The sequence below is a fragment of the Neopelma chrysocephalum genome, unplaced genomic scaffold, assembly GCF_003984885.1.
Source record: "Neopelma chrysocephalum unplaced genomic scaffold, ASM398488v2 Primary Assembly neopelma1_76, whole genome shotgun sequence".
Lineage (NCBI taxonomy): Eukaryota > Metazoa > Chordata > Aves > Passeriformes > Pipridae > Neopelma > Neopelma chrysocephalum.
The window spans coordinates 5,984,409-6,056,497 of record NW_020897737.1 but is presented as its reverse complement, the minus strand read 5'-3'; the positions used below and the strand labels follow the sequence as shown (position 1 = coordinate 6,056,497).

The following is a 72,089-nucleotide window of genomic DNA, read 5'->3' as shown; positions in this document are numbered from 1 at the left end:
TATTATAGCACAGTAAACATCAACTACATCAAAATGGATGGAAATTCTAGGAAAATCTCCTATCATTCATAGAATTTAAATGCATAATAAGGTGTATGTCATGGGCATAAATGTAACAGCCCCCACTGAAAAGCAAGCTTTATGGTGTGAGCCTGCAAACACAGTCACGATCACTTCATACATATACACAAATGTCAGTTTGTGACATATGGATTTATACATTCTGATTTACACAAGAATGGTTTCATTCCTCTGTAACTGAGGAATCAAAAGTCACACTAATTATTGCAAAACATGGTATCATATATCTTGAAAAGTTGTTCCATAGCTTTGATTAAAAACTTATTTTCTAGCAAAACCAGAAACCAAGTTGTTCCTTTGGAACAATTTCTCTCTCTTTCCCATCTTTCCCCCACAAACCAGATGTCAGAAGAAATATTTAAATTCTTAGCAACCAAGTAAGAATAACAATTTCATTGCAGTACTTCAGTAGTATACACAGTAGTTCTTCAGATGAACTCCATCTAGGAGAAGCAGAATAGATGTAACATCCAAACTAATTTTACTAATTCAGAAGTTCATAATTAGTATGTCCAATTTGATTAAGGTACTATATAACTGAGATAAACAGATATGTAAATCTACATTCACTTTATTGCTAGTCTCAGTTTTAATATATTTATATTTTCAGAAATCAGTCACTGCAGATTAGTGGGATGCTGCAGAAATGTTTTTGATCTACTGCCCAGTATTAAATTAGATTGAATACTCACTGTCTAAATTTATTGCAACAGATGACATCGTCAGCTATCCAGTTATTTTAGTACTATTTGGCACAACGTAATTTAAAAAAACCTTGTATGCAGGTAAAACACCTAACAATCCGCCAGCAAATTAATTCCTTTGGTGTAATATTGAAAAGCAAGAGGGTAAAAAAAAGCAGCATCTTCTTTTAGATCAGCATGACATCGCAGCAAGTAGTAAAAATCTTTTGCCCTTTTTATACAAGTGATTTCTTTTTTCTTGACATTCACCTTACTGCATAGGAAATGGATTACATTCTTGATGTATGATAGATATTATTTTATATTGTTTAACATCGGCTGTTTGGAAAATCAGGCTCCACCTGTCTGCTAAAAATACATATACATAAGCTACACAGTTGCCTACACAGTAAGGGGGAAATCCAAGCTCAAAATCTTGTGCTAATATGATCAATATCCGTACGACTCCCCCTGCTCCTCGTGCAGCAGGAAGTGAGGTGGTCAAGGCAGCATTTGTGTAACAAATCTTAAAAGCCATGCAGCTTACATAAGAAGCTTTATGAAACTGAGAAGTTAAGAGGGGAAAACGCAGAATATAACAGCCCACACAGAAGAATTCTTGTTTGAAAAACGTTGAGTCAGAGCTGACAAAGCCTTCTTAAGGTACCATAAAAGCAATCAAATGCCTAACAAGGAAAATAAATGGAAAAAGAACTGACCGCCCTGGAATTTCTATTAAAACAGATCAATATAGTACATGGACATAAAAAAAGTCTTTTCCATTTCAGGATGAAAGTAGAGATTTCTCAGATGCTTACTGAATAAGACAGCAAGCCTCTGCAGCACCAGAAATTATTGTGATGGAAGATGTCTGCATGTTTGAGGACATGAACCACAAATAATTAGGAAAGAATCTGTTCAAATGACCAAATTTCAGCATCTGAAAAATAGACTCTAATATCTAGATAAACTGTAGTTGTGACCTCTGTTGTGGCTTCAGGGTGTGATTCTACTACAGAATGTTCAAAACTGTCCAGAATGTCTCAGCTCTAAAAAAGCATGAAGATGGTCCCAAAAGCTAGTCACCAAGAGACCTTGTATAGTGGTGTCTTCAAAATATACCTCTAAAACTTGTGATTAACTATTTCTTTCAACTTTCAAGAGTTCCACTGGAAATTTGGCATGGGGAATATAACTATCAGTTGTCCTGTAGTTGATTTATATTTGCTATACCAACTGTAATTGGGAACTACAGACAAAGCTAAGAGCTTGTGACAAAAATTAATATTTGGTGATAAGTATCACAGGCTTTTCCTCCTGGGTGATGACCCAGTTAGTTTCTTAATCACTTCCTAACAGTAATTTTTCTGGAAGGTGTGAATATGCAAGCATGCTTACAGATAGCCCTTAAAGCACATGACTGATACCAGACAAGACCTATTTAGCAGGGCAAGAAAGATGCATTTAAGAATAGGCTGTAAATTAGTATATTTTGTGTGGTCAAAGTAAGACTACTTTGTGTTTGTGTCCCATGATGCAGCTATTCAATGTATTCACCAGAAATAGGTGAATTGATCTTTGATTCCTGCATTTAGTAGAAATAGAAATTCATGGCATCAATTTTGTTGCATGTCACCCTATAAAGGTTATCTATAAAGATATCTACACAGATTAAAAATTAGGGAAAATCTGAGTGTGCTCCAGTTATTCCACGACCTTCTGTCCCGTTTTCTTGCTGCCACCTTTACTACTGAAGGGTGTGAGCACTGTTTACTGTGTCCAGATCCTGCAGTGATCTCTTTCACATAACACACACACATCTGGATGATGTAGCTCTACGTAACAGCTGCATAGATACTCAAGCCTACTGTGAGAGAACATTCATGCAGCCCCAAATGGCCCTGAGCTGTGCCATACAAGTGGTGTGGGTTTGAGCTAGCTCCCTGTCATTTCGTTTTTTTCAAGCATTGTCGTTACACATCACAGATGCTAATTTTAAGGAATCAGATTTCTCCTTAGTGTAATATTAATAACAATCCTTAATCCCTTTCTTTTCTGCAAGTGTTTTGTAACTGCAACTGATTACAAGGGGTAAATCAAACAACATTTCACCAAAGTCTCTTTTCTCTAATCAAATGGCAAAGTTCCTCAGAAGAAATCTTAGTTTAAAATGTAGTTACCCATTATGTTTTACAGTTTTAATGTTCTCCCAGGGTAGAATTAGAAAGTTAAGCAAAACACGAGGAAGATTTAAGCTCACCTTAGTGAAATTTCAAATGGCATTAAATTAGTAGGAGTTGCAAAAGGCAGTGAAAACTGACAAACAGCAAAGTAGATGTTACTGAAACTAGACACATTATTCTTTTTGGAATTATATTCACTTTGGCTAAATGGAAGCTCCATCAGTGTGATGTTAATATTTTCCACTGATGTTACTCTATTGTTATATTTTATCACAGATAAATATTGTACAATATATTGTACCACACACAGAGGACAGAAATTGTTGATCTATGCAGGCTACATAAAATAATCTTAAATACTTAGGATGCAAAAATTTTGAAAGCTGCTGTATTGAAGGGGACCTAGCAATGACATTGGACAAAAAATTAGACATTAGTTTGCAATGCACTGTGGCTGCCAGAGAAGGCACTTTGGGGCCACTTATGTAAATGTTTCATGCCAGAAACAACGGAGACAAAATTCTCTTTCTAAATGTCTCTGTTATATGGATTCTCAGCCTGATGGTTATGAACAGACATGATACTCACAGCCTCTTTCACCTTCCCTTTACCATAAATAAGCAGGATGTACACATGATGGAGGTTCAGTATAGAAATGGAAATGGTGATACAGGAAAAAAATAATATTTTTTCATGGGACTTTGTATGGAATATTTGCAAAATCAAATTGCCCAAACAAGAAAGAAAATGCAAAGAGTAAAAGTAAGTGCAGCTATTCTAAAATTTAATCTACTATAGGAATAATAATTCAACAAAAGTTAAAGCTGAACAAATCTACTGAGGGGAAGAGGATTGGTTTGGGATTTCTGGAGAGAAGGCCAAGTTCAAAGCATTTTTCAGTGCCAACCATGGCTGGGCAGGTGAGGCGTCACCATGTGGCTCTGATGGCTGTTGACATCACAAAGGACAAGTCACGGAGGGGTGTCACCACGTGTGTCAGCCAGCAGTGCCGGCTGCTGCAGTGTGGCTCCAGTCAGCAGAGAGTGGGCAGGCAGCGGGAAAGCTGGGCTCGACAAGGGCCAGGGCAGCAGTGCTGGGGCATTTCTAAGGTTGGAGTCAGGGTTCAGGGGCTGCTGGGAGCACCCTGGGCAGGGCAGGTGCCACCCTCAGGGCCAGTCGCAGAAGTGCCCGGAGCTGTCAGCCAAGGCAAATGTCCTGGGGGTTGTGGGGATGTGGCTCCATTCCCACCACCTTCACTAACCTTCCCCTTGATAAGTCTGATCTCCCTCATCCCCTCTCCCACCCATGCCCAGGACCCTGTGCCATCTCCCTGCCATCGAGCCCTGCTGAGCCCCTTCTCTCCTCCTCCTCCAGGCCATTGAGTGTCACCCAAATCCTGACGTGCTGAGCATCCTGCAGTTCTTACTGTGGGTGGGTGACCAGGCAGAAGACATTGTGCAAGAGCTCCTGCAGCAGCATGAGGAGCAGCAGAGCCGGGAGGTGACTTGGCTGCTGGGGGAGATGGAACAGAGGAGCATACTAGCTTCAGCCAGGAAAGTGTGCTCCTCTCTACCTGCCAGCACTGGTAGTTTTGGGCCTCTGCCGAAATCATCCTCATTCTCTTTGAGCTCTACTGACTGTCCAGGCAGAGCAGCACTGGCTCTGACAGCAGGAGTTCTGAGGATGAGAGGGAGGAGGAAAAGAATAAGCACCAGGGCACTGCCAGCTGAGCAGTGGAGTGGATCTGCCAACGAGTCACTCCTACATCCATGCCAGAGAAAGTCGTTGTGATTCGTCCTCTCTCGTGTGACAAACTGAAGTCAGATACCTGCTTCCTGCACAATCTCTGCACCTGCTCCCAGTTGTGATGCTCATCCTGCCAGGAGGCACAGGAGGGATTTACCCTACATAAATATGTAAATAAATTTGCTTGGTTTAAGAAATCCTGTGTCTGTGTGTGTTTAGGCAAGACTTTATTGGGGGGTGTTACCCCTTGGCTCCCTCTCCCCTTTGTAACACAGATGAAGTTTGTGCTCAAATTTACATTGGCAGTGTCTGTCTAAGCTTATGTTTAGACATTCAGCACCTCCTCATGATGTTCTCTCTTTTCCCATTTTTCACAGAAAGGGATATTCCTGGAATGAAGATCATTGTTGAATTGAAAGTGAATTTTCACCTTCTTGACCTTTTCCTGCTTTATCACTGCTTCATGTTTGCAATATGATCGTAGAACTATTCCAAATTGCAAAATTCAAAAGTTGGAAATGATCAAGAGTATCTCCACTCAGATTTCCAGGCAGGTGAGCAGAGTTCTTCCTTGTCTATAGGACAGCTACTACTTTTATATAAAAGAGATGATGATGCAGCATCTCCACAGAGCATAGGCAAAAAAAAACAGTAAAGAGCTGACATTGCCTCAGGAGAAAACAATTTTCTTTAAAGCAGCAGGAGTAGTACCTTTACAGCTGAGGAATTTCAGCACAGTGCTCCTACTGAGTGTAGAGAATGGACAAGCTGCAGGGCTGCAGCAAGGTCATCAGGCTCTTCTTACTGCCCCACTCCTACTCCTGTCACTACCCTTAAGGCAGCAGCACCCCAGGGTCTGGCTGCCACCCCAAGCTGCAGTCACAGCCTCCTGATTCCATCCCAAGGATCCACTGGTGGGCTGAAGGAGAGAGCATCCCCTGGCCTGTGGGCTTCCTGTTTTACCGGGCTTGCTAAGGAGCAGTAAAAAGCAAAGCTAAAAAAAAACGGTAAATTAAAACAGTATTGTGTCCTATTTTTTGTAGAAACTCTCCAAAATACAGAAGGAAAAGATGTTTGAAAGGCAGTACAGGAACTCATCTTAAGTCTATGGGAATTTCTGTTCATAGGGAACTTTTAACCATAGAAATATCTGTTAGGGTAAGAGGCCTTCGCTTTCCTTAAGTCAACCTAAATCTGGTTTGGACACCTATCAAGTCAAACATTATTTTTCTGCCTGGTTTAAGTGGTCAAGGATGATTACCAATCTGATTTATTTACCTAACTTTTATTGAGGTTACACATCTATGCCAAAGGTTATCTCAACTTATTTCTTCTGCTGAGTGCTTTTATTGAGGACCATGTCTCTGGATATTAAGTGAAAAGCGATGCAGTAGAAGGTACGTAAGCAATTGCACAGAGTATTAACTTCTAATACGGCATAGAGCAGCTTTTATGAAATATGGGCAGCTGTTTCCGGAGTGTTAATTATTCTTGTTTCAGATAAAATTAAAACTAACTTAAGTAACGATGCCATTTTACAGCTGTAACAAGTAGCATGAAAAGATCATTCTTTCATAAAAGATAACAAATAAAGTGAACATCAGCTTAGAGCAGAAGGCAAACAACACTGTGGAAAGAAAACCATCGGACCAAATTTCTTTAAGTCACCTTTCCTCTACTCCTACTTCACAACATTTTTTTAGTCTGGCATGTATGCGCTATTTTGATTTTCTGTATATTCTTCACTCCTGTTGCTTCATATTCATCATTATTAAAGTAACCTCTATACAGAAAATCTGCTTTTTTAGGGTTATAACATAAATCCTGTCCTATTCAAGTATAAAATAACCTTGGATCTTGCAGGATCAAGGCTACTCTCTGAGTGGGTGTACAACACTACTGCTCAGGTGAATGTATAACTCTCAACATTTTAATGACAGCTCCTATTTGTTGCAGATTGTGAAGTGAATGTTTCTTGGAGAAGGAGAGTTCACATACTTTACAGGGAAAGCGCTGTACAAATGGAACAGCCACATATCAGCACAATTAATATTTTTTAATTATTTTACTTTTTTTCCCAGTTAACGGGACAAAACAGGTCCACACAGTTGTGCAGTTTCTTAAAATATGTAAGGATTTATCTTCAGTTGCATGAGAAGTAATAATTTACCTGGCTCCCTGTCCTCACAGTAGTCCCTGAAATATTCCATGAGCATGGAAGAGGCCTAATAATTATGCTACATGGAGCAGGAGGAGAGGAAGAAAGAAAGATAGAAAGGAAAACAGAATGACATCTGTTAAATTTTACAGAAAAATGCTTTTCCAAATGACCGAACTCCAGAAAACATCAGCCGGAATTAAAGTTTATTGCAAAAAAAAAAAAAATAGAGTACTCTACCTAAAAGTATCTAATATTTACTAATTCCTTTGGTTTTCATTTCATGTTACTATTTTAATTGGAAAATATGTCCAGGTCATTTGACTCAGTGAATTTGGGCAGTATTCTTAGTAATAATATATTATAAGATGAAAAGGGACTTTTTACAAGAGCAGCTAGGACAAGGGGGAATGGCTTCACACTGAAAGGGGAGGTTTAGATTAGATATTAGGAAGAAATTCTTTAATGTGGGGGTGGTGAGGCTCTGGAACAGAGTGCCCAGGGAAGCTGTGCATGTCCCATCCCTGGCAGTGTTCAAGGCCAGGCTAGATGGGGCTCTGAACAACTTGTTCTAGTGAAAGGTGTCCCTGTCCACAGCAGGAGGTTTGGAACTAGATGGTCTTTAAGGTCCCTTCTGACCCAAATGATTCTATGACTCTATTATATATGAATTTTAAAAAGCTTTGTCTCATGGGAAGCGTTTAATAGTCTTCAAGAACTAATTCCACAATAAAATACCATACAATATACTATACAATAGTCAGTGAAATAAAAAAATCTAACTATGAATGATGAAATCTAGTACAACAAGACAAAATCCTTCTGAAAAAAAATAAGAAAGAAAAGAAAATGCCAGGTTCAGGAGACCTTTTACTGTATATAGTACACCACATAGTGAGTACACATTAACATTACAACTATGGTTTTACATTTTGAATGAGTGCTGAAATGCTGCATGGAGATTTAAATCCTCAATAAGAAATAAAATGCTTTGTGGAGGACATTTACAGCTCACTTTAAAATCCAATCCAAATAATTTTTTTTCAATAATATATTTTCCTGGAGCAAATGTTCCAGTCTCTTGTTATTAATTTTTATTCTTACATTCTTTTAGTTTATGGGATTTTTATTGAAAAGCTTGGTTGATGATCCAGACATATAATATTTTATTTATTAACAACCAGAAAATGGAATGCATAAAAATTTGATGCAACAGTTTCATTTTAAGATATTGTGACTGTGTATTAGCTACTGCAGTATATCTTTTGGGGTTGCATTTCCTCATCTAATAGAAAGCAGGATCTGCCTTGAAAATTAAGGCAATGAAACCAGCATCCACAATAATTTGAAGCTGTATTTGAATTTTTATGATCTGGTGCAGCAGATTTTTAGGTACTTTAAGAATCTGCCTCATCTCAATGAAGGTATCACAGGAGTAAATTAACCTTACAACTAGGTTTTTTCTATCATGAATCATGAAACAATTAGAAATTAATTGGAATTGCTTTACAAAGGAATGTCCAAGAGGGCTATAAGTTCAGCAAAGACATTATCAGTCACTTTGGTATATCAGTTAAAAAAGTTGGAGGAAAAGGGAGGAAGCGAATTCAGCTATTGGAGATTATCAGATATTAGTTAATGTAACTTCAAAGAGTAGTAAGGATATTTCTCATTAGATTTGTTTGGTTTTGTTTTTATTCAGTTTCTAAACTATCTTATCCTAGTTTCTAAAAGCTGCAAGATATTAAGCTGTACTAGAAGGCTCAAATGACATTTCTTCTTTCTTGCATGCATGTTTTAACAAAGCTGAAGTTACAGTAAAATAATAATAATAATAATAACAACAACATGATTTCAGAGGAACAGTTGTCAGTAAAGTTATAAATAAAGATAATACATTTAGAAGCAATTTTACTCTGTATTGTTCTCAGAAAACTGCATACCAATCCACTTCATATGGACCTGCTTATCTGTAAGCAAGATTTGACACTAATTTGAGAGTTGACGCTACTGAACACTATTATTGGACAAAATTGATTTTTCAAATTACATCAGTCAAAGTCTTAGTGTCAGAAAAACTTCATTAAAAACATCTGTCTACAGTTTCTTTCATCTTAACCCAGTGAAAACTGGAATACTGTCCCGGCAGAGGAAGTGAAATTACACCAACAACCTCGTTAGGTAGTACCGTGTTGCTCCACAACCCAATATACACCTAATAAAAGTTTCAGCAGTATTAAAGCCTCTGTGAGAGGAAACTGGCCAGTAGGGTGAGAGAATAGAGCCGGTGCAGCAGGCCAGGAGCAGCAGCTACCGGAGACACTGAGCTGCTAAAGACTGAGTGTCACGTTTGGAAGGAGCAGGGTTGGACAGAAGAAAACAACTGCAGTTGGTTATTGAGGAAACAACAGCAGGAAGACATGGGGCCTGTGCATAACAAGGAGAAAACAACATAATCAGACTACCTTTATACCATATGAGCCTGGGATCTCTGGGATAGGGATGATCATTTTTAGTTTGTTTCAGTTGTTCAAATCCCTTATGCCCAGGGCACTTTTACCTCATTAGTAAATGTTCCTGCAGACTGAGAGGAGAAATGAAAAAAAAAAATAATGATCCAGAAACAGTCCACAGGGTAGTCTTATTAAGTTAATCTTAGTCACTTTTTTTCCCAGGATAGCCACTATGACCTTTTTACCTCTCCATACCAGCTTTTGGGACAGGTCAGTCTTCAATTCTGTCAGTTTTCTACATCTGTTAAGCAGCTTAAGGAAAAAAAAGTTGTCATTGCTATTAATTTTGGTCAGACCCTCTGTCATCTTTCTGTCTCGTGGCTGCATGCAGTTTAGAACAACTTTTTGTCCTAAAGGCCAGTGCCACTGATGTTACAAATCTGTCAGGAATCACAGTGGTATTGTACTTCATTCTACAGAACTGAAACATAAACTTTAAATTTTACTGCCAGGGATCAATAGATATGCAATATCACAAGTTCACACCTAATGAGCTTACAATGCTCTTTGATTTTTCCTAGTGCATGCACTAAAGAATCATTATACTTCCCAAATCATCAGCTCAGAATTGCATATGGAGAAAGCATTCCAGCCTCTGGAGATCAGCAACCAAAAACCCTAGAGACATGTTACAAACACTGTGCCACAGAGAAATCAGTGAGAAGTCTGTGTAGAATGTACAAAAAAAAGCCACCAAACCTATATATAGGTTGTGCACTAGCTGGGTTGCTATTGTTTTCATACTGTTTAAAATTACTGATTTTACACTGTCATTGCTGTCTAGTTATTCAAAGTTCCACTCCTAAAATTGACAACCATTCCTTCATGAAACAGTCATTTGTAAACCTAGGGAAAAATTGTCACAATTCTTCTCTGTAACTAATTAGAATTTTTTTAATAATTAAAATTTTAATTAGAGCAGTCTCAGGTGCTGCAATGTCTTTGCCTCTTTGGGGGGTGGGGAAAGAGAGAGAAAGAAAGAGAGAGATGTTTCTAGTAGTTACAAATTAGGAATGTGTGTTTGAGGGAAAGAAACTTCAAAGTGTGCAACCTAGCAGAAAGACCAACTTCTGATTTGTCAAATTAAAATTAGCAGAGAATATGCTACATTTACATTTAATTCTCTTTAGGGGCAACATTTCCAAATTTGCCTCTGCAGTGAGCAAGCACCAGTGGTGTTCCTATCAGAGCTGAACACTATGCTTTTTATCCATCCATCTCTCCGTAAGTGCTTCCACATGAAAGAAAGCTTTAAAATATATTTGCACTAATACAACCTACACATGATTTTTATGTCTGCAGTTACCTTTTTTTATAGATTACCAGTCCTCCAGGGCAATCTTTCTACATGATATTGCAGTCAAATCCAATGTTGTATCTATAATATCACTGCCTCTTTCACAGATATTCTAGGTTCTCCTATGCCCCTTCCATTATTGCTCAGCCTTAAAGCTGCTTCAACACCAGAATGAATTTATCATTATATTACTAGACAAAACTGCTGCTATTCTTTCCATCATTTGAACAGCTATTGAGCTGCACAGATGTCACCAACAAGGGTTCATCCAATAAATCTTGAACTTGAAAATACTAAGCACTGCTAAATATACTCTGGTACATTTGAAAGTACTGTTTCAGTAGTTCTGCCTTATTAAGCCAGAGAGTACCTTTTTATTGTTGCCTCAAATTTCTATCAAATGTATAATTTTCTCAGTCCCTCCAAGACCCTTAATTTGGGATTTATTTCCAGGAAATCTTCAGAGCTGAATTCATCCAAATGAGAATCAGTGCTTATTTTATTTTGTTATCCACTGAATGTTTTAAAACCTACACCTTCCAATTTCTTAAGCATGTACAAAAATACTAAAATAGTTATTAGAAAGATATCCACAACCTGCTGCTGAAAGGTGACCTTTTCAGCATCAGTCCAAATTGTCCACGCTCCTCCATCAAATACCTGCCTCAGATGACTAAAACTTTAGCAAAAGCAGTAGATTAGGACAGAAACCCTTGAAAGGATTATTCTTGACCTTAGCCTAAACATAATACTAGTGCCACTCTTCATCCTTTGCTATCTTCCCCGTATTTTTCATTTAGTATATTCAGTATCTTTAGGAAGAATAACAGTTTCTTTGTTATCACTTGGATGGGGGTTTTAGAGAAGATGTTCGGTGTAGGTGTTTCAGAAACATCTGTAAACATGATATTCCACTTGTCAAAGACAAAATTTAGATCTTCTATGAAGAAAATTCTACTAAAGGATGCATGAATAAGATGCTTAATACAAAAACTGGGATATCCTTTTTTTTACACAAATAAAAAACTTAAACCAAAAAAACCCCAACCAACATTAGAAGTAAATTCCATAGCTGTTAGTTCTTACTTCAGTCTTCTGAATTGGGGCATACTATAGAAGTAGTTAATGCTACACACACACAAACATATATTTGTACAGACCTGTGGCTGTGTGAGTAGAAGTGTTGGTGGGTATGGGCAGCATGGGCAAGCCAGAGTCTGCAGGCAGCCTTAGCTGCTCCTGCCATTTGAACACTCAACTTTATTCAGTCTTCCTCATGTCTTCCTTTTGTCTGGCAGCAAGTCCATCAGCCAGCTGGGGAGTGGGGGAAACAAGTTAGTTCTCCTGAGTGGAGTTTCAGGAAAGTCCTGTGCTTTGGCGTAATAGGAAAAGAAGGGGAGTTCTTAGACTGGGAAGTTCATAGGACTTAAGACAGCAAGAGAGATCTCCACTCGCAGTCTCACCACTCTGGAGCCTGCTCACCACTGTGACACAGATCCCTTCTCCACCACCACAGCAAAAGAAGAACATCAACCAAGAATACAAAAAGGTTCTTTATGAAGATAGATAGATAGATAGATAGACAGATAGATAATATATAGATAGATAGATAGATAGGGCAGTCCTTCCAATTTAGTTTTTTTAACAGCAAAATCTGTGAGAGGTCATTTCAGTTGTGTCCAGCCTTTTAAGAGGCTTCCTCCATAGAATACTTTGATATAAAAGGTCAGCAATGACATTATCAATCAAGTTTAATTAGTGTGATCTCAGTTTGGAATTACAAACACTTGTACAAACTCAGTGTGCTTCTATAAGACAAAATGATCATTGACTTGAGGGCCCAACTGACAACTACTTCTTTAGGTATAACCTTGTTTAAAAGCCCAAAAGTTCATTCCTATTCCTAAGATAATTTTTTATATCCAGTTTATAAAACTTTTCTATGTATTTTTATATCATTTCTCAAGCTTTGAAGCAAATAACTTTTTTTCTCAGGCAAAATAAGCATGAAACAAGAAGACTCTAAATTTTAAGACTTATATTTAAGTGTAAATTGGCATTTAAGTATTCTCCAATTATGCTGCTGAAAGGGCAGGGGCAAAAACATATTCAACATCAAATGTAAGTTTTGGTCTGTCAGACACCATAAATCATATCAGCTATGAACAGTTCATTTGTCATCAACAACTGATCATATCAAAATACTTGTTTCTTTTCTGTAAAGCATTTTAAAAGGGCTGCACTGAGCAATCAGTGTAATTAATATTAAAATTGAAATTTGCCTTACACAGGCACTCACACCCAATGCACTAACACAGTTGCCTCCAGTCATCTCTAATGTCCTGTATGTCTGGGTGTCATAATGATGTGGTACTCATAAGAATTGCAGCATAGTAATACTTTCCTGTTCTGTTCCTCATCTAAAGGAATTTCATTTCTCCCTCATGAATAATCTGATCTAAGCTGTATGGCATTCTTCTCCCAGTCATAAGTACAAGATGAGAATGCTGAACTGTCAGCAAATCTTTGATGTAAATCAGTGGTCACAAGGGAATTGGCTGGGAGGCAGAGGAAGAGTATAATAATGGAACAATCAGCATATCAAAAAAGCACACTTTTCAAAACCAGCTAACTTTTAGCAAAGCACTATCTAATTCAACTGTCATGAGTCAGCATTTATCAAAGAATACAGAAGAACCTTTGAAATTGCTGTGTGTGATAATTACTACATATTTGAGATGGAGAGGTATTATTATTAGATAACTATTATTTCAGGATCACTAAAATTCATTTAGGAAGGAAATTTAAACAGAACATTTCCAAATGGACTAAATAACTTTAAAATATAACTGTGTCTTTCTTCCCTTTTAGTCTGTACCAAGAAAGGAATAGAATTCAGTTTTCTGATCTTCACAGTAGATGATTGTACAGGGACCACGGATGAATCTTGAGGTGTGTTTTCCCAAAGAAGGTATTAAGGGAATTTTTTTGCTAGTCTTACTAATTTTTGAGTCATCATTTGCTTAGCTCAAATGACCTCAGATAATTTGGACACAAAGGAATATAAAATTACTACAAGTTCGGAGTTATAAATTTTATGTAATAATGATTTATAGCACTAAATTATACAAAGTATTGGAACTGATAATGATTTGAAAACCTATTTTTGGTCCTTACAAAATTAGCTTTAAAGATCTCAAAGCTTTATGAGCACCTCAACTACACAGAGTCTTCACTATAAACAGAATACAAAAAAGAAATGCTTTAATTAATATTCCAAATCCTCTCAGTTATGTATCTGAATACACTGAAGAGTATTTTGTCTGGATTCTAGATTTTCTATAGTTTATGCATTTTTTGTGTTAGTTTTTTTTAATTTTTTTTCTGTAGTTTAGACTTTTCTAACATTATAATAGTAGAGATGAGAGAAGTGTTTAAGTAAAGGACAATGCATTTCTTTCCTATATCGATTAGAAGTAACTGTTAATTACAAATTAAGCTGCATTTATGCACTTCTCAAATATCACGAGCTGAGCATGCGCTATTCCATGTTTTCAGAGTTCTCTGCCACCTTTGTATTAGTCAATCAGTAGATGCAGAATCTTATCAGTCATGTCATCTGCCCGGACTTCTGATCCAGATGAAAGATGTCTTTGCCCATGGCATGGGTTTGGACCAGAAGACCTTTAAAGGTCCCTTCTATGATTTTATAAAACCCTTGATACGTGCTCTGCCCTTCTTGTCTCATTCTGTCTTACACCACTCAATCCCCTCATCTAGACTGTTGATAAAGATGTTCAACAAGACCGGACCCAAGACTGAGCCCTGGGGAACACCACTTGAGACTGGCCACCAGCTGCATGTAACTCCATTCCCCACCACTCTCTGGGCCCGGCCATCCAACCACTTTTTTACCAAGTAAAAAGCGCACCTGTCCAAGCCACGAGCAGCCAGTTTCTCCAGGAAAATGCAGCAGGAAACAGTGTTAAAGGCTTTATTGAACTCCAGGTAGACAATACCCACATCCTCTCCCTCATCTACTAAGTAGGTCACCTCATAGAAGTAGGTCAGATTAGTCAAGCAGGACTTTCATTATGTACCTCAGCTTCTTCCTCCACCTCCTTTGTCACTATGTTTCCCATCACATCCAATAAAGGATGAAGATTCTTCTTAGCCATCCTTTCATTTCTATACTATTTACGGAAACTTTTTTATTGTCTTTACAGCACTAGCCCCATTTCTAGTATATGACCCTTCTTCCAAAGGTCATATACTCTCCTTTTATTCCTGAGTTCCAGTTAAAACTCTCTAATCAGCCAGGCCAATCTTCTTCCCCAACATCTTGTCTTCCAGCACATGGAGATGATCTGCTCCTTTAAGATTTCTTTCTTGGAGAATGTCCAGCCTTCCTGGACTCATCTTTTCTCTGAGTCTGGTCAGGGAGGTTGAATCTCAGATAATGATGATAATATAAAATATACTTACCAGCAAAAGTAGGAAGTGTAACAAATTTAAATAAATACAACAAGATGACCATTTAAATAAATACAACAAGATTACAAACAACAACAGTATACCAGTAAACAACATAAATATCTTATTCATGAGACATTAATAGTAAGCTGACATGATATTAATTATATTCTAATCCAGCTTGTTTGAAATAATGAATGTAATATGTCATAATGCAGTGCAGGGCAGATTGAATTGGCTTTGTCTTCTTTGTCCAGAATACCAAATGGAAGAATCATTATTCTGTTGCAGCATGCCAGCTTCTATTTATGGACTGTCATTTTATTTTCCTAGCAGTTCATCTAAAGCTGTGTCATATGAGACCCTCCCAGATGCATAATCACTCTTTTAAAAAATTTACTGTCTTTTCCACAGCATTGTTTCAAAATATGTGGAGTGGTCTTAAATAAAGTGACACATAAAAAAAATGTTATCTGATTTAAACATTTTTACCTAAACTGACAGTCAAGCCCAGTACTTACAAGCAAAGATTTTTATTTGTTGACTTCAGTATGCACTTAATCAGTTCTTTTAAAATTCTAAATTAGTATTGCATGTTTCATAAAGAATGTTTTTATATACTAAGAATGAAATACTGTAGTTATAATTAAATTGCAGGTTCGCTCTTGCAAAAATATCTTTGCTGTATAAAATACTACAGCTTAATGATATACTGCACCATGTGGGGCATATATATTTTATAGGAAGTTACAAAAAACACACCACAAAAATAAGCTCACAAAATTTCTTTAGCACATTAATTCTTATGAGACAGCAAGAAGAGACATCTAGTATACTTTAACCCCTCCTGTGTCTTTTTCAAGACTGTAATTAGGTGTGTTCAGACCTGACTTTGTAGAAATAACTAGACCCCTCTTTTTACATATTTTGTATATTTTAGCAATTGCATACTCAATAATTTTTTAATCACTTGAAATATTTTATAAAATGTTGGCACACACATTAGAATAAAATTGTGTTTCATGTTCTGTTTGGCTTAGCTGTTGACTCTCTGCCATGCACACAGAGAAGGAGTTTTGTTCACAAAAGTAAGCAAGATTCACACTTGTATGTCTTCTAACTCTAGACCCTGTAAAGCATTTAACATTTGGCATTTTGCAACTTAAGTAAATGCCTTTAAGGACCTTCAATGAAGCTTGGGCTTTCTTCTTCTACTCATAACTACCCTAAGAGTAGGTTTGGTGTGAAAAGAGGAAAGAGAGTTCTTTAAATAGGAAAGTAATCCAGGCCCCATAGGGTATGCAGGAAAGGAGGAGGCATAGTCCAGGCCAAGAGAGCCCAAAACTAGGAGGCAGTAGGGAGAAAAACTCCAGAACCTCTTTCCTCACCTTCCTAAGAAGTTTGACTTTTGTTTTTACTCTGCTTTCAGTAAATGTGTCTTTCTGTGGCATATAGTCTCCATCCAAATCCAGAACAAAGACAAAGAAGACCCCACAACGTTGAAGCAAAATATAGAGGTGCAATGAAATTGAGTAGTGGTAGTATAATTTATGGTGTCTGTAAAACTAATTCAGAACTTATTTTTTGTAACATAGACCATACAAGACAATTACAGTGAAAATCAGGTAGGGTCTTACAAGAAGGAAGAAAAAATTGAGCATAAAATAGCAGAAAAAGTGCTAGCTCGACAAATGTTTAACAGGAAAAAAATCCCTTCAGAATACATGCATTAGCCATTTTAATCCCTTTCTGTAACTTGTTTATCTTCCCTGTGAGGTGGTGACATACCTCTCAAACACCTGTGATCAAAGAGTGTGGTGGCACTTGAAATTAATGGAGATGGGAAAAAAAGAAAGAAGGAATGGAGAGAGTTGTTTATAAAGAAATGCTTGGTTACAGAAGGCTTAAAAAATTAAAGAAAAATTATTGTTTAAGTTTTTGTTAGTTGGTTTATGTAACCTTGTGAGAAACACATAGATTTTCCTTTATAAGTAAGAAATGGGGAATTCAAAAGAGTTTGGGAGGTGAGAATCAGGAGTGGTACTGCTTTCAAGCAAAAGAAAGAAGAGGAAGATTGGAGATCTTACTAAGGCTTTGCTTGTTATGTAGCTCCCAATAGCACATTCCTTTATCAGAGATGTTGCTGTTTCTTTCAACTTAGACCGATTGTTAAAAAAGCTAAAATTCCCCATAGGAAATGGAAAACACTGTGAGAAATGAAAATACAAAGAGAAGGAGCACTTCAGACATACTGCTTCAGCTATAAATTTGTGTTCTTGATATTTATACTGTTGCAGAGTTCACAATTAGCCTTGAAATTGGCACTTGAGGGATCTCTGAAGCAATTATTCTCCGAATATTGCTAAAGACAAAGTGAGAAAGTATTCAGAAAAAAATCCATCTTGCTACCCTTTAGCTTAGCATTGCTTATGCGTTCAAAAATAGCAGCAAGCTGTCTTGATAGAAGGGGGAGGATTATGTATATTTCCCATACAGGCAAAAAAGAGGTAAAATGTTTTAGACCCTGATTTGGGCATAAGGTTGCCATTAGAGAACAATTTACACAAGTTTTAGAGGCTCTTAAAAAGCTTTTATGTCAAAGTAGATACTACAGCAGGATTAGTAAATTGCATCTTCTTGTGAGATTTGTTTAACTTGTTCACAGAAACTGGAGCTTTTCCTCAGTGTGCCAACAAAGAGCTCCTGTATTTGTCTATTTTCTACTCATGTGAATGAAGATCATAAACTCATAGAACGGTTTGAGTTGGAAGGGACACTAAAGATCATCTAATTCCAGCCCCTCCTGCTGTGGACAGGGACACCTTTATCTAGACCATCCAGCTTGGTCTTGAACAATTCCAGGGTTGGGGCATCCACAATTTCTCTGGGCAACTTATTGCTGTCCCTCACCACTCTCACTGCAAAGAACTTACTTTCTCCTAATATCTTATCTAAATCTACCCTCTTTTAGTTTAAAGACATTCCCCCTTGTCCTGTCACTGCATAATCTTGTAAAAAGTCACTCTCCATCTTTCTTGTAGGCTCCCTTCATGTTCTGGAAGGCTACAGTTAGGTCACCTCCAAGTCTGCTCTTTTCTGGGCTTCATCCTCTCAGCCTTTCCTCATCTAAGAGATGCTCCATCCCTCTGATCATCTTGGTGGCCTCCTCTGGACTTGCTCCAACACGTCGATGTCCTTCTTGTACTGAGGGTCTCAGAGCTGGATGCAGCACTCCAGGTGGGGTCTCACCACAGAGCAATAGAGGGTCAGAATCATCTCCCTCAACCTTCTGGCCATGCTACTTTTGATGCAGCCCAGAACAGATGAAAGATGAAAGGAGATTACTCCTACTGAAGATACAGCAGGACAGACAGCTTCAGGGATGGGTTATGGCATGCAATTAAAATAAAAAAAAAAAAAAGGAAAAAAAATGCTGTAGAATGGTTAATCAATGCTGGCAGAAGAACTGCATTTCATGTTTATTTAGCCAAATCAAAGAAAGCTCCTGTGGTCAACGTATGACAATTGTTTTACTTCTTCTTGCAAATGTGACGCTTCTGATGTACTTTGCCAGAATCATACAGACAGGTATGTACACCTGAGAGCTTGATGGATGACAGTGGACAAGTTTGGTGAAGGCCTTGTTTCAGATGTGAATTTCAATGAGCAGTTAAGACCCCAGGGAAGTAAGAGAAGAAGTTAGTGGGAAGTCACATCTGACATGCAGTATCTAAATTGGTGAAGCTTTATATGCTTTGTTTTTTATATTTTTTGATGAATTTTTTGACGGGTAATGGTACTCTCACATGAAGAGCAGGAATAGGCAATCTCATGAGATGACTAAACCGGTGCCACTGCTGTTATTGCAAACCGGGAGAAAAATGTTCCACTAAGTCTGCACACTCTTTAGCTACATCCAATGGCTTCCTCCATAAAAGCATTCTGTATATTTTTAATCTAATATTACCTAGTCTAATAACAATTTTTTTCTCTAAATTCAATTGTGGCATTGATCCATGTTGCAAATAGGCTAGTGCAATGAAGCTATTTTTCACTGCAGGTTGTATAATGCTTTTATAACTCAACATAACAGATTTATTGTACTGTGTTTTAATATTTGTTGTTAATATTATAGGTAAGTTTTAGTTTCATTAGAGGAATAATAATTTTAAAACACTTATTTGCATACTTAGGTAGCTGGCAGTGTAGGTTGAGAGGTACCTATTATGTCATACAGTGATACAGTCTTTTGTGTTTCATTACAATACTCTCTACAAATTGTGAGTCATCTACTTCCTACCAAATGAAATTTGTTTTCAAAATTTTGTTCCAACATAATTATACCGGGAATAGGCATAGAATAGAAATGATGCAAGTTTCAGAAAGAGCTGCTTGTTTCATGGAGTATTTGACATGCTTCACCAAACATTCTAAAAATAGTGAATGACAAATATAAGAGAAAAGCAGAATATTCTGTATTTCCCTAATCATATTTCTAATCTAGTGTGGAACATGCTTTCTCAGAGTCAGTGTGTATGTGACAGCTAGGGATGGGATTGATATTAATACTGAAACTTAATCAATTGTGATTATCTCATCTTGACAAGCAAAGATCATGATCATGAAATAAAGTTACTCTGTTTTGCTTCTGAGGCTTAGATCATGAATCAAGTTGCAATAAGTATGTATCACTCAAGTGAATCAATGAAAAATACCTACCTAAAATAACTAAAAAAAAGGTACTTTTTTTTCCTATTTTTCCTTGTCTTTTCCCTTGGTTGGAAGGAGACTGGGATACATGACAGTAGGTACTATTAGAAATGTAAGTTTCAAATACAGTATCAATTAATTTAAGAGGTTGAACAGCTAATTTCCATCTCTTGGGAAACCTCTCTTTGTAGACAATTATCTCTCATCAAATTGGATCCCAGCCTGGCTTTAGTCAGGACACTGGCACAGCCTGCATGAAAACTCCCTGATTTTATTTTTTAACCTACCTCTTTCTTTAAGTATTTAGATAAATACAGAATTTTATTTTTTTTCTTTGGGGGGAGGAGGGAAATAGTGTTTTTTAATGAGCTTTCTGTTATGTATCCAAAACTTTTCTTGCAGGAAGTAGAAGAAAAGATTTGGATTCTGTAGAGGAACTTTAGTCTGACAGGAAAGTCTCAGACCACACTACAGAAGCCTCTGAAGGTGTTTCTCATTTTTTGAACTATGCTGAAATGCACGTGGGAACCTCCAAACCTTTGGTACAAAGGCCCACAGTAAACACAGAATTGCTGCTTACAGGCCAAAAGTGTCATTTGAATGCATGGTGTTGATTTTTCAGGAAGCAGCAATGAAGCTGCAACAAGAAGTCCAAGAGCAATCCAGAGAGACTTCAACGGTCTTGGGGTGACTGGTTAAGGGACTAGAAGTATAAGTAGTGTTTTTCTTTATCCTTCCAGTTGCAGGGAATGATGAGGGAAGAAACAAGAGCTTTCAGATTGATATGTATCAAATCAATTGTATCAGCAATAGTGTGGCCAGCAGGACCGGTGCACCTGTACTCAGCACTGGTGAAGCTTCACCTCAAATCCTGTATCCAGTTTTGGGCCCCTCATGACCAGAAAGACATTGAGGTACTGGAGTGTGTTAGAGAAGGGCAATGGAACTGATGAAGGGTACAGAGAACAAGTCTTATGAGGAGCAGTTGACAGAGCTGGGATTCTTCAGCCTGGAGAAAAGCAGGCTCAAAATTTGGAAGGTAGTTAAGAAAGGAATATAGAATTTACAACAAAAATGTCTACTATTTGTAAAAAAAAGTGCTGGTTTAAAGGTGAACCAGCAGGGGAAATGAACTCAGCTCAAAAGAGAGATTATAAGTCAGAATAACAATTTAATAAAATAATACAATAAGTACGATCATACAGACAAACAATTGGTTTTAACCCACAAAACCCAAATGTATAACCCAGCACCCTGGGGCATGAACAGAGTGGTGTTCTTTGGGCCCCCTGAGTCCAAAGGAAAAGGAGAGGGGAAAACCTGTTGGTGAAAGTACTGTTGTATGTAGTCTAGTCAAGAGTGGTGGTTGCAGTCCAGTCGAGAGTGGTGGTCTGCAGTCTGGTTGAGAGTGGTGGTCTGCAGTTTGGTTGAGAGCGGTGGTCTGCAGTCTTCCTCTGGATCCCACGAGTGGTTAAAAAAGTTCCAAGACTCCAAGATTATATATTCTCCAGTTCAGGCAGGAATGCCCAGTACTTTCCTCAGGGCAGGGAGTTTCACAAAGGGTGTGAGGAACAGGGAGGCATCCTGCTATCTCACAGGCCTCTTAACACCTAGTTTATAGCCTGAGGAGTCAGGATGGTCTGGGCAGAGGGTGTAAATAGTCTATCGAAAACAGTTTCTGGGAAATGGCGTGGAAGGCTATAGAACACACAGTTTTGGGTTACACCCATCCAGTGATGAACTGGTCCCAGCTGTCCTACCTAGGACATTATCCACCCCTTATCCTATGCCATCCATGTCATGCCCAAATTAATTCCCTTTAAAAACTATATCCCTTTAAAACTATATACATCTATATATATATACAATGAAACACTACAGACCATTCTCACTCAAAATTAGGTCCCCTTGTGGTACACAACGTGTCTCCCCATCTTTTTACTTACAGTCAGTATGGCTTCCAGAAGGCGCTTTGTAAGAGAAAAGATGGTATCTTACCTAAATATTAAGCACCAAAGTAGCCTAACTGTTTTTGGAGACTTTCCTCTCAAGCACAGGTCCTGGGGAATGCTTTGCTTTGACCTGCAAGGGAGTTTGGTGAGATACTGGGACTCCACTAAATCGTTGCCTTGAATGGTTGTTGAGCTATAAAGCTGTTTCCATTGTGTGCATGGTCATCTTAGGACATAATCATAGCTGCCATTTTCAAAATATTTTAACACCTCAACCTCGAAAAAGTACAGTTCCTCCATTTTTACCTGCTTTACCTTGTGCGCACAGTAGCTAATTTCAGCATCTTAATTATGTGTAACACTAGTAACTTCATAATCGACTGTGACTCTTCCCCCTCTTATTTTTGTATCCGAGTAGAGTGTCATATTAACATAGTTTCTCTAAGCTTTCAATAATCCTCTTGATGGAATCAAATAATTGAAAAAATGCACCACTTCCTTCACAACATTGCATGTGATTAATCAATGTAACAATCTTTTATAGTGTTTTAATTGATTTATGCTAGAATTACTCATCATTATGGATACACAAAATATGGCTGCTCTTAATGCATCAAAATGCAAATTAAATTTACTGATAGTATTTTACACAACATAACTACCCCCTGAGATAGAACAGTAAACTGTTAGAATAAACAGAATACTTTTCTTCAACTACTGACTAGTTATTGCAAGTTTTTAATGGAAGATCTTAATATGGCTTTCCGTAAGTCTTTCATTTCAAAGGAAGACTTCCTTTTTTGTCTTTTCTTTGTTATTTCAAATTCCTGCCAATATTTCATTAGATATATAGGATCTTTGGGTTTTGGTTGGTTAGTTGGTTACTTTTTTCCCGAGGATTAACTGAATCCTTGGTGCTCAATTGCACTTGTTAGTGTATGGTTGATAAGTATAGTTAGTATATAAATATTATTAAAGCTATGAAACAAACCAGGTGTTACAAATGTTTGGCCTTGATATCCAAGTATTGACAAACATTCCAGCTGCCATCAGCTGGAAATAGAGTGGAGTAATTCAAATAGGAAATTTCAAGTAATAACTAAAGATCCTTCTGTAATCAGTTCCCAATTGTGAATCAGAAGTATTGTCACCAGTATTATCTCTATGGATTTTAGTCCTAATGGACAGGAGCCTAGGAGGGATCTCTTTGCCCTCTGTAATAATTTTTTTTTTTTTTTGCTTACTCATACTCCTGATTCTGCAATACTGGGGTCACTACAGATCTCTCTCATTGAAGTAAAAGCAGTGAAAGTCACCTGCATTGAGTTTTGGCCTATATAAAAGTGAGACAAAGCAATGTAACATATGTACTGCTAGACAAATTGTAATATACCATTTTTCCCTTCCATATTTTGCTTCCTTTAGGTAACTTATAAGGTTGTTATTTTCCCACTCTCAAGAGGGATTAAATGTGGGGGGCTTTTTAATTATTTTATTTTTGCAATTTAATAACCTAAAGTCCCACATCACCACCTGTTCTCCTTTTATTCATGTAGATAGGAGGGTTCAGTGGGAGAGAAAAGGTATAGACTCCAATACAGGGCATGAAGACCCACCTTCCCCTGCTCTGTCACTTTACAAAGCCACTCCACAAGCACATTCCACATAAACATGATATGTGGAGCTGACACACAGCACAGGTTCCTCAGCTCCCACCCCAGCCCAGTGAGGCACTGCCCGTGTGCCAGTACAATGTCAGGGCACTTATGGTAGTGCATTGAGGTCTGTCAAAGTGAGGAGATTTGTCAGATCAGTTTCATAATGGGAAAAAGACGTAATTTAAATGTTATAAATGGCAAAACTTAACCCTTTGGAAATGCAAGGGGTGGAGAAAAGAATGTAGTAGAAGGGAAAGAAGAAGTTAAATGCTAGTCCCTAGACCCAATTCATAGGCTGGATATCCTTCTAATACTTTATTCATCTGTAGAGCTACTCAGCCAAGTCTAAGTGAAAAATTTACGTGTATGAGGAGGCACTAGATAAAAAAAGGTAAGAATTACCTATGATTGCTCCTTTCAGATACGGCTATAAAGTCTGCTATTTTAAATTTCTTCAAATATCTATGTCATGACTGTAAAAAGATCTAATGGAGTATGAATTCCCTATTTTCATCTTCTGTTTCTGATGCCATCCCTCAGGAAGAGGCACCTTTCCTTTATATTGGTATTCTAAGACAAAAATTTCTATCTGCAATGAGTGCCTTTATAATACTAGCAATGTAATTTTGTCAAATATAACTACATCATGCTGTGAAGTGTTCTGAAAAAATGCAACTTTCACTCTGGATGTTATTTTAAAAGGAGACCCATAAGTGTTAAAGAATGGAGCCTATAGAAAAGAAGAGGTTCTTCATGTCTTCTAAACTTATGTGCATAAAATCCCTGAACATATGGACAACCTTGATTGAGTCCAGAAGAAAAAAAATGTCATGCAGTCATGTTAAATTCATTGAGCTAGAATGAATAAGTACAAGGTAGTAACAGTGTTAGTACATCTCTGCTGCTGTATAAAACAGTTGAACAAAGTTAAGAAACCAGAAACTGTGGGGAGCTCAGTTTATGTAATCCTATGGACATAACTATTGGAAAAGAACAACAGGAATATTTGAAATTACAAAGAAAAAAGGAAAACTTTTTTTTCCTTTTTCTGCTGCTCTAAAGTACTGCAATAAGAAAATTTATATCTTAGCTACCCTTTTTAGAAAATATTAAAGTCAGCACTGGATATGCCCTTTCGACACAGTACAGACTAGGAAGTATTGGACTTAAGACATAGGGGAGATTTAAAATCCTATTTTGTAGGATAACCACTGAATATCAAATAAGTCAAAACCATCTAGAAGTACAAGGTAGGAAAGCAAAACTAAAAAATTTATTTTCTACAATCTGGCCAGTGGATAAAGCACAGATGGAAGCAATCTAAGTATCTCCCTCCTGATCCAAGCACATCAGTTTGGACTTGCCTCTTATTTCTAGTTGAAAGGCCCAGGTACAAAGTAAGAATTTGATCCCTGAAGCTGAAGAATCACTAAGTAGGATGTGATCTTTCTTTATACTCTTCTGTACAATTTCTGAAACACTTATGCCTTTACAGAGCCAGTACAATGGGTCACTGGAGGCCCCAGATGGTACCTTCACCTTCTGCATCAGTGTGAGGACAAAATATTTAATGTATATGTTAATTTTATGTTACTTGAATTTTTGTAATTATATGCTTAAAATAAGGTATGCAGAACATGCTTATATCTTGTCCAATTCAGAAATATCATTAGTATTTTGCACCCAACACCTGGATAAAAGTACAACAGTACCAGCAGTTTTGCTCTTAACTTTGAGTCATGGAATGGCAGTTATTTACTTTACCCTTGCTCGAGCTGAAAGTTGAGATTTCAGCTTCTAGCAGGAAGTTCTGTTTACTGTTATCTTTATTCACTCTGGGTTTTTGCATCAACTGAGATTTATTAGTTCTATTTTGGTCGCACCTGTGTTAATTCTGTCTTTTTCTGTCCTCAGCTAGAAAATAAGGATAAAATAGGTGAAATGAAAAGAGGAACCTAAAAGGAGGAACAAGTCTGAACAATACTAGGTATTGAGAGTAAAAGGAGTAAGTGTGTGAGAGATGGGGGTGGGTGGAAAGGGTCAGAAAAGAGAAAGAAAATCCTACCCTCCAGTGTTCCTCATCAGTGTGTTCTCAGTGCTGCCTTGATAAAGGCCTTTAGTCACTCAACCTATTCCTCAAAGATGTGAAGAAGTAAACAAATTCCTTTCACAATGTCAGCAATATTTTTTTTCTGTTTAAGCATCATTTGGAGAGAGAGACAGAGTAACTGCTCTTATCTTCCTTTCTTTTGTGCTTCATCTGGCAGTTATAGTCTCTTTAACCATGTCTGCAAGCAAAACGTATCACTTTACATTTCTGGAGGGTCTCGTGTCACTGTAATGATGTATGGCATTCTGTTAAAGCCTTCACATTGAACATGTAACTGAAGGCAATCTGAGTTGTATTCCTGGGGTGACTACAAAGATTGAAATACTGAAGATTACTGAAAGCAATGAATCAAAATGACTACAAGCTAGCTCGAGTAGAAGAGACATATGAAAAAAAGTGTACCAGATCATCTACTTTGTACGCTCTGTAGCCATTCACACTATTTCAAAATGGGGCACAGTCATTTCTGTTCAGATACAACATTTAGACAATCTGGCCTACTGAACTCAGTCCATTCAAAAGCAGATACTCACCACTTGCCCAAATAGAGACATTATTATCCAGTTACATGCTAGCAACATCAGGTAACTGTAGATCTATTTGGTGTACATATTTTAGAGTTCCTATACAACGCAGAAAATAAAATATATTGCAGAATGAGCCATTTGATCACATTTGACTCATTATATGTCTGGTTTAGGATGGAATTAACTGGGTTTTAGATACACTTCTTTCTAGCCTCTGATTACTAAAAGATTTAAGAGATTTTTGCACCAGCACTGTCATCAATAATTGACCACATCTGTTGTCACATTGACAAAATTAGCCAATATTCTTGTTAAAAACAAATGATTAATCAAATGTCAGCACAAGGTTTACCAGATTCTTCATAAAAGTTCTACATCCTGAAATACCTCATGTAAATTAGTCAGTGAGTACTTTTAAAGAAAAAGCACTTTTACATAAGCTGGATCAACTCAAATCTTAAAGCAGAGTTGCAAGAGAACGTTAACATTTACCAGAAAAAGAGTATGTAAATTCAGCTATGTTTAGAAATGCGGAATTTCTGAGGAAAAAATTTTCCTCCCTGAAGAAAATAGTGCTTATTAATATTGCCTTTTTTTAATTAAGTATTCAGGTTAAATAAGAGTTTATATTTCACTTTTTGACAAAGAAGTGTTAAGGACACAAAAGAGCCTCAGATACCAGGCATTTAGCAACCTGAAGAATTGTGGACTGTTTAGCATGATTCTCAGTTTTCTTTGACAAAGTAAAGCCTGTAGCTCTGCATATGATTGTAATTATAGGAGTTTGTTTTGTGTTTCTTAGGAGTACTAGATCTGAAACTAGTGCAGGAAAAATTCCTTTCCTTTTTTGTTTCCTTGTTGGTTTAGAAAAGGCAAGAGAAATGGCCAGTTTCTTTATGCTAGTTTGTGCCTGAATCATAGAACTGTAGAATCTTTTAGGTTGGAAAAGACCTCTAAGGTTATTGTGTTTAACCATAAGCCCAGCACTTCCAAGTCCACTAAACCATGTCCCTAAGTTCCACATCTACATGTAGCATAGCTAGTAACATTTCATTAGTCTAAGGAGGCACAGTTTTGTAGGTCCTCTGATTAATATCCTTAAGGACCTAGTCCTTGAATTTTTGCAGGAGATTTAAATAACCTCACAACTTGTCTGTTTTCCTAAAGCCCAGCCACCTTGGGCAGTACCTGTTGGTGTGTAAGCAGTCAGCACTGCTTCCAAAGAAAAAATTCATTACTACTTGTATCATCTTCCCAGCAGTTGTGACTCAGTAGCAGGTTATCAGCTTACTGCTTCCTCCTCACCCATAAGAAGAAAAGAGGAACAATTTTCTACAGGCATTTCAAACTCAGCCATTTACAGCAGCTTAGCAAGTCAGTATTTCACACTGGCAACTGTCTTCTCAGCTTCAGCATTTAGATTCAGGATAAAAATTGACTTGTTCTCGCTGTTCAAAACTTCTCAAAAGCCATAATAGGTCCAAGATAATAATTTGCTATAATAGGTGAGTACTGGACCAACATTAGAAAAGTTTCTCTTATGTCATGAATCCTCTCTGAAAACTAGTTCAAGGGTATGCTTGGGAATACTCTGAACTCTTACAATCCCTTAGGGCAAGAGGAACAGGGTGTAGTGTATGGCTGTCATAGACTTCTGCCACACAGTTGTGCTCATAAAGATTGGTCTTAGGTTGACAGAAGGAAGTTCTGTCTTAAATGTGTTCTGATGTGTCCCAGGTGTTCAATGCCACAGCGAGTTCTCTCTCCCACTACACATCTGTCTTCCCAGGTGGCCGTCACCATTCCTAAAGATCATCTTTAACGAGAGAACAGACAAAAGCTGGGGTCTGATTGTGTAGGCAGTTTGTTATCTATAGGTTATGAAAAACAGTTCTTTACTCCAGGAAGTACAAACTCCTACTCTAGCCAGGAAACTCTAAGTATGAATATGCGTGTGGTTACTCAGAGGTTCATAGCATTTATGGGAGATGTAATGATCAGGAATATCAGTGATGAGACAGCAAAGTCAATAAATCATAAGTGATCTTTCCTTTTCTTTTTCCACCCACTGTATTTAGCCTTTGCAGATGTACCCAGGTTACCTTTTACTCATAGAAGTAAGCAGTTTCGACCACCATGATATTCTGTAGGCTTAATTGTTACATATATGTAAGAATAGGAAATTATAGGGAGTTGAGAAATTTTGTTGAGCATAATTTATTTGACTAAGCCACACATCAAGGAAAAAATAACAGCGGTGTTTCACCAGAAGTGGTTTCCCAGGAAAGAAATAAATGTTCCTTCCTAATCTGGAAGGAGAAGGAGGTGTTCTGGGAGGTAGCAATTGGATTATGGTGCATAAATGCTGCCAGGATATCAGTTGCCCTGCCTCAGTCTATTTATGGTCTACATACTCATGCCCAGTCAAGCACTACTTTATATTCTTATGTGAGTAAGGACCCAGGTTTGAGAAATCACACAATGGTTATATGTAAACAGAATACAAATGCAGCCTCAATGAATAGAGCACATTGGCTGTTGTGCTCCTGAAACACAGGGTACACATTATGCTTCTGCAGAGTAAAATGAAATACAATTTTATTTTCTAAGGGAGATGTAGTGAAGATCAGAGCAAGTTAAACAGTGCATGCTGTGAGTCTCTACAGAGGAAAAATGGTGTCAAAAACCCTAGCCAGAGGTTAATTGATAATCAGTTTAATTATTCATTTGTTATTAATGATTACTAATGAGAAACATTAGAATAATCAATGTTCCAGCCCAGTTCTTTTCCAGATGTCATGTTAATTGCAACTGAAGATAGCAGTAGCTTAGCAAAATGCAGAAACAATTAGCATGATTGACTCAAAGCCACCTCACGCCTCTCTGGAGCATTGTTCTAGCAGCACTACAGAGCAATATAAAATTCTCTGAGTTTGCAGAGTGGGAAAAGTGCATTCCTAATAGCCTTTGATATAACCCTGGTTTGTCTCATAAAGGGTAAAAATTACAGTAAGTCTGACACAAGCAAATACATTTTCTCAGAGAGATTACAATCACAGGCTAATAAGCAAGGAGCTACAAAATAACCTACAGTGAATAAAATGCTAACACCAGTAGTGTTAATGCCCAATTGAAATTAAAATCTACTCTTTCCCCAGGGAAAAGTTCATTGAGTTTTAATATTCCCAATGAAATTTCACTTTTAAATTATGCTTTATGACCTGAAACAATAATAAACCACTTAAGTGCCATGCTGTTATTCAAAATATGCAAAGTAGATTCTTACACCACAGGTATTGTAAAATGCTGAGGAGACAAATTTTATTCTATATAGAGATACGATTTCATTCTGTAGTTGAAACAGGAGCTTCCATCTGGTTTAGATGGATAAGCTGCAGGAGAGGATGAAGCCAGAGGAGGATGTGTACACCAAATACAACATCTTTCCATCACATAACGCAGTTGTGTCTATCTCTCCACACCCAATCCTCAGCTGCAAGCAGGAAACTAGAACTTCTGTCTTCACATCAGGGAATCCAGGTGGCTCTGCTCTAAGCCTAGACTTGCTCCTATCGTTCAGTGGTTCAGGGAAGTAGGCTTTAGGAGCAGAGAGTCCAGAGTAGTACTGCTATCACTCATCAAAGAAAGAATTGGAAACAGCACAAGTAACACAAGTCCATACACATCTGAGCAGGGTTCCTGAAAGTTAAGCAAACATTGAGCCTGCCAATGAATGTGGCCAAGCTGCCTATCAGTTTTTTAATCAGCCATGATCAATGGGGTACCATAGAAACTGGTGTCATCAGATCATAATCTCAGATAACTGAGATGCATGTAGAAAAACCCCATTCTTTAATTGACTCTGACACTGCAAATAGGATTTATTTTTTGATTCTTACTGGGAAAGTTAGTTAAAAGCACACCTGCCTTGATGATCAGTGTGTGCAATCCTGTACATGAACCCCAATTCCTAATTATGGAATTCTGTCTGACAATTAAAAATCAGCAGTGATCCTGCCTGCTTTATTTGATTAGCATGCGGCAGGGGAAAGAAGTTTCCTCAGTGAAGGCTGGCTTGTACCTGAGGGATCCAGGCTGGGCCCCTGGCATGCTCTCACAGGACTAAAGGATTAGGGTAACATGACCTGCACTGAGGCTGGAAGGAATGAAGGACATTAATCAAAGGGAAGATTCTACTACAAACTTGCATTTTTGTGATGTCCTAGGTACCTGCTGACCTAAGGAGAAGTTTATTCCTTAAGATTTAAGATTATAATGACTTATTTAGCTAGGCAGAGTTAAGGTTTGTTAGTGCATTACCCATTTATCAAACACTGCTCTGCTGCTTTCAGCACAGGAACACAGGAAATGCAGCAGTAGTCTAGAAAAAAAAAGATTCTGACAGCTCTTTCTCTGTGAGATTTCTGACTTTTGTAGTTGTGACGTGTAGTCAAAAGTCCTGGGCTTTGGTACAAACCGCCCTAAAATTCATGTGGCTGAGCTGCTAAAGACAGTAGAGGGGCAGGAGTTTACAAGAGTTTCATTGTGAGCACAAAAAGCAGTATTTTGGTTGTTTCTTTTTTCATATATATGTATGTATATATATGCAGTTTGTTGTGCTAGAACTGATATCTGCAATATCTAGGGATTGCTTTTTATAGTCAGTCAGGATATCTGCAATGTGAGATACACACATTCTTTGATTTTAAAATAACAAAATAAAATTGGTGAGTGGAGTCTTGAAATAATGGAGAAGCTGTTCTTCAAGCACTAAGAGAACTCCCTTCAGACATTTCACTCTGCTCCAGAGAATAGAGAAGCACTCATCTAAGAAATAAAATAAAACAAAACAAGTTTATTTTTGACTCTGGCTTTTCTTCCATGATACATCTTCTTCTGGCATCTTCTGTACAGGTTCACTTTATGTAAAGAGTTTCTCTTTTCCCCCTTGCTGATGTTTCTTGTTGATTTTTTTTTTGCCTTTTTTTTTTGCCTTTTTTTTTTAAACTGGAAATTTGTGTAAATCTGTTCATTCCCTCCTTTGCACCATACTGGCTTTCACCTGAGAATCTGCACACTTAGCAAGAACACTGATTATCACTTTGATGGATTTTGTTTGGTCATATAATTATCAAAGTTTCATTTGTTTAGGCAAACAATTTGAAATAGTTTAACAGTGTTCCGATTGTTGCATATAGATTACAGCATTAAAAATTTACCAAACACTTCCTTGGGGAAATCATTAATAATATTAACTTTTGAGCCTTTTAGTAAGTACTGGAAAAGGAAAAAGGTAGCTAATAGTAGTGTTTTCTTCATTTTAAGAGCATTTTTACAGCCAATTTAGTATAAAAAGATATCATAGTAAATTCATTTATGGTTGTTTTTAAGTTTACGTCCTGTCTGTGTGTTTCAAACACACAGACTAGAGTAAATTACCATGGTTAGCTTTTGTTTTTACTTTAGTATTTTGAGGGATAGTTCAGTTTTGGAGCATAAATCAGAAATTATAGGTATTCATATGCCAATTTGGGAAGTCACCAAAACCATTCAAATGTAGATTAGTCAATTTTTTTTAATGTACGAGTACCTATTTTAAACGAAAATTAATATAGTCCCAGAAATAGCCTAATTTGGAAAGGATTTTTGACAACTTTATGCATTATGAACGTGTTGGATTTCACCATCAGTGTACCTCTCAGTCTGTTAATGAGTCATTACTGTTTTAGCAGAAAATCTATGTCACTTTAAAGCAAAGGAAGAGGTCATGATTTGGCCAACACAGCATCTCCTTAATTTTCCATGGGATTTTGCCATAAGCAAGAAGACAAAATAAGTAAAGGAGAGGTTATTGGCTATTGAAGAAATAAATACAGATAATGAGAGCTAATTCATTTGTGATTTTGTACCAAACTGTTGGCCATAATAGCACTTGTTCTGTTTAATCTGCTATGTATTTGTATTACATCAGGTCTTGGAGGCTTTGGTGAAGATGCAGCTTCCATGACATCAAGCACAGTACATTTGGATGAGTAGCACAGTGCTTACACAAGACAGGAACTGCACTCCTGGTTTTATGCAGGGTTACTAAATTATTAGATTACTTTAAGAGACACCCCTGTCTGGGTACAGCCATGGAAGTCAGTCCAGCTGTGCGTATGCTGCCTGCAGGGGAGTCAAATGTGCACCAGGTCCCCTCTTGCTGTCCCAGACCTCCTCTGCTGCCCTTTCCAGGCTCACTGCGGGTTAGCACCAAAGTGAGAGCCAACACACAGGCACAGAGGATAGCCAGGGACTTCAGGCTGAAGTACAAGCTCAAGCCTACAGCTAACGTGAAAACACAGCTCTAACAAGCCTGAATTCAGGCTTTCTAACTGTACATTCCTAGGGTGTAAGCATAAAATTATTTATTTTTCCTCATATCTCTGCATGTAAGAAACATTGTGGTATAAAATTAATTTATGATACATGACCTAAAATGAGTTAACTTTGTTATTCTGGGATCCTTCCACGTGATTAAAATGGATTTAGTTTCAAGAAGAGCAAGAAGCTCACACCATATACATTTTAAATCATAATAAATGTGGAGTAATACTACATGTACTGAAATGTCAAGGCACAGCAGGCAGAGAGTCAGTCTGTGTTGAACCTTATTGGCTCTGCCAGGTTCTGCTATAGAACAATACTCTGCAACTGTAAGGGCTTTTTTCAGTTTTAATGCAAATAAGATGATACAATGTCAGAGAAGCAAAACAGTTGTCTTTCTTTTCTCCTGGGCCTAATTATAACAGCAGGTGAAACAAAATAAGGGACTCAGGTCTAATTTGGTAAGTGACAACTGCCTACCTACACAACTGTTTTATTTATGAGGGGTTGCATTTGGAAAGAAATCCCAATATAAAAAACAAGTAAATTTGTGAGCAACAGAAAAAGTAATTGTGTATACAGTGGTTTTTTATGTGTGAATAGGAAACTGATACTTGTTTTGATATTGATTTTTCTCTAAGCAGCATGTTGTTATTTACAGCAGTGGTTGTATTTTTCTCAGATATTCAGTGCTGCATGATTTTTGCATGAATTCTGAGATGAGTCAACTGCCAAATATCACTCTAAAAAGCTGTTGTCTCATAATGAATCAACAGGCTTTGAAGTAATTAAATTCCTCATTGCTTAGTTTAATATAAGCTATTTTAGAATGTAATAAAACATACTTTGGAAGTGAGACTTATCAGGTCCCATTATAACAGCATTTAGCTTCTTCAGTCACCAGTAAGGCACAACTGTCAGTCCAATAAGATTTATAACCATGCACGTTTGGTTTGCTTGGCAAGTAAGAGCTAGTAAGGTCTATTCTGCATTCCAGACATTTGTAATTGTAACTTATAACTCAAATTTGGTTTTACTCAACAGACTAGATGCTTCTTATCATTATTCACTACTTTCCTGTTCTGCCACAGCTCTGCAGGCTTTCAGACAGTTAACGTCTCACAAGTGTGGCCATGGTGTAAACACGTACAAAGAGAAAGTCCATTCCCAAAAGAGCTCTTGCTCTACATATAGACATTCATAAGCACTCTGTTTATGACAGAGATAACACTTGAATGTCAAATGATGACAGAGACAAGGCTGGCCCGGTCAACTCACTGGGGAATGACAGAGAGAGGCTGCATCTTTCTCCTTATGGTGGTGCTGCTTACACCAGACTGCATAACTTGTATGACACCTCTTTATTCTCTTGGGACAACACCATGTACAGAATGACAGCTTGAATGGTTAAGAAGTTTTGTGCTGTGGGAAAGTACTATTAATTTTTAACCTACAGTTTGCAATGTATTTACTGTAGAGAAAAGAAGGTCAAAGAATAGTGCCTTATTCTGGGACCAAAGAGTGCTGAATTTTGTGATAACTCTTAGCTATGTGAAAAAAATCGTTCCACAGTCCTGCACCATGGTAATAGAAGGTGAAAAATTCTTGGCCAGATTATTCGTATTGGAGCTTTGAGGACTTTTAGGTACCTTCAGATTTGTCCATGAGCGCTACACAAGCACGGACAGATTTTGATCTGAATTCAATATTCTCTGTGCAGTCAGTTTTGACATGTTCTTAGCCACCACCACCGAAAAGATCTGCTCTCACAGCCTGTAATTGCTACAATCTCCTGCACATCTAAGCACTCATGACTTGGTAGGACATATCAGTGCAGTCTGCTAAATGAGTCACCAGCCAGAAACAGTACGTCTGTCTGCTGGCCGTGTGCTTACCAGCTCTCAAACCCAGGCCAGCTGACCAGGTTACCTACAGACAGAAAACATGACAAAGACAAAAATGTGAATGGATATTTGCAGGTCTCCACATCCAGTAGCCATTGGTGCTCCTTCCCTGGCAAAATGAGTATTATAAGGTTGAGACTGTAAATTCCAGTGCAGTATGTAGGATGTTCTGAACTCACCTACGCACAGATATATCAGTCTCTGTGAGCACTGGGATGCTACAGATTCATAGGTGTTTACCAAATAGATCCATTTCATGGGTCTGATCTTTTGAAATCTCTTAATGTCAATGTACAGGATCTTAGAAAATCTGAAGACAGTGAGACAGGAAGTTTTGGCCCTACTGATGATACATGGACTGTAACAAAACCAATAAAGGATGTTTTGTATTGAGTCTAGGAAGGCATCAGTGAAGTCCTGTATTAATCTTTCTTCAGTGGTGAAAGCTGAAATAAGCAGAAAGAACTGTTAGCTCCAAATTTCATAAATCCATTGCTCTATGACACACTAATGCTTTAATTTGCCGTACCTCTAACATGGCTTATTGTTTGCAGACAGATGAATGAAGCCTTGGCTACCTTCTGTCATGAGTCTGAAGTCTGCAATATGCCATGCAGGTCTGAAGGGGATGAATTACACCAGCTCACAGACACAGAGTCATCCATCCATCCATGTCTTGACCATTACAAGCTAGGGAGTGATGTAATCAAATGGTGTCACATAATGCCTAATTTTACATTGATTTTACACTGATTGTGTCACAGACTTTACACTGAGCATATTCAACTTTACTGCAAGTCACTTTTCTATTTCCACCCCATAATTGGGTAAGAGTCTGATGCTGCATGCAATCTGATATCTAGTTTTTTGTATCTGCCCACCTGCTTCCTTAAACGAATCCACCTTGTTCAAACTGTGATGGATTAAATATTGGATTGTGTCACAGGATACAGTGAGTGAGAGAAAAAATGTGTGGGGTGCACAAAAGAGGCATGTTGAATGTATTCTCTGTCATGAATTTTGATTTAGGAATCAGAGACTATGAGACTATTTGCATAGCTAATTTTAATTCTATAGTACAAGATAAACAATAACTTAGGAAGTCTAATTTTGCAGTCAACAGCTAAGGCTTTTACCTTCATGACTGGAATTAATGAAGATCTCATCTTTACTCTGCTGAGCATGTGAGTCGTTTCCTGATTCCTCTGGGTAATTTTTTTTTTAAAAACTGTTTATTTTAAGAAAACTACAGCAGTACAGAAGGCAAACTCATTTGCTGCCACAGTCTTGGGGTGGATAGTGCAAAGCTTTAGCATAGATCAATAGTTTAACATTCTGTGAGTTAACAAACAACTGAAGCACAGCCATGGACATATGGAAATATTACCATTTATTTAAACTAATAAAGTAATAATTAAAAGTGTAATTATGTAAGTAGTCTCCTAAGATCCCTGTTTATTTTTTTTAAAGAATAGCAAACAGCCTGCAGCATGTGAAGAAGGCACTAGGGATTTGTGTAATCAAGGATGTTTAGTTCATTATTTCTTTGTGAATAATTATTTTATTTTTCCAATAGCTCTAAATCTGTTTTTTTACTTTGCAGGCAGTTTTGCAAGTACAACTCTGAGGTGTTTATAATGAATGTGATATTTCCTGTCAATATTAGGTTTTTATCAAAAGCAAACAAGCATATAAACAATAAGACATTATATTAAATGGCTAAACTGTACCATTACATTTTTAATTAGAAATGTCATAATGATAAAAATCCAAAAAAAATAGATGTTCTGTCCTGATTTCCAGAAAGCCGGGGTTTCAAAAGAATTAGAGAGCTATATGTGAGAAAATTTAAAATTTAATATCTGAGCTATGAATCACGAAAGGGAAAAAAGTGAATAATGCTCCATGAATTACACTTCTTTTTGGTAGAAGATATAATTTGGGACTTTTAAAGGTTTTAAACTTTAAAAATTGTTGATGGCTATCACATTAATGGTATTAATTATAGATTTTAAGCTACTCCCTTGTCCTGAAAAATATTAGGAATTAACTTTCCCAGAACAATTGTCCATTAGTCAAAATCTCTATACCTATTTATTTTATATTATATTATCATTTTAAAAACACCATACAGAGCTATGTCATATAGTCTACATCATGAGCTGCTTTAAACACGCAAGCCGACACAGTCCTTGGAATTACAGGTATATGCAAAATAAAAATTTGCTATTATAGCTGTGATTTAGAACCACCCTCAATAATTTTGTACAGTTTCACTTTTTCTTATTTTTTTCTGAGTCAGTATGTTATTAGTCTCTTTGGTTTGCACAGCATAGCATACTGAATTCAACAACTTCATTTTACAGCTTACAGTTCTCTATGTTCTGTGGAGAGCTAAGGGAAATAATTTTGTAGATCTAGGAAGAGTGATTAGTTATAAGATTACTTATATACAGAAAGTATGTAAGTAATCTCATACCTACCATTCTCTACTTCCAAAATCAAAATGACTAAAATTTATTTTAAAATTTAAAAAAACAAAACAAACAAACAAACAGAAAAAGTCAAAATCAAAACACACAAAGGAAAAACCCATTACTTTTTGTGACTAAGCATTCTGACTACAGGTGAAATTTCTGGGAGAAGAGAAACCCATAGGAAGTCTATGGCACATATGTAGAAGTTTGAAAAGTTGATGCTGGGATAAATAAAACTTGACACAAACTTTGTACAACCTTGCAAAGCCTCTTTCTTTCTCCAAATCAATTTATTTCACAGGCATTAGAAATGGGTACTTTTCCAAAGCTGATTTAATTTAAACCTTTTACTTTCTGTTATTTCTTTTTATATATTCTGCTCTCTGTCCTTACACTACCTGTGATTCTTTTCAGAATATTTACCTCACTAGAGCTCTGTCACTGAAGTTATACATGTTCCACAGGGTATGAGCCCTCCAGGGGCAGTCAGTCCTTCCTTTCTATGTATTTTTGCTAAACTGTTCTATAAAATAGTGTAGATATCAATACAAGACAAAATTACTGTTATTTATGACCACTGCTTGTTTCTGATGCCATGAGCAATATACTGTTTCCCTAGCATCAGATACAAAGCAGTAAAATTTTAAAGACCTGAAATTTTAACCCAGATCTTCTAATAATTAAATTGTGCTCAAAAATTTCTCTAAGTGCACCTTGAATGCATAATTTAATGGATGGATCAAAAGATAGCAATGACTCTGGTCAAAACAGTTTCAGTCATTCTTAGATTTTGACCATATCATGGTAGATTCAATGACACAAAACTTACAGACTGATATTAGACTTAGATACATATTTTGCATTTTTTTCTAAACATTTCTTACCTCACATATTCACATATATGAATCCACACATATTCACATATTCAATATCAGAGTCACCTTCTGTAAGGTACATTTCTATTTCATGAGAAATGTTCCTGCCTTTAGTTTACTCTTTGCTTCCAAAATCTGAACCAACACTGAGATTCAACAGACCTTCGATTCTAAGATATGCACTTGTGTTGTTAGGAAATGTTTTATTTAGAGAAACACATACACAGACCAAAAAAACCCCATTTCTTTTCAGCTAAAACTACAGCTGTAGAATAGAAACAAGGCAGTTTGTCTTTAGTCCTGTATAAGCATAACTGCTACTGATTTTTCCAATTTACATATCATTCCCCATTCTACTTTATGTTTTCATTTTGAAATGCAGTACTTCAGGCAAACAGTACAGTCTGCAGCACTAAAGTTTCTGGGATACCAAAGGCACATTTCAAAGTGGTTCTTTTCATTTTCTTCATTTGACCCTACATTGATCAGAAAAGCAAAGGATTTTGTGGAATGAAGGAAAAGCTGCAAGCCAGAATGAAAGCACTTTTAAAGAATAGGATTTTCTTTGTATTGTCATATTTAATTAATTGCATTTCCACAGATAGAGGAGGAAAAATCCAATTTCAGCAGACTTAATTTTGGCATCTGCATTATTGTAGTTCTTGAGAAAGCTCTGTGAAGACTGAAACAACAAAACTACTGATAAAATCCATATGCTCATCCTCAAGCACACAGCATTTTAATCCTAGACCTACTCCCTTCCCGTCAGCCTTTGTGAACTCTTGATTATGAAAATATCAAAAAAATCCCACAATTCAGAAGTTACAGGGAAAAAATGTTTATAGTAGACCTTATGTTTAAGCTTATGGTATAATTAACTTTTAGATGTGGTTTTTCCTCGGGCCTTTATTATGCCAGACTATCTAAGCATTCAAGTTTTGACAGGTGAAAGGATGCATATATCAAATTTAATTTTTTAATGGCCAGTCTTCGTGAACAAAGATTTTTGGGAAAGGTCTTTTACCTTTCCAGCCTGCGCAATGGATTTTTTAGGTGAGACACAGCATGTGCTGAACTGAGCCCACCCTTTAATCCTAAGGTTCATCTGCCGGGGCCAAGCAAGCTTGGACAATGGCAGTGAGGTCCTCAGGACGTAGGTTTGTTTAGAGTGACCTTCTCATAGATGGATGGCCTCACAGGGCTAACGAGCTCCATCTGCCCAGGGGACTGGGATTCAAACCTGGGTCACAGCAGTGAGAGTCCCGCATGCTAACCACTAGGCCACCAGGAGTCCCATATATCAAATAAAAAAAAAAAAAATAAAAAAAAAATAAAAAAAAAGACTGACGGGGAGCAGAGATTAAAAATCCAAAATTTTACCCAAGTTTCTTTGACAAATGCTGGGTCCTTTGTGGCTGGTGGGTTTGAGGGTTTTTTTGTTTGCTTGTTGGGGGGGTGGGGTGGTTGTATGTTTGTTTTTTAAAATGGCTTGATTTCCTGATTTGGAAAGGGAATTCACTCTCTTTTCAATTAACTGCTTCTGTGCAAACACTGTTTGCTTTTTTAGATATATTTTCAAGTGTTCCTTCGTAAGCTAAACAGCTCTAAGATACAAAAATTTTCACTCAGAGAAGCAAGGGAAAAAAATTAAAAACACCACTGAAGAAAATCTGATAAGCATTAGAGCGTGTTTATGATTCTTTTTTCTTTGCTGTACAGAATTAACTGAACAGATCCAAAGTGTAATAGAGATTTTGGTTTATCATGTATCTCCCAGTTAGGTGCACTGAAGGAAATCCCACATTACCCTTTCAAATTAATAAGTTTAAGTTAAGAACTAGAAAGGAACGTAATAGCCAACAAAAATTCAGATGTAAGAAGCAAAGTTTTGTTGCCTCTCTCTGATACCTATCATTCCATCATTCTTCTTTTACATATCTTTTCTGTCGCGACGAGGGAAGAAAGTGACGCTCAATATGAGAATCAGCAAGCTTGAATTTATTATTTAAATAAGTCAACTTTTCTACAATTTAGTTTGTTTTGGGTACATGCTTACAACAAGGTGATTGGATAGCTCAGTCTGTACACACGTCTCATGTCTCCAGTTCATTGGACCTGATGTTCTGTCCACGCGGCCTGACATCATACTTGGCATGTAGAGGCCTTCATAATTAGGGGCTTTCTGAAATTTGCAGGTGTACCTTTATCTCTAGTTTCTCAAGGCTTTCTTACTATAAACATACTATATTCTCAAACCTTATAACTAGACACACAGCTAACAAGTATAAACATTGCATATTTTCACACAGTCTATAAGCATAAACATTACAGCTTACAGCTTCTAGTCATGTCAAGCAAGGCCTACAGAAATGCACTAGAAATTGTTCACCCAATTTGAATCCTGCCACACTTTTCCTTTTCCCTAATCACTGAAAATTTTTCTCCACCCTTCCACTTGCTCATATCAACCTTTTATTTTATCTTTCTGACATGAGACACAAATAGAAAGACTTCTCAAAAAATAGATTCATTCTTCCTCCATCTCAACATATCAACTGCAGAGAAATATAATCAGAAATTAAAGCCTTCATTTTTTTAATATTTCATGTTGACACTGTATTTTTAACTTGACATGAAACTGCACAATTTTTTCAAAGTCTAAGATATATGATGTACCAAAGTTTAAGGATGTAACATAGTCCTTTCATCAATCAAATGATTGCACTCTTACGGCTGCCATAACCCAGCAAATGCCTTCAGCACATACACTACTGAAGCAGACTATGCTGGCACAAACAGATTTAGACCAAGAAAAAAATCAAAAGCTTTGTTTTGCTTTGAAAAAATAATTATCTTCATTTAAGATTTGTCCAATATCAGAGTTACCTACGTAAGCTTTTAAACAGGTGCACACAAGCCTCAAGATAGTCAGGGCACATAGAAACTGAATCAGACACATCTTACTGTCCAGATATCACCTATTAAAGCTGGATGGGCACAACTCCATGCAAGTCAGGATCATATCTTTCCCTCAAATTCCAATGGTGAAAGATGTTACTAATCTGTCATACCTTTCTAGGTCTGCAAAAGAAATTATCTCGTAAGTCACAAATATGAAGAAAGCGGAGAGAAGAATGACAGCTCAACCTCAGCTCTCTCACAGCATTGAAAGTTTGCTATCTCGGCTGGATTCACATGTATTTTTGCTCTTGCTATATACAGCATGACACCAAAACAATCCATGAAACATGTGATGACAGTACTTACTTTACGCAATCCACAATGGGCCCTTCTCCCCTCAAGATAGCAGTTGAAAACATTATAAATGAAAAGTTGCCTGAACGCTGGCTTTTGTATTTCACTACAGAATTTTCTGTACAATGGGAAGAGATCAGAGGGGAAAGAGACATGTTAGAAAGTTACAGCTGCAGCCTGCAGCAAATATTGCTAATTTTTATAGTGATTTTTTTCTGTGTTTCAGAAGACATGGAGCTGAGGTTACAGGAAATCAATAGTTCTCTTGAGAATCAGAATGTATGAGAAAAAGATCTTACTTGGTAAAACTATTTTGTTCATTACTTCTATTTTTTCTAGAGTAATAGCAATGTGCATTGATACGTTTATTCTAGTTCATATCAGATCCCCTATTGCAGCAGAGAACAGCCTCATTTAGAGCTATAGCACATCCTTAGAAAAGAAAATCTCACTTTTGATCAGCAGTGGGTAATTTCAGGAGACCTATTGCCTCTAAAACAACAATCATTTAAGGATGTTTTCACTGTTGTGATTACAATGTATGTCAAAAGTTTTGTGTTTTCTCCTTCTTTTTACAATATTATAAGTCAGTAAAGGTTGAGCCAAAAACCAAACAAATATCTTCCCTAGGAAGCTTCTGGTATAGCCCTGCACAGTCTGAGTACCAAGCTGCAACTCACTCACCAGTAAAGTAGAGATGTCTGAGGAAAATCGTGAAATAATTCATCAAAACAAAATATTCTGTTAAACAAAGAATATTGGATTGTCGCAGCTTGCCATGGTTTTTTTTTATCTTTCATCTGCTTATGCTACAGACCTGTTGGTCTTCCTGGCTCAATATACTCTGTGGTTGCAAACACAAACTCAGCATCACCTTGCTGCCAGAAGGCACCCACCTGAACAAGAGTTCCCCAACCCACTGCCCAACCCCCACGTTTAACACAATGACATTTTCAGAACAATACAACCAAATGCATCGGTCATAGGAAGATCATGCCTTTCTTTCTTTCACAAGGATTTCTCCTGATGAGTAACAACATTTTCACTGTTTATAATAAATTTCAGCTTTTCAGTACACAGTATATTAAATATGTAATTCATTTGGTAAATTACAAGTTCTTTTACTCAATCATACCTATTATTAAAAAATTAATCATTTTTAAGCTGTATTCACTGAACATTTACTTTCCAATTTCCTTCAAGTTACAATCATCCTATGCTTTGGCTGTTCTGAATCCCACTGATCAAAACAGAGAAAATTCAAACATTCCTCAATTGTCTACCGACTCATTCCTTTCTGGCAATGGAACATGCAAAGAAAAGAGGGACTTTGCAATGATAAATGCTTATGTCAGTGACTTTGAACTAAAGGAGTCCCCAGCACCTGGGAAACCTCATAGAGAAAATTTGCCAGCACTTCTTTTTCCAGCCTACCAAGAAACCTCTAGTTTAGCAGTGCCTGCTGGTCACTGTTGCAGAATCCCACAATCAAAGGGAAAAAATTGTAAAGGCTATATTTAGAAAAAGCTGAATAAAATTTAAAATATCTAAATCGCGTCTTCTCTTCAAAATTGCAAACTATACAGCATCATTTACCTCCTTTTAAGTAAATGGTTCGTGATACATTGTCATTAAGTGTTTACCAGGAAGTAAGGTCAGACCCATTAAAGGATTTACTTGCAAAAACTGGAGGCTAAACATAAATCAGTGACAGCTCTGCCTGTGCTTCAAACTAGCTTTGACCCAGAGCTCACTGGGACGTTGCAGCGTCTCATTGTGCTCACAGTATTAAGCTTTGCCTCTCCAGTGGTCATATTATCACAGGCACAATCCTGTATCATCACATGACCTTGTCGCTGCTGGGCCTAACCTGGTTCGTGCCATTGTCATATAGAATATAAGTGAGGGCTCTCAACAGCTGCCTGTCTGCCTTCAACCCTTTGCAGCTTTCTCTGAAGCTGACCCTCACACCTGAAGTGATTTAACAAAGATTGCATAATAACCTAATTTGCATGGAAACAGAGAAACCATTTTCATTCCCTTGGTTTAGTCATCAGACACTTTCCCTAAAGTTTCTGATTCAGCAAAAGATAAATCTGAATGTACAAAATACAGTTGCCAAGCAGATCATGGGACTTGTCCATCTGACCATCAACTTCCATAACTATTTCATGATTATCTGTTTGTTATATATACTTCTCTGGTATTGTTTTGAAGTGAAATGAAGTATACAACAGTTATTAAAATATAACCTTTGGATTTTCCACTAAAAACATCAGGAAGTGTGGATGCAGGATTATGGCCTCAGTGATGCAGAACTGTCTTCTGCTTTAAATGGTTTCTTACAGGTGTTTAATAACATTAAGCTTCTTATCAATTTCCCATTACTGCCTCTTCAGCAGTTAAAGCAGTGAGATTAACTGTCCCTCCTGAGCACTTGTAGTAATACATGACTGTGACTTTATGACAACGTGTTCTGTGAGTGGGATGTGGTTTGAGCACAGCAGAGCCGTACTCTGGTATGTCTTAATAGAGTTCTGGGCCCTCAGTAGGTCACTGAAGGCACAGTGGGCTGAAAGTTCTGCTGACAGCCAGTAATACCTTTGCTTGAACTTCAACTTTTGTTGGTCTCTTTCTTTTTCAAAACTAACTGTCTAAGTAACTTCTGTCTTCAGGAAATTGTCTGTCCTTTTTCTTAAATCCTGAGAGAGATCAGAGCATAGAAAAATATCCTTGACAATTCCTTGGAGTTTTTGTGTCTGTTCTTCATTCCCTAATCTATTTCTAAAATACAAGATTTTTGTATTCTCTGCTGCTTGCAGAAATATCCTGACTTTCTCCAGAGATATTACGTGAGCAGAGGTAACACATCTTCTCAAGCTTTCATTTTTATCAGTGGGAAGCTGAGGAGTGCAGCTGAGAAGGTTAAGGTTCATCTAGCTACTCAGCCTCAACAAATGGGGGACCAGGATCCCTGAGCACACCATAGAGTTTCATCTTCCACATTTTCATTAAAATCCTAAAAAATACAGTGGTGAATGCAAGACTTGAGGTTAAAAAAATCAAAGCAGTATTTATATTAAGTATCAGATTTACAGCATCTGCATGAAAATTTCAATCATAAGTTATCACAGCTGTAAAAATGGAATTACTAAGAAGATAACTTTGACATGGTTCTTGTAAATAAGGAATCAACAACAAAGTGGAAATTAGCACTAGTATCTTGGAGGAAGGATTCACCCTTTACTGAGTAAATATTAACTGCCCAAGAGATTACTGGGCAAAAGCAGTATTGTTTACAAAGAATTAAGGAATATGACTACAAAACAAGTTGAGAAAACACATGAGAAATCATTCTCTTGAATCTGAAATGAGGTAGACCTTATCAAGAAAATGGTATTCAGTTTTAGTCAGTGAGTTTTAAAATAGGTTGGGAAAGTAGGAGTATGTAGTAATCTTAGTGGAAAATGGAATTTAAAAAAATGTCTAAAATGAGGAAATTTGCATGTGATATATAGATACTACACATAGCATTCTTCTGAAAACTTGATTTATTGAGATATTTTTCTAATTTAGAAAAAAAATTTTTTCCTCTGGAGATTATGAAAAATAATCTGATCAATATTAAAGATTTTTGGGATTAAATATATGCATTAAACTTGCTCATCTGCAACAGCAATAGCATTATTACTAAATATTGTAGACATTGGGGTTTTAAAAGAGTAAGGAGAACAATGGGAAGAGAAGAGAGACAATTATGAGAGGAAAAAAATCACAAGCAGGATAGTAAAAAAAAATTAAAACATACTTTAAAGACCATCTATTCCTATGCTTTTTCTTCCATCATTTTTAAAAATAACAGAAAATTAAAATCAGAAATTAGGTGGATTTGAGAGCCATTTTCACACAGAAGAAATCATCTGTGTTATAGAACAATGCGTGGATGAAAACCAAATTAATCCTTTTCCAATAAAAAACTTGATTACCACTAGTAGGGTGATCTCTCAAATAATTCAGAATACATATCTGAAGGGCATGGTATATTTTAAGGTCACAGGGAAAAAAAACCACCACACAACTCAGAAACAGTACTCAAGGGAAGGGAAAAGGCAAGAGGGTAATGGAGGGGAAGACACAAGCAAGTGTGAAAAGGAAGAAAGGGTAAGAAAAGCAAGAAGAATCAAAGGAGCAGAGAAAGGACATTTACACGGAATAGGGATCTGTTGATAAAGCCTAAAAGAAGGTGATAGAAAGTGTGAACTCTGTGGAAAGAAGTTGACACAGCTGACCTGCTGAACAGCATGTGATCAGTAGCAAAATTTTAGATGCTATATTTATCCTGTCATGCATCAAATGGCACATCAGGCAAAATATCTTTATCTCCATTTGTTCTCCTGAAGGAGTGTCAATTTTTTTTCCAGAAGACTGATAATCCCAAATCTACATGTCCTCAAGCAAAAGCATAAACCTGAAGCAAGAATGAACCCTACCTTTTAAAGAAAGGTCTTTTTTTAAAAAAGAGGTATGCCAGTATTTGTATGCATAATGTGTCAAGTGTCTCCTTTAGGTATTTCTTTAGAAACAAGTGTGTGTGACCAACTACTTTACAGATTTTTAATCAACAAGATATTTAGGGTGAGATGGATACCTACTCAGACATGATTTAAAGTTCTCTCAGATTAATTTTAACACCACATCTGAATCTCAAGCAAGACATTGCTGAGTGTCCCAAGGATAGGAGAATTTCTTTTTCACAGGCAATGAGTCAGAACAGTGGGGTAGTCCTATTGAACAGGGTTTAAGTTGTATCAAGTTACATGTCATGTTTGAGATCATCCTTTGAGTTCTGAAGTAAACTACACATCACTAATGAAGCTTTATTGGATGATTTGGAAGTAATATCATGTTTGCAGAGTTTCCAGAGTCAAATGATGTCAAAACTAAACATGAACAGTTCTATCAGCAGCTGTATTTTCCTCTATGTTGCTAGTCTCCCATTGCATGATCCTGCTATCAATGGCACAAAGAGCAGCCTGTTCTTCAGTGTTTGGTAGTGCTAGTTGGTACAATTTCCTATTGAAACGGGAGTCAGGCCTAAAAGAGTTAACTGAGATATCTTGGCCTGCTAAGAAACCCCAATACCTGTTTTGCTAGAAGAACATTTTAGGCGCACTGGTTAATATCGTGTTCTGTTTTGCTCACTAGACCAAAAGCCTTATTATAGAAAGAATAGGAGTAGCACACACATGGTAATAAATTAGGTAAACTAGACATTTCAACAAGATATAGAAGGCCTGAAGCCAGGATTTTGAAAGCTTGAAGAATTCGGGTCACCTAATAAAGAAAATTGAAGAGGTCAAATCTGGCGACCACCAGAGGAATGAAGGTTTGAGGAGAAGACCTCAAGCATGCCTGGAAAGACTCCACCCAGAGATTAGCCTACATATTAATATGTAAAATAAATGATGTAACCATGTCTCTAAAATGTATAAAATGGCTTAGTTTTGCACTTTCAAGTCAAACAAGTTTGTCTAGCGCGAGCTGGCTTGTTCCCAAGGTTGAATAAAACAAATACCTTGCTGCTTAGAGATACAAAAGTCTCCGAGTGGTTTTTCAGACCAGATTTTTTGGCATCACTATCAAGAATGCAGAAGGGATGGAAACGCGGTATGATCCTTCTCTTCTTTCCTCCTTACAAGCAGTAGCACCTCACACTAAGCAAAATTCCCAATGAGGAAGAGAAAACATTCATGTGATGTCAGCAGGTGTCTGTGAATCTGAAGACAAGAGTGGTTGAGGGAAGAGGTTGTTCTGTGTGCCTGATACCCTTGGAGCAAAAGCCCAGCTGATTTTAAATTCAAAAAATATTACACAAATCACAGATGTAACCTTTGCCTAGACTGTTTAGCAGAGACATAAACCCACTTGACCTCAAATAACACAGCTGCCTGGCTATTGCCTGGCCAACAAACATCCCCTGTTTACAGACCCTCTCTTTGACTTCTCTTTCCTTGACACCAGCCCACCCCCACCAAGCAGGACTTCTCCCTCAGCTCTGCAAAGGAGAGCAGAGTTAAGGTCAAGATAGATGTGAAAGTTTCTTTTCTTTGTAGCTTTTCCTCTTACTGGCATGCCTCCTAGTATCTCCCAGCTCAAGGTTACCTCAGGTGGCTGAACGACAGTCTGCTGGTTAGAGAGAGTCTAAGGAGATGTATTTCCCCTTAAAGAGCAACTTTCAAGTAAAAACCTTTGCAAACACTCTCAGATATGTTATTCATTTGTTTGCAGTTCTTAGATTTCCAGTCTGTCCCGTATCTCTCATACTGAGAAACTTCCTAAAGGGTAATGGAAACGGGAGGCAACACAAAATCTGAGCGAGTATGTAACAGTGCTGTTACAGGAGCAGTCAAACTCTCTTCTTCCCTTACCCCACTGGGACTGTATGAAAGCAGTCTTCATTAAATTCTGAAATAGCTCTGGATGTTCACAATGACCTTTTTGTCTTTTAAAAAAGGTCATTCTAATTTCTGCTAGTACTAGTCAATTGAGATGTGAATGCTGTGCCTTAGGCTGAACCCACTGTAATAATTTCAAGAGGGGCACTAAGCAGTCATCACCTTGTAACAACACCTGGCCATTCTCACTGTGAGCCTGTATGCAAGTTTTCAAGACATGTTTGAGAGATAAGGCACTGCATGCCATTATCTTTTTCCCAAATGCTGAAATTCTGCACAGCTAATGCATAGCAACACTAAATTTTTATATCAGAACCAGAGATTTACTGGTCATGTTTTAAGCAACGTGAAAGGAGGTTGGAGCAAGGTGAGGGTCAGTCTCTTCTCCAAGGCAACCAGCAGTAGGACAAGACGGCACAGTCTTAAGCTGTGCCAGGGGAGGTTTAGGTTAGACATGAGAAAGAAATTCTTTACAGAGAGACTGATCAGACATTGGAGTGGACTGCCCAGGAAGGTGGTGGATTCACCGTCTCTGGAGGTATTTAAGAAGAGACTGGATGAGGCACTTAGTGCCATGGTCTAGTTGACAGGGTTGTGTTGGGTCATGAGTTGGACTTGATGATCTCAGAGGTCTTTTCCAACCTGATTGATTCTGTGATTCTGTGATTCACTTTGCTAGTGTGTTTATCTTCAGTTTTATGATTTATTTTTTTTTACTTATGCTGTGGCATTATAAGAAAGGTAGCATTATCTATTGCCTATAAGAAGATGTTATCTCTGTCTTATTTAAATAAGCTATGTTAACAGCTGACAGGGTTCAAAATGAACAAACCTTAAATGTATCTCTTTATTGTTGCATTAATATCCTAGGCTCTTATTTATTTTCAAAACTAAAACCTTGTCTAGTTCATTTTCAGATTAATTATTTTTGCTGATCCTATAAGAATTCAGGCTCTATTGAATTCAAGAGAGACATATGACTTCAACAAGTTTACATTTCCAGTTTACATTTAAAATTAAGCCAATACTTGAGAATCAAATAAAAAAAAATAATGTGGGTTGAAGCCAGTTACTCACACACATAACTGCAGCACTAAAAATACACTACAGGTGCCTTCCACCTCTGGAGATACCAAAAATCAATAAGCAGAATTATATTGTTTGGTGGTTTTTTACTGTAAAATTCTCTACTCAGCAGTGGTTCTGCTTCTGGTTTTCTGCACAAACACCTCAGCTGAGATTATTGCTGAGGAGCCCAATGCCTACTTGAAAGTAAATGTGTTTCTACACAGGTTTCCCAGAGGAAGGACATTTGGTCACCACAGTTTGGTAGGTGATCTGTAACACGCCACCTGGGCACAGTGTAAGCTTTAGATATAAAAGCTAGGACTGCTTCTGTATTTCTTTTAAGGTTGAAAGGAAGTATCCAGGGCAGCTTACTTCATCAGTGTACATCAAGGCAAAGAGTTTAGCTCTGTTCCAAAGACTGGTTAGGACTCCTGCCTCAAAATGTAGGGTGCGTCACTCTCCATCTCTCCTTTCCCTGCAGAAAATGGGCACATTTATCTTATGTTGTTTAGGTATACATCCAAGGATGAGCTGAAGCTCATGCCTCTCCAATGACTACAGGGTCATCCTAAGTCATTAACTTAGATAATGTATTTAATATTGAGACAGGTTGAGAAGCAGTATAAGTGCTGCTCCTTTCTTAGATTTTGTCAGCTCCCTCTGGATATGCAGCTGTGGGCTCATGGGCTCCTCTCTCCTTGAGCACCATTGTCTCTCTAGAGCAAGGAGAGGAGAAGCAAGGTCCTCTGCCCCCCAGCCAATCACTATCTCTGCTTCACACACTCATGCTCATAAACAGTATTCCCAGCTTCTTCTTCTACCACAGACTTCGTACCTTAAGCCTTCCCTGCTCCCTGCCGCCTCTTACAGAGGCTCTTGTCCCCAGCCAAAGATGCAAGAGCTGGGTAGCCATGAGCTGGCTGCCCTGTGCCTCCCAGCACACAGGCAGCATCTTTTCCTGCAGTCCTGGGGTGATTTCCGAGGCAGCTGACAGGCAGCAGCTGTTGTCCCTGGTCAGTGCTGTGCTGAAGCCGAGACTGCAGCAAAGCAATCCCTCACTTCTGCTGCAGTGCAAGCCAAAAGTATTGTTTCTTGGATTGCACCCAGCCTCTAAATTACGTGGTCAAAGAATAGGAAGCGACCTGGGGAAGGGGCTGTACTCCAGGATGTCAAATGGCATAACAACGTGGAAAGTGATTTTTCCATACAAATTTTTCTGAAACTGAGTATCAATAACTAATCCTGTTGCTACTGCAGCTGACGGGAAGGAGGTACAAAGAGTGGTCTCTTTAATTTCACTTTTTACTTTAAATTACACCTTTAATTCCAGCTGACCCTGAATGAGCATAAAAATGAAGGCAGCAATTGATTATTTATTGCTATTCTACATAAAGCAAAAACAAAATAATATTAAAAATGATGCCCAGTTGTGAAAATTAAAGGAAAGCACAAAATGTTGATTCTTTGCTTGAAAACTCTAAATAGTTGACAATACTCAGGTTAAGACTAGTTAATAGTGAAATAACTTTTAGGTTCATATTATTGTTGTTTCATGAAGTGCAATTCACATATATATTTAAATACTTTTACATATGTGCCAGAATTTTAGTGTAACAACAAAAATATCGGACAACGTATATTTGTTATCCAGAAATAATTATGTGGGGTTTTATTTGAAAGAGCTAAAGCAACTATCTTCCTTTATTTTTAGTTATATTTGTAGTTTCTCCTGTGAAGATGCCACAAAAAATACTTCTAGTTTCATCAAAATCTTGTTGAAGTTGACAGAAAACCTCCCACTGAGCTCAAAGGGCTTTAGATCAAATGTTTAGTAACCTCAGGAATTATTTCTCTGATCATCTCTGGTCTAGTCATGTTTTGAGAGAGGTGTCCTTCCTTTTTCCTACTTTAGTTAATTAGTAAAAAATATCACAAAATGTATTTGGGGATTTTATCTACCTGTGAAAAGAAAATATGATCTAATTGTTAAATACCTTAAACTAGTGATACACTAATTTAAAATAGTGTGGGTGTATATGCATATATATGTCTCAACAATCTCTCTCCTTATCTCTGTAGCTCCTTATCCATCTGCAAAGACACTGGTTAGGAGACTTTTAAACACATTCAAAAAAAAAAAAGTAAAAATTTACATAATGCAACTCATCCTGCCAATTGTGCCTCAGAAAACACATTTATTCGTCCAGTGTATAGCCCTAGTCTGGACATTACTGAATTAAAAAATTTAAAAGCAGAATTTAATGGCTGTGACCTTGGAGATTCATCCAAAGTGTCAGGTTTTGTCATTTCAGGACAAGATTAAGGTTCCCCCAGTTTTTCCTGCTTTTCTTTGATGTTTTTTGATTCAAAACCAGAATCAATTGTCTGTCAAATGCTTACAGAGCTAGGCTGACAAGCTGGATTACTTTTTAAACAGCTTCCACCACCATTCAATTATTACTTTAAATGAGTAAACTGCTTAAGATTCACTACATTATTCACCAAGCTACTTACCAATACCCTAACATTATTTTACAGGATTTTATTTTCATGATTCATGCTGATGAATTTAAAGCAAGATTTCCACCCTACCTTCTAGTATACAGTGTGAAAAGCAGATTCATTAATTTAACATCTTCTAAAAGGAGTACATTTCCCTGTCTGTGATGAAAATTCATTTGATAGAGAGCAGAATCTTTAAGATATTCTTTTTTTTCCAGTACTGTTACTTTGGATGTATATATTTATATTTGTGTGTACATGTAATTATAAATGTGTGTGTATATATACAAAAACATATTTTATACCTACAGGCATATCATAATTCCTTCACAATTTTTACTCTAGTCCTCCTACAAAACTCTTTTGCCTCATTGATTTTCAATTACTCTGAAAGTACTTTTGTGTAATACTGCTCAGGATTGTACATAGCTGGCTAGGGATTCAGATTCAGAATTTGATGTATTTGCTTAAAGACTAAACACAAGTCCCTTGACACAGTAGTCTGTAACAAAGCATAGCATTGAACAAATCCAATATAAAAAGCAATAGCAAGCACACTTGGTGAATGATCACATTTATTGAACAGCTGTTTTGCTACATCAGTTCACGTCACACTGTTCCTTCTAAATTTCACTAGTTTTCTTGTTCCAAGGATTTATTTGCTATACTGCAGTCACCATGAGAACAAAAAGTCATATGAATGCAGTATATTCTTGCAAAAGAAAAAAAAAAGGTGAAGACAAAATATGGTAGTAGAAACCAAATACTTCAGAGTTCTTTTTCTAATTTTTTCCTGTCTGTACTTAACTATGGTCATTTAGATACTAGTTCACATTTAACAGTACTGTGTTTCAATTTGTGAAACTGCCGTGGTCTGTCATTATCTCCAAGCTCAAACAAGATGTTATTAACATAACTAATAATATGTCCTAAAACCACCAAAATCTCCTCAACCTAGGTCCTAAACAAACCATTCTACAGTTCTGAAAAGAAAAAGATAATGTGAAAGTGACTATTAAGCATAAGAATTTTTCCATATCTCTCCAAGAACCTCACAGAGAGACCTCCAGCTGTGTGTACTTCCAAATTTTCTTCTGGTAATTCATAAAGGCTTATTTTACAAAAGAGGAAAAACAGAAGGATATAAAGTAGTTAGAAAGATATTCTCGTAAGACCAAATTAGGCAATGTTTTTTAGCAAATAATAGACCTCATTCTGACACTGGCAAAGGTCATGTATCTGCCTTAATGTTTAGTAGGACTATATATAGGAACAAATACCTTTATATCGTTATTCAGGTTATTCTTACTAAAGACAAAGTAAATTAAGCATCTAACTCTAACATCACTAAGCATCTAACTCTCTAATGTCCTTCCTCAAAATCCTTTAATTAACCTCCAAAATATTATTATTATTATTCAATAAGAGAAATGAAAGAAGTGTACTTTGCCTACTTTATAGCTGAAAGAGTCAACAGCCAACGTGGGAATAATGGGTTCTTAATATATACCAAATGATCAAAGAATTATGATTTGGGGAAACATTCCGTGAGTGCAACGTAAACCTACACAGTTAAAGAAGACTCAACAGTGTCCCCAGTTTTAAGACGTTTTGTAGTTGACAAAGTCTGTGTCACAAAATAAATGTCCACAATAATAATTTTAATCTGTGGAAATACCTCCACTGTGCCTACTTAGGCTTACATTTAGAAAATCAACCTTAAAAAGTGATGTGAGGAGCCATAGAGGTGGCCTTGTTAGAAGGGAAAAATTACTGAACAGAATTAATGTCCTCTGAAAAATACTGACAGACAACTTACTTGCCAGCCTGGGAGCCATGAGCCAGGAAACCAGGCCTGGGAACCAGAAAAATCCTTAGTGTAGCTGGCCTCTCTGATATACAGCTGCAGTACCTAAAAACAAGAGATATCCCCAGATACCACAGATAAGTGCAAACCCACGGGACTATAGTATCAACTTACTTCATCAAAAGTGTCAACAGTCTGGGAAAATAAAATGGCATTATCTATTGCCTGAAAAAAAAGAAATTGATAGAATCTTTTTTCTGCTCAAAGTGATGAAGTTCTATGACTTCTTGTGTCTATACGATATGAAAAGTACTAATTTTTTATCCAAAACTGAGGTATCTTCTGTTGCTGCATGCACTTTTCCTTTCCTACACAGGCTACACTCTCCACATGAACTTTCTGTGAGATCTTGGACATTCACTGGAGATGTCTTTCTGACTCCAGACTCTGTGGTACAGATCACCTCTCAAGTGAGACTGTCTGTTGGCTTAGTAACCCTTTAGTTTGTGACAGAGCTGGTTGCCTTGTGATATGTACTGGGTTTACCCTAATTCAGAAATCAATTTATTTGCACCTAGCCCATGTTCCCATGTCCAGGCCCATTTGTGAAGCAGGTAGAAACAGATAAAGGAGTTGCAAGTTGTAATAATTTGAGTAATTTTTATTTCTACCTGAAAGTTGACACAAAATGACTAGCCATTTATTGTAATTTTTTAATTTTAAAAAAATATTTGAGGAAGCTTTAGGGTCAGACCCCATAAATTCTAAAGACACAGTAAAGTACCATATATTCATAGCTGTAAGCACATGACTATTACTCCCACCAAAAATTAGTAGTTGAGATGCTAGATTAAGCCTACATGTCCTCTGAGTGACTCTTTTGGAGCTTTTATCCCAGTTCCTCTTTTGATATCACTTAATATTTTATCACATCACCCTAATTATTCTCAGATTAAGTCTGAGTGTTGTAAGATTAGCTCACAAATCGATACCAAAAGGTCTGAGCAAGAATGACCAGAATAAATTCTAATATCCTTACTTTCTTGGTGCAGCATCTTAGACTGCAAGATAGTTCCATTTTAATTTGGCCTTTGCGTGAACTTGAAGTATTATGAATCTTGTTTAAAGGTCCCAGAGGAACCTTGTCTGATAGCAGTAAGGTAGTATTTTTTTATCATTGTTGTAATTATCCCAACATCATTGGGAGATAATTTCAGTGACCTCAGAGGACTTTCTTTGTCACTGTGTTTCAAACCAAATCGTGCTCTGGTATTATTTTAAAGTGAACAGAGATTGTCCCATTCCATATACAGCAAGAACTTCAGAATATGCATAAGGAGGGAAACAAAAAAAAAAAATTATGGTTTTATACAGAAAAATCTGAACACTCAATTTTTTTTGCCAGGGACTCCAGAGGCATTAAGCTCGGCTGAGCACTCTGTACTCTCATTCCCGTACTCACATTCCTGGCGTGCTCTGCACAGCTTCTACCCCCAGTCCTGTTTTAACAACCAGTGAAGCAATTCTGCTTCAGGTGTCAGAGCCATGTAAATACCAAAACCCTGTGCTTTGCACCAGCTGAGAATATTACCTGTACACGAAGTCCCACAGATGTCAATGACAAGGCAGAGGATACTTCATGCTGTTCCCAGGTGGAGGTTTAAGCTGTTGAACCTCAGTGCCCAGCGTCTTCCAGACGTCAGCATGAGATACTCCTGTTAACACTAATAAAAATGTCAAAGAGGGGGGAAAAAATGTGAGAAACTTCATTAACTCCAAAGGACTAACAAGGATTACTTTATTAAGTTAACTCTGTTTATTTTGGAAAGGATTTATTTTTTGCCCTTGAATAAGAATGATTTTTAGTACTGCAAAGCAAAAATCTGGGCTATCTTTAAAATTTCTGACTGTGAGGCAATCTTTATGCACAGTTTGCTGACACAAATGAAAGATGGGATGGAAAGAAATCTCAGGCTGATAAGACTTTCCCTGACCTGTGTGTTTCCTCCATGAGATGTAGGATTTTTTATGTTCTTTAAAAAAAAATTGTGTGGATTGCATTGTTTGTAGATTGACGGGGGCCAATGAGATGAGTCAGGCCAAATTTTTCCTGTAACTGTTTAACTTTCATGGAAGTATTATCTGTTCCTATGTGCTCAGCCAACTGTCACTGACAGTCAGGAAGTGAATGCATTAATAAAATTCATGCCTTTCATAAGACAAGCAGACACAAGAGTTTCTGTCTTCTCTGTTCCTAAGTCAAAAGAGATTCTTATAATAGATATTTGTATAGGAAGAAATCAATATCATATAAAATAATTTTATATCTTCTCCAAGAACTTTTTCATTACAATGCATTAAATGAATGCAATATGAAAATAGCACTGAAATGAGATTAATTTAAATGAAAACCCCTATCTGGAACCTGTATTGTTTTAGTTGGGTATAATTGTAAAAGAATTTTACTGCAGATAGGAAATGCTATAATTACATAAAGAACTCCTTTGGACCAGGAAACTTTAAAAGAGAAGGGTCCTTTAAACATCATTGTCCTTTCTCTATAAACAACAGACAAGGTGGCTTCAGGTTATAAATTTGAGCTTATTTCCTACACATTGTAAATGCATTTGTTTGCTAAATATGTGAATAAATTGAAAACCTATCAGATTTGTAATAGTACAGAAATTAAATTGCAGTGATAAAACAGCAATTTTAGCCAAGAGAAAAAAATCATAAAAGGAGAAAGACAGGGACAAGAAAAGCTGGTGAGTCACAGATAGAAAGCAAACTATAACCGGTCATATACATTGCTTTACCTGGAAGAAGCCACAAGTCAAAAACCTGAAAGATATCCAAGACCTACTCCAAGCCTCGCCTGGTTGGTAAAGTTTACATTCATGCCACAGGGTTGTTTCTCTCCCCCGTTAAGTCACCAGTGGTCTTCCAGGAGTCAAATCCTATCAACCATTCACCACCAGCATGAAGGATAGTCCACCATCACTGAGGGAGCTCTTTTTGCCAGACATGACTTCTGTAAATGAGTCAGTGTTGAATATGGAGACTCTTGCTGCTCAGAAAAGCTGTGTCTCTGCTTAACTCACCTGCTTTCAACCTCCTCCTGGATGAACACCCTCTGTGTCCAGCCCCTGTGGTTGATTCTGCTGTCTGATAGTCAAGTTTCAGGGGTTCGACCATCCCATATGCCATTTATGTCCCCTCTGCAGTGGTGGGATAAGCACTCCTGATCTACTGGCTTCTCCCTGCCTTCCCCCCTTTCTGCAAAGGCTGTTTTACTCAACAACCTAGAAGCTGTCAGATAAATCATCTGACTGTTTGCAAGATTAATTTTATGAGAAAGTAGAGAGGAGATATTTTAACAACTTACTCAATGGTAAGGGCTGGCATTGAGAACTTTTACAAGAAGGTAGTCCAGCATCAGAAAGAATACATATCCTTGAAAAATACACGTGGATTTAAGAGCTTATAAGCAGTTCTAAAATAATTAATCTGTCATTTGTATTTCTTGAATTTTAAAGCCATACACAATTACACTGGGCCAATTATACTTCATGTTATGATGGTTTAACTGAATAATTCAGATTGTTAGAACTGAAAATGAAATGTCAAAATCATGGCTTCACTTGAAATAATCGAAAAAAATATAGTTTACTCTAAACAGTAGTGATTGTAGTAAGTATTTATTTGGATAGCAAAAAGACATTCAAAAGTATCTACTGTCAAAAACATCTTATCTTTCTGCTAATGAGTATTCTTGGGGAAACTGAGTATTATATTATCATAGGGTTGAAGGACTGCACTTAAAACTAGGTTTCACTCAGGATTTTTCTTGCCTAAATTTAAACTATACTTCAGAAATTTGTATTTGTTCCAAACCCAAAGCTCTTCCATGTGACCCGGGCAGAAATATCCAATGTGCTATCCTTTGGGACGTTTGGGACCACTCATAAAAAGAACAAAACAAATTAAAAACAAAACCAAAAAAGAAAACAACAACAAAGAAAACTCCCCATCACCTTTGCATCCTTCCTTTTCACAGACCTATACCCTAACCAAATTCTTCTCATCCCCAAGAGACCCTGACCTTCTTTTGAGCAAAATATAATGGCTTTAATTCCTGTAAGGTCACTCAGTATGTAGGTTTCTTTGTATTCTTCTGGCTCATATTCAACCTAGTCCAAGTTGCCAGGTACTGCTGTGGTGAGAGACCGAGCAAGGGTCTGAACTGGTGACTTAGGCAGGGTCTACAATATCTACCTTTGTAATTGTTTTACAGATTAATCAGTCTTTATTTTTGTTTGTTCTCTAACATTCTTGGACCCTCATGGGTCCCTTACTACTTGAGTTATTTTATGAGTTAATGGCTCCCATCTAAACCCTCATGAACCTGTTGTTATATTTATTACAAGTAAAATTGTTGTAGACAATTTCTCTGGAGATATTAAAAGCTGTCAAACATCAATTTTGTATTTTATATTTCAGTGAAATATGATATTCAGAGAACTAAATAATGGAGGACACTTGTTAGACTGTCATAGGTACTGGAAGTCTATAAGGAACTTCTATCCCAACAATCAAGAGAACTCCCATGTGCTTATCAAGCAAAATTAGCTTAAAGATCTATTCTACCTTGTAAGACAGTAAAAGACCTTGTTACAAGAAAGAAAAAAAGCAAGTTTGAAAGTCAGGGAGAATCTGAATCAATAGTGAAAAAAATTGCTAAGCATAGTTAGAACTGCAAAGCTGAAGCTCACTTTTATGTTTTATTAAATATTCTGGCTCAGGCTGAAGTAACTCACTTGTACATTGTGTGAACTACACATCAAATTTGAAATAACAGACCCGTTAATCATAGATGAAAAGTTCGCAGTAGATTTAAAATGCCTACTACATGTGATGATGAACTCAAGATCTCCTATAAAAGGCTTATACTCTTCTAAGACAATTCTCAAATGTCATGAAGACCAAATATGACAAGTTCAGGATGGATTCATTGTAGAAAACATTATTTAAAGTCTTATATTTTCTTCTTATGGTGTGTAACCTGCTCTTTTTTAAACTTTAGATGTTGCAAGTTTTATTGCTATGCCTAGCTCCTGCTAAGTGTTTCATCTAAATTACACATGGGGTATAAAACAACAAACAAAAAGGATTTTCAGTGGATTGAGTTAGGATAAGCTGCAGGGTGATTTTCGATTAATTTCAAGTAAACTCTCTTCAACTTCTACTTCAACCAAAAATTATTTATTTAGAATGAGAAAATACTTCCTGAAATGTGATCAAAGTTTTAGAGAAACCCTGACATTTATATTGGTCATTACCAGACTTATGTTTTGTGAATGTCTACACCTGGAGCAATGATTTGCCATTATGTTAATGATATGCCATATCATGAAGGTATTATTTCAATTCATAGCCCCTCTGTAGTGACAAGGATTAAGAAGATGTCTATATATATGCAATTAGACTTGTAAGTATATACGCATGCAGAGAACTTGAGATGTCAGCAGTTTTCAGTCTACTGGCAGTTGGCTATTAAGTAGGATTTTGAGGACTCAGTAGTCGAAGATAATTATGCATCTTAGTCTTCTGAGCAACTAGCTGAAAGGAAAAGAAACAAGGGAAAATAAAACCAAACGCCATGAAGATGTGATGGTACACATTAAAAAAAAATATGGATCAGTGAAATACATTTATTTTTCTTCACACTCTCCATCAAATTAAAGTTTTTTGCAATTTCTTTCTCCCAAACTCATCCTTTCTGTGTGACCATTTTCAAACATTTATCCTGACTGCATTGTTGTGCCCAGGGGAAGATCTGGAAACCAACATTTCTTTTTCATAAATATCCTCCACATTTTCAGTAATGTCATAAGAAGAAAGATGAGGGAAAAGTCAAGGAATGTCATCTTCATGCACAAAGCCAACTTTTTTAAGCAGTATATTATTTGGAGAAAGTTTATTCATGTTGTTTTCCATGTAGACAAGCAGCATGTTCCAGTAGTAGTCATGACAAAAAATTCCTCCGATGTTCCTGTCCTGCTAAAAACTAGTTGTCTAATACACAAAATGGTCCTTATGGTACACTTCATTCCTTAAGAGCAGTGGCAAGTCTCAGCTTTTTGACAGCCTTCTCTAATTATTCTATACATCAACTAAATGCATAGACTGGCAGTGCTTGGTGGTGGAGATTGGAGGCAGAACTTATGTAAAGGAACTCCTCTTGGACACTTATTTAAAATGCACGTGCAGTACTTCCTTCATCCATTCCTATTTTACTTTCTAGAACTGACCTAAATCTTCAGAAGTCTCTGCAGAAAAAAATAGAATACAAATAATCAAGAAAGACATAGGAGAGAAAAAGATATGTTCTAGGGGATTAGCTGTGAAAGTGTGAGCACTGCTGTCCTGGAGTAGCCCAAAGAGTAGTTGGCACCTCAGTAGTAAAAATGGTTCAAGGAGGATGAAAAAGAGAAATACTGCACCATATGAAATAACTTTAAAATCAACGCAACTACTCTTTAATTCATTCTTGTCTCTCTTTTTCATTGTTGCTTAGCAGAACTACAAAGCCGTAAACCATGCATTCTTTTTCAGGAGCATAGCACATGACTGCACACCACAGGGAGGACTTCATCTAGTACAGATTAAAAAAAAAAATAGGGAACCTGGACCTCCATAATGAACAATAACCCTCTGACTTTACTTAGATAAAATTTCTCTATTGGTCCCTATGATGTCCCTGAAATGTAGATTATGTGCACAGAGTTGCAGTCACCTCTTTCATTGTGAAAGGAAACTTACTTCCATTTTTCTTTGATAGAGTGTCATTTTCTTTCATTTCATTGTAACTCCTCCACACTTGTTTCTGTTGAGTTTAATCTTTCTTCCTATTTCAAACCTACTCCAGCTCTTTTTTTCTTTTTTTTCCCCATCTCTGTGTTGCTCCGACAGATAAAGTAGTACAAGACATTTCCAACTATCCTTTATATTCAGTTTTGCTTATTTTTCCCTTTGAAAGATGGTTGAGCCTTGATCTGGATTCTTGGTTTCTCTCTGTATAAACAACACGTTAACTTGTGCTGATGTTTTATTTCTGTATTTTCTCCTTTGAGTGTCATATTTCTGATGAAGTGTATATTTGACTTACTGTGCTTTTTCAAAAATTGCTGTCCATATATTGTAGCAGTAGTACAAGAATGGTGATGTGCATAGTACCCATTGCACTGGTCTATTACTTGGATGTTTGTATTTTATTAGAAAATGTTTGGGATATAGATACTGAAAATAGTAATTATAAGCCTGAAGAAAATAGACAATGAGAAAAACATCTGTAGTGACTTGGGTAATAAAAAGAAACTTATTTACTTTACTGAGCTCATTTGAATAATAGAGAAAATTACCATTTACATAGAATATAGGTGAAATCTACTTGTTTGTCCCACTGGTTACTCAAATAACACATCATTATGGGAAGCTCCTTCTAAACAGGTTTTTGCATGATCCCATCAGGCCAACTGAAGCTAAACATAGTGTCAGTAAAAGCAGACATACCTACATCTCTGGGGAAGTTGGAAGGAAAACAGGTGAGATTTAGTAACCTACCACAAATTATGAAAATCATTCTTGCTGCTTGTTTCTAAATACGTAATTGAAGCATATAAATATTCTGCAAGAACACGAAGCTGACAAACCTTCCACATTGCTCCATGCCAACTTGTTTTCTTCCTCTATTCTATAAACGTATTTGGATTTTGAGTCTGACCTATACTGGCTTGTTTAGTGTGATCCACAGTCAGCAAAGACACTTATTTAGTTCCAAACCCTAAAATTCAGGGATGTATTTCCAGTGTAAGGAGAACAATATTTAGGATGAAGTATCATGTTCAATTTTAGTCATCCTTACCAAAAAATGACCTCGTACTGTAACAGCTACACAGAACAGCTACTAGAAAAATCAAAAAATGGATAGCCTATTGTATAAAAGGAGACTGAAAAAATTCTCTACTGTGCAGTCTAATAAAAATAAGGCAACTGGGAATATTATTGCTCTCTGCAAATATAGCTGATGGGGTAGCTAAACACCAGGAAAAAAAGAAGGGCTGAGTAAGCTGAAAAACAGTGCTGACTTGAGAATCCAAAAGTGTAACTCTGTGTGAATAAATTTAGGCTGAAAATATGTGTCACAGCCTTGAGCACCTTCCAGCTTCTAGTTTAGCTGGCTGAGCCCAAGGATGGCACCGGTGCTGACAAGAGCTGCTCTGAAAAGAGCTGTGAACACGATCTGCCCCTTCTTCCCTCGAGAGCCCTTGCAAGCTAAGACTCTTATGCTGACCCCTGCCAGAGCTACACAGTCATGCTTCTGTGGCTGCAAACCATCCTGTGCCTCACTACTCCAAAATATCACTGCAGAATCTCCCAACTGGAGTTGCCAAGGGAGGGAAGGAAACATTCACGGTGAAGCTGATGTTGAACAGTGTTGGTAGCAGGAGAAGTCCCAGTGGCCTGGCAGCTTCTGTCCAGCCAGTTGTCCCAGTGACAGATAACAGTGCAATGACAAATACCATAACCAACAGCTGCTGACAGATATTCCAAAGAAACCCACAGGGACACACAGAGAACAACTGGTCTCAGAAGGGAGTCCTGTCAACAGTTAAGCAATGGCTCAGTGTGTCTGTTTAACTTCTGCTGCCAGCACCAAAATAATTCATAAATTTCCTATACTCATTTTTTATGACTGCCTAGACCTTCTACAAAAGGGGAATGATTAACAGTGTAGGAATGTAGCCTCCATTTATCACCTATTTCCTGACCCCAATTAATGAAGAATAAGCAGTCCCAGTTCTTTTAAAAAAAGAACAAACCTCAGACACAGGATAGCAGAGACAGAACATACATGGTCCTCCAGCTCCCAAACTTATCTACAGTTTTTCTTCTCTCTGTACACCGTTGTAACAAGCCTCCAACATGCTGAAGAAATAGGCATTTAGCTGTTGGTACCTAGTCTTCAGCAGTGGCCATGATATACAGACTGTATAACTGAACTATAGACAAACACTTGCATTTTATACTAAGAGAACACTATTTCCACTAAGGGCAAATATAATCAATTCTAAGATGACACACACTAGTCCAAAGCCTTCTGCTTTCACTCTGGGTTTTGCACTTTAGGAGGAAGATCATTTCATCATATTTATATGTTCACATGTTCTTTTCACCACATACTAATGATTCTTCCTGGTTTTGGTCTGTGGCAGCTGTCAATATTGTCTTGAGCCAAGTCATACCGTGACTTGTGAAGTTGCCAGACAGCAGGACTAGCTGTAACTTGCAGTTGTGAGAGGTGGCAACAAATATCTGGGGAACTAATGGGGAAGTGAGAAGGTGTTTTCAACCCTGTTTTTCAGTGTATAAAACTACTAAGACAAGGATGTACTGCCTTAGTTTCATTATTAGATTTGGGGTGAAACACTATCTTTTGATAACTGAGCCCAATTCCTTCATGACTGTACAATTCATGCCTGTCCTTAGCAATCCTTTCAATCTTCTTCTTAATCCATGACACCAGTAGGGGATCTCTGTTGCCTCACAAGTCTTCACAGACTGGATCATGGGGCAAAAAGGAGGAGCACAGTTCTGTCAGGAAGGATGCTGCATGATTTTTACACACATGTAAAATCGGGGAAAAGGATGCTGAGACACAGGAGGCGAGGAATTCAGAAGTGGTGACATTTTATACCCATTATGTGGCAAGTGCAAATAATTATACTACCATAATGGAAAAACTCAAGGGAATTTGATTCAGGGAAGTGGTCCTCAGACAGATTTATTCTTGGTCCCTAGATCTAAATGAAATGTAGGCTATACTTACAGCTAATGTTAGAAGGGGGAGGTGTCAAATCATGCCCTGACAATTAATGACCTGAGGTTATACAAAATGCTCATTGATGGTGTTTTGTAACAAAATACACTGTTGTGCTAAGTGGTTTCTGATAGTCCAGTTCAGATTTCAGATGCTTTCATTAATCAGCAGTGTGAATCATGTAGTACAGCTATGTTCTAGCAGTCTTCAATTCATTATTTTTATGGTTGTGTGATTTTTCCTGCAACTGTTGCCTATCCCATAGACATCTTACTCTCTAAGATAACATATTTAGCTGTTCATATCCCTTCCTCTGATTTAATTTCTCCAAACAACATGAGAATTCCTTTGTTTTTTTGTTTCAGCTCCTCGGAGCAGTGAAGAGGAAGAAAATTTGTCTCAGAATTAAGCAGTTGCAATATCTGATTTTGAAAAATAAAACAGGAGTGAAAAGGTATTTAAAACAAAATCTTTTGGGAAGGAAGAAAGGTTATAAAGGCATTTGATCCATATTTACCTTCGTTCAGAGTGATAAAAATGGATTTTTAGAGTGTTGAAAATATCTTGCGATTTCTTTTTCTTAACATACAAATAATAATGCAAAGAAAATAAAATAGGACAAAATGAACTCTTCTCAAGAAGAGAAGGATCAGGAGAGATTTTATTAATGCATGTAAATAACTGGAAGAACGGTGCAAAGAGGTGCACCACTCTTCTCAGTAGTGCCCAGTGGCAGGACCAGAGACAATGTGCACAAATGGAAACACGTAAGGGTCCCTCTGAACATCAGGAGCCACTCTTTCTCTGTGAAGATGACTAAGCCCTGGCACACATTTCCCAGGGAAGTTATGGAGTTTCCCTCCTTGGAGATATTAAAAAAACGTCTAGACATAGTTCGGGGTAAGTGGCTTTACGTGGCCCTTCTTGAGCAGGGGCATTGGACCAAATGACTTCCAAAGGTCCCTTCCAATTTCTAACATTTTGTACTTCTGTTATTCTACATTTTATCTCATTCATCTTCTCCAATGATGCAAAAATAACACTGTCCTCTAGCTTCTCAAGGCACATTCCATGAGATATAGATCATAGATCCTATGAGCAGAAAAGCGTATTTTAAGCACCATGTTGAACTTCTGCATGGCAATCAATTTTCTAGGTGAACTGAAACACTGTATCATCCTTTTATCATCACACATAATCTGACATGATTTTCATAGTAACTGCATTCTTTCTGTAGAGTTGAACAGGATTCTGATTTTCCACCTTGCTACAATTTGCAATATTTCTGTTATTTGCCTATCTCCTGTTTTGTACTTCTCACATCTTTAGCACTAGATAAAAGAAAAGGTTCACATTTTAATGGAGTGAGACAATGCAAAGGAAACAATGTTGCAATAATCTGAAACATACATGTTCCAATCACTGGCAATTTCAAAATAATGTTTCAATCACTGACTGTTTCACTTTTATTGCAGATTTTTAAAGACTTTCATGTTTTACAGCCTCTTCCACAGTAGAACCAGAGAAATTTAATTTTGAAAATCATCAAAGCAGAATGTTTACGTGAATTCTTTTGCAAATGATGTTTGGGGTTTTTTTCAAGATAAGAAATTTGACACAACAGACATAGGTTTCCTGAGAGAAATTTCTTTCAACTAAAGTGGAAAAAATAATTTAATTCTTTTTATACACTGTGCAATTCAACAGTTCTAGCTCTGAGCTTAAGTGGTGGGCACTTCTTCCTAATATTCATCTGACATTTGATTTTAGTAAAGTGAGACAACTTAGAAAACAACAGTGATCTTAGGAATGTCCCTACACTCTCCATTCTTAAATGAGCTAGCAAGTATGTTTGATATAACAAGCATTCTGCAAAGTTTACCAGAAGATAAAGCAACTCAGTGATTTTTCAGCGGACATCAGTGGGAGCAGTTTATCTTGTCAAAAGTCCCTCTGAAAGGCAGAGAATGTTTCTAGTTTTTATTTATAACAAGAACAAAAACTGTGGGGTTTTTGTTTTTATTGCTCTCAAGAACTATACCTTGGAGCTCTCCCTTTCTTAAAAAACAGCATTTTAGCTGTTACTTTTCTTCCTTGTCATTCAGTTTTTTGCTACTGAGTCTTGTAGACGTCATAAGCACTTCTGAAAGGGAGGTAGCAGGGTTCAGTTCAAAGAAGGAACTTCATGTTTTGATGCACATTTGAATCTTATCTAAGCTCTCCAGGTTTCTCAGCTCTCAATTTTGCTATGGAGGGCTCAGAAGAATGCTCTTTTCTTCTCTGAGTCAAACTGCTCTTTCTCATTTGACAAACGTTCATGGCTATGTAAGTAAATTTCCAGTATTTTGAATCTGAGAAATATTGTATTAGATTTGAATGTTTCTGCTTTTAAGCACAGCTCATTAAAATTCCAAAAGGAATTAAAATCACTTTTTTTTCTTCCTGGTACTTTTAAATCACAGAAGTTGGACCAAAAAGTTTAATTAAATATTGCCATGCACTGCTTTTCTTTTACTCCATGTTCGACTAAATTAACACCTTTTTTTTCTGGACCTCTCAGCACACGCTTGTCTTCACACAGCACTACTAAAGGAGAACCTCCTCTGTATTTGTGGATAGTGTTTCTTTGTCTGAACCTATCAGAATAATTTACATTGTAAAACTCCATACCCTTAGCATAAGCATTCTAACTTCCACAGTATGCCCATGACTTGCCTTTTTACAAATGGAAGGTACTGGCAGTTTTTCTAAACTGCAAGTTTCATTCTGCCTTTGTTTCAGAAACTCATATGGTCCAGAAAAAATATTTTTTGTTCTTAAGAGAGTTTATATGAGACCTCTGCGTCTCATATTACAATTTCTTTCCCTGCTTTTGCTGGAACTGGACTAACACCAGTCCATTATGAGGGCAGCGGGTGTCAGTCAAGCAAAGGAAAAAGAGATATGAACCTGACTATCAAGGTAAAGCTATTAATACCTCTCAAAGCTTAATAATTGTGCTGAATTAAGGTAAGGTTACCATTTTTTTTAAGTCCTGTATATTTGTTTGCCTTTCAGATGCAAACAGCAAGTTGCTAAATCCACACCTCACACAGGACACTTCCTTATGGTCTCAGTGGGTGCTGTTGGGAATGACTTCTCTAGTTGGTGAGGGTGCTTTCCATCAGGCTGCTGAAAACTTTGGGCCTGATTCAACAGCATAGTTGGGCATACTCTTTAAATAATTAAACAAACACAAGGCGAGTAACAGATGCATTTCTATATTTATAGGAGGTGTCAAAGGCAATAGAGCTCACCTGCAAACTCAGTGAAGCTTGAACAAATGTGTATGTGTCTGGTTCAAACCATGAACCTACATTTTTTCCAATTTTCTTTTGTAATTCCTGTACAATCGTGGTTATACCTCCAGTCTAGTATTGTGTTGTATTATTATAAAAACATTTCTGAAAATGTTGCTATATTTTACAAAATATTTCTTAATACAGAGATAGATGATCCCTATTAAGTGACATTATTCTTCTGTTTTGAATTTTTAAATTTTCATTTAAGTTTTCATTTAAAACCCATTAAAAAGGAGAAAATATCTTGTTACCCAGTTTCTTACTCCTTTTTTTGTTTTTAATAAAAAGCATCATAACTGTATATCACAAATTTCAGCAGTCCAATTATTTTCCCCATATTTTCAATACAAAACACCATCAAGAAAAAAAAGTAGCTGTGTTTCATGTACTGCACTAATATCCCCTGTAAGTGGCCCTTAAAGGGACTATCCTGAAAGGCTGATAGCAATAGCAAAAATTGCTTTCGTAACAGTTATGGAGCAAGCTTTGGCAGTGATATAAACAGCATGAAATCCTCCATGATCTGCTTAATAGCTGGTTAATATAACAAATATATCTTGTTGACCTATCCAGAGACTTTTACTGAAGTTTTTAGCTCTCTATGCTAAGTTTGCAGTTTCAGCTTCTCATTAAAACTATCTAAACTGAGGATGGTTATATATTACACACCTTTCCTTGGCAGTGTATGTAAACTGAAAGGTCATATTCCCTTATACATTATAAAATCTAGGAAAAAATACCACCTCATCCAGGGCCTAATTAGGTTTGCTGACCTCCAAATATTATTACTATGTCCGTATAATATGTATTACAGTCAAATGCAATAAGTAAATGGTGTTGTTATTAGCCATTGTGCTAAAAAAAAATTAAATTCCTCTGTCTTTTCTTGTTTGCCCTAATGCTTTGCAAGCACTCTATGTACAACTTTCTATGGGCTGGTCTGCTCGTCACCAAATAAGGTCTCTGCCACAAGGGTTTTCCAGAGGCTGACTTAGCAAAATATTATTAGTCTCAGAAGAACTAGAAGGATTATCACAAGTTTCTTCAAATGTGGCAGGCAGAAGGGAAGTTCTCTCCATCCCTCATCTGTGATGACTGTGACAACAGATGCTTGTCCCTGATTCAAACTTGGGTTTACTGTGAAATCAGCTAGAATCATCTGCCACTTTAAGTCAGCTGAGATATCTTACCACTGGACTCTGAAACAGTCAGGACAGATCTTGAGGAAAGATAATGGTGCCTGTACCAGAGAGGGCAACCACTTCATGAAAACATGGAATAGTGGGGTTTTTTAAAAAAGAAATTGCTCTAAGTAAAAGCAGGTGTTGTTCCACAGTCATCCTCTTTGCACACTGTGGCTATTCATCTAAATTTTCTATTAATTTTTGCAAATATATTGTGTGAACAGATTAAAAAATTTATCCCAAAAGAGAGGTGGAAATAGGCTTCCCAGATCTTCTCATCCAGAGAAAAACCCATAAACAAAATATTGGATTTTTGAAACAAATGGGTTACAGGGAGGAGAGAGGTGAAATCAGTTTTCTTACCACCCAGAGTAACCCACTCACGTAAGCAATTCATGTTAGTGTTTTCTCTGTTCTAGTGACATTAGTCTGATTTGTACCAGTTGAAATCCAAGCCCACAGTCTGTTTGTTTGTTTGAGTTTTTTTATTTAAATTCAGGAAAAAACATTTCCTGAAGCTTCTTAGAGACAATACAAAGAAAAGAACCCTCATAAAGAAAATGAGAACAAGAAATTTACTGGAAGAATAGTAAATGTTTCTTAAATCTATAATTTCATTCTGAGCAGTCTTGAAATAGGTCACAGTGTAGTGAGGTACGTAAATTGAATACCCATCCTTGTAGAAATATCTGAATCCAACTAGTATAATATAACAGGTACCATATAGTGTTTGTCTTTTGTTTTCTGAGTGCATATATTTTATTTCTAAAAAGTTAACACGAATATCAAAAAAAAATCTCAAATATAATGTTTATAAACGGAGGTAACATTAAGGAGTTTACACAGGGTCCACCCATACTTAGAGAAGAGGCCCCAGCCACCAGCCTAGAGAGACAGTTTATAAAAATTGTGAATTTTGTGATGTATCATTTCACTGAAATGGTTTTGGACTTTTGTATGTTTCCCTAAAGATGTAAAATTTCACTTACTGGTGAACTCCAGTTTGTGCAATTGGTTTTTCCCTACAACCAAGCTCTTTTTCCCTTGTTGAAAAAAGCACACACATAATTGATAGCCAAACCAAAAATCTACAGTTAGTGAGAAGAGGCATAAAAGTTTTACATGCATTGTTGTCAAATTAAATGGATCCACAGATTTTCCTCACTAATGCCTAATTTCCCTCAAGGTCATCCCATTTCTTAAACACCCAACTTTTAAATTAAACGTTTGCAAAAGGATCAGAGATTAGTAGGGTCATTGGCTATACTGTTGAATATAAACTTAGATTCTTCTGCAACAATCAGAAGAGGTTTGTGAAGGAGTATATATGACTTATAAGCCCCAGTTATGATGAGAACAGAGTAAACAGACTGAATAGAATGCAACTGAATCATGAGTTTCATGAATTTTTTAATTCCATCTTAGCAGAATCATTAAGGAGATATAATTCTGTCATATCTGTAAATAGCCTCTTCATAAAGAGAAGAAGACCAGAATCATGGAAACACTTAAGTGGATGATGATTTACCACTGTTGGCATTATTTTGTTCTTGAAACAGAAAGTCTATCAGTCAGACTTAAGACAATCAAGTAATGTGTCCATTACTTCACAGTGGTCCATGTTCTTTGTGTCTAACATCAAGAACAATTCTGAAACTTTTCAAGTTGGAAATAGCAAGCAGAACCTAGACTTTTGTATAAAAGCTTATGCAGAGAAAAAAAAATCACAGAACCTGTCCACTTGTGAAGTAAGGAAATCTTTTAGCCTTTAGTAAACAACGTGTTACCACTCATCTATGAACAGAGTGAGCTAACTTCTGTCTCTCATCATCAGTGAAGTCCTTCTTCTTCTGAAATGAGAGGTTGAAATCCAATTTTTCCGTAAGCCCTGAGATAATAGGTACATTTTCCAAAGCTTTTAGAAGAAAAAGTTTCTAAACTTCTGACTGATGATTATGTGTTTAGGAGAATATTGAAGGTATATTTGTATACTTCTTTGACTTTTAGAAACTTCATTTGGCATATACAGATGGATACTGGTATAGACAAACAGCACTGGAAGAGTCTTTTCCTAAATTTTCTGTTTTCTTTTTATATTTTTCCATGCCCTGCTGCATGATTTAAAGAAAAATGTGCTGTGCGGATCTTTCTTCTTTGCATGATTCTCATGAACCTTTATTGTTTTTGTGAAAACATGAAGACATTTTTAAGAAATTCTCAAGAGCCAGCATCCATAATAAAATTCATTCTAACAAATTCTCCTAAATCCACTATGGCTTCTCTATAGAGTTAGTGCAAAGATTTTTCCAAAGAGTAATCACCTACCCTTGGCAACAAAAAGCATCTTGACCCTACCATCATTCAGGTAGTGTAGAAAGAAAATCCTTGCAACATTATCATTTTCCCTCTTAGGATTCAGTAGCTTCTTGGTGTTCCCACAGTCTGCGAGGGGTTAATGTTTTGATTTGTGTCTGATACACTAAGATCTATTGCAGGATGAATGTGCACATTTCAGTAAGTCAAGGCCAACAGGAGGATATATATTAGCAGGTTTTCAATTTACAATCATATTCTGTGCCAGAATATGCTGAACCATGAAGGGGATGGCTCCTCAGGCCAGACAAAGACAATATGCAGACCCTACACAGGTCCTGGAATGCATAAAGCTGCTTTACTGAAGTGCTGCCTAAAGGCTACTTAGCCCTTATCTGAGGGTAGATGGTTAGACAAGCTGACCCAGGCATATTGATGTCATCAGCAGTTCCCTAAGCACCCATTTGGGATCTCTGAATCATTCCGTGCTGAGATATCAAGGCATGTGAGACTGAAAAAAAAGTGTGTTCTGTTTATCTGGCTGAGAACATGAAAAATATAAAACCATCTTACGTATAGAAAGGAAGAGGGCTATGAAGGGCAAGCAAGTGAATTTCTGTGACTGTCATCTTGGAAAGAGTCACTAGAACTTAAAAATACTTGCTTAGAGCTTTCAGGGGAAGTAAGTAAATGTAAAACCTCTAAAGCCCAGAACAAACAAACTGAAGAGGTAATGGCAGGGCATCTGAGCAAAAAGTCAGTGTTCTTAAGTCAGGAAATCATCATGGCAAATTGTTAAGATTTGCTTAAAGGTTTGGGGTATTTTTTAGAACTCCACTTACAAAATTATTTGTTTTTCAGAAACCAAGTGTCAAGATGAGGATTTGTTTATTTTATGCATCTTTAACTTTAAACTGTGGATATTACTGACCCAACATATAACTTCCACATGTAAATCAGCACACTGAAGAACAGGGTTTACCTGGTTACCACAGCTTCTCAACTAGCCTTAAAAGCATAATAAAATACTTTGATGCCTGGGGTACAATCTCTTCCTTCCAGCTCTGCAGTTGTTTTTATTTTCACAGGCATTTTTGTACAAACTTGTAAGTAAAAATAGGGATGTGATTAAAATTCAGTATTTGCTATTATATTTAAAGTGTTTCCTTGAAAGCTGTAATAAGATTAAATCTTGACATGACAAACCAACCCCTAATCAATAGGGATAGGGAGAAAACATCCCCAGTGAGATGGTCATTGCAGAATTATATGCTTTTTCATATTTTTTTCTGTTCTCTGAAGCACTGATAGTTGCTCCCTGTCAAAGACAGGGTAACAGAACAAATGAATTACTGATTTAATTTACCATGGCATCTCATATGTTCCTGACCCAGCTTGCCCTGCTTTTTCTCATCAGAGAAGACTTCTTATGTCAGTACCATTGTGTTTTCTCTGGTGATTTCTCCATACCACCATACTAGTAAATTGCAGACTTTGCAAGCTGTCTGTTTTTGTCTGGGATAGATTCACACTTAAAGGTCTGGGACACATTCACATCCCTTTGTAAATTCTTCTTTCATAATCAACACAACTCTGTTTGCTTCCTCAGTTCCTGTTTCTTCATTTTTACTTATCTATTAACGCAGGATTTTAAATATGACAATGGCAGGATTTTATTATTCCTATTTTCAGTATTCTTGCTATTTTATGAAATCTAAAGGATTGTATAATAGGCATTCTGAACCATTACTAGTCTGTAGATACAGTAATTTTTTTTATTTTCTCTTTACAATTTCTAATCATTCAGCAATGGAACAAGTAGTTAATTTCTCTGTGGGTTTTTTTTTTATTCCATATTTTATCTGCTCTGAGAATGGATTGATTGCAGCCCTGAGTAGAAGCCCTTGGAGTGTTGGTTGATGAAAAGCTCAACATGAGCAACTAGAGCCCAGAAAGCCAATCATGTCCTGAGCTGCATCCAAAGCAGTGTGGTCAGTCTGCCACCAGGGGTGATTCTGCCCTTCTGCTCTTCTCTGTTGAGACCCCACCTGAAGTCCTGAGTCCAGCTCTGGGATCCTCAGCATAGGAAGGACAAAGACCTGTTGGAGTGAGTCCAGAGGAGGCCAAGAAGATAATCAGAGGTCTAGAGCACCTCTCCTGTGAAGGCTGAAAGAATAGGGGTTGTTCAACCTACAGAAAGCTTAGGGGGGACCTTACAACAGCCTTCCAGTACCTAAAGCGGGCCTCCATGAAAGCTGGAGAGGGACTGTTGACAAGGGTATGCAGTAGTAAGACAAAGGGGAAGGTCTCTAAAAGGGAAGAGAGCAGGTTTAGATTAGTTATTAGGAAGAGAATTCTTTATTGTGAGGATGGTGAGGCCGTGGAGAAGGTTGTTCAGGGAAGCTGTGGATGACATCCCTGGCAGTGTTCAAGGCCAGGTTGGATGGGGCTTTGAGCAACCTGATATAGTGGAAGCTGTCCCTGTCCATGGGAGGGGGGGTGGAACAAGATGATCTTTAAGATCTCTTCTAACTCAAACCATTCTATTATTCTGTGTGATAGAAATTCACC

The 72,089-nt window shown here is 37.1% G+C and overlaps 1 long non-coding RNA gene across 1 annotated transcript; it reads right to left on the bottom strand.

Moving 5' to 3' along the window:
* Positions 1-34,924: 34,924 nt before the first annotated feature.
* On the bottom strand, positions 34,925-46,593 carry LOC113970201. The gene is made up of 3 exons (XR_003535075.1): positions 46,492-46,593; positions 41,375-41,377; positions 34,925-34,935 (listed from the first exon to the last, which is right to left on the bottom strand). It is a non-coding gene; the product is annotated as an uncharacterized LOC113970201 (long non-coding RNA).
* Between the last annotated feature and the right edge of the window lie 25,496 nt (positions 46,594-72,089).